Source organism: Photinus pyralis, unplaced genomic scaffold (assembly GCF_008802855.1).
Source record: "Photinus pyralis isolate 1611_PpyrPB1 unplaced genomic scaffold, Ppyr1.3 Ppyr1.4_LG4, whole genome shotgun sequence".
Taxonomy (NCBI): Eukaryota; Metazoa; Arthropoda; class Insecta; order Coleoptera; family Lampyridae; genus Photinus; species Photinus pyralis.
The window spans coordinates 41,361,696-41,423,859 of NW_022170511.1; the positions used below are offsets into that span (position 1 = coordinate 41,361,696).

Below are 62,164 nucleotides of genomic sequence, written 5' to 3' on the forward strand. Positions count from 1 at the left end.
CAGGTACACAGTACCAGCCGTGGGCTTCTGGAAGTAGTTATCGGGAATCAGACCGTAGGTGCAAAGCACCGGCCTAAGCTTCTGGATCAGGTAAGATATAACAGGGTCCGAAATTTAGGCCTTTGGTACAAAGCACCGGCCTAAGCTTCAGGAAGAGCAGGAGATCTTAAGCTTCAGGAAGAGCAGGAGATCTGGAGGGTGGTTCTGGTAAAAGGTTTTGAGCTATAGGAAGGTGATCTCAATCAGTCCTCTCATCGACGGGACACTCCCTTTTATATTCAACGGCTGGTTACGTTTGGGGGAATATTTGGAAATGGTAATCGGGAAGGGGCTAACGGGAAGTGGTATTTGATATGATCGGAAAGGTAGGTGGCGGCATCTCACGGAACTTCATGAAAATAGTGTTCATCATTTCTTCCTAAAATGATTATAAAAAGTATCATAGTTGGATTCCTTACACTGGTAGGAACGTACGATTAATTTTAAGCACTGGTTAATTCGTCAATTGTGCAAATAACCACAGGGAAAAGAAAAATCAAAAATAACTCGACGAGAAATTGGACATAAGTGGGTAGGTATGTATAATTTTTGTATACGGCCCTTTAAAAAGAATGGGAAATTTAATTACTTTAATGAACATACGTGACAGAATTTAATCAATAAGCCCAAGCCCGCCCAATAAAAGTAATTTGTGAATTAAAATAGTTTACCTAAGTTAAGTGTATTTATTTACACACTGCTAATACCTAATGTTTTTTAATGAACACAGCAAACCGGTAAGAGATTGCAATTTCAGAGAATAAAATAAACTGATTATCATATACAAATCATGCTTAATCGCGATTACGACACGTAAAAATTACGTATCTGCGCTATCGTCGAGTGACGACTCTTATTACCGGGGTAGCTCTAACATTACGCCATGCAAATGCATTAGAAAAGTGGATCATCAGCAGGCCGCATAAATTTCATTCGGTTTATGCTTTTTTTGCACTTTTCCGGGGAAATGACCTGCACCTTAATTGCCTTACCTGTCGCAGACAAAGCAGACACCGACATTAAATAGTTCATTGGAGCCTTTGCACTTTTGCACGGATAAGTCAAGCAAATTGGCACTTACCTGAAACAAAAAGAGAAAAACTTTTTTACTTGCGCTTTAGTGACATATTGAAGGGTTAAATTTATAACAAAGCTTACTTCTCATTTCTTTGTATCGCATCATCTGGACAAGTTATCGTCGAAAATGGGTGCGTTCACCAGAACCAAACGTGTTTGCGCTTACCGAATGCAAAAAGAACGAAGTAAATATCTTGAAAACTGTAGGAGTAGTTAAGGCCTCGGACAGACGGACGGACAGAGAAATTGGCTGCAATAGCGCATCCAACTTCGTTGGAAAATGCGCTAAAAACCACTTGAGGAGTTCTATGACATCACAAAGAACTTTGACAATTTGACAATAATTTCTGTAGAAAGGAATAATACCTTGGATAGTTTAATTTAGAAGCAGTCGAGGAAGCAGTAGTGAAAGAATTTATGTCTTTGAAAGCAAGAAGAGGTGTTCGAATTTAATTTGTGTAAACATATAATAACTTTTTTTAATTTTTATACTGTTTACTTATTTACTCGCGTAGTATTCGATTTTATTTTGTTTTGAATTTTTGAAACTAAATAAAGATTAAAAGTATATTCGGTAGGCACAGATAATTTCTATTTTCTAGTCTGGACGGGCCCATGAATACTTCTTGCACCGAACAATTTATTGTCTTAAAAACGGCACTGCAGTAAACTAGGGTTAATAATTGGAACCGCATGTCCTTTAATTGTTATTCAAATTAAAAACATTAAATTGTCAAATATGGAAATTAATATGTTTAGCATTTAATGTAAGTAATAAACTGTCAAAAGGTTTTTTTTAACGCTGCCGTGGTGCATTAAAGTTTTATTTCAAACGTGGGACTTGTCCAAGAGAACACTTATTTAATTGAGTTATACATGTATGGTGTGAAAGGGTCAAAGGGTGAAGTCGATTTTTTATTAAAATAACAATGGTACATCGTGATGTGGGTTTCTCACGAGCAGACAGGCATTGACCGCGGTATTGAAAAAAATACTACGGTACTCAAGTTGGGTACATTTTTTCCAAGCGAGTGGGTTGGGCGATGAACAAAACGGCAAAGCCAAAAAAGCAGAAGTCAAGAGAAAGGACAGGTTTTCATTTCAAATATTTGTTAAGGTCGCAACATGTGAAAGGTCACTAAAAAAGAACGAAGAACATGCGGCTCCTTTCGATTTAGAGAGATGAATAAATAATCCGCGTTGTCTTTAGTCTAGACAGGTAGGTGGTAAAACATGCCTTCACTAAATTTAAGATCGTTGTTTAAAACACCATTTTAATGTATCATCAGCATCAAATTAACTAATAAATAATTTCTAAATTTGTGTATAGAAGTGAAACCAGTTTTTTCCTTATATAATTTGCGGCTGATTTGTGAATTGATCAATCTTATCTTTTAAGTGGATGTATTAATTTTTTAATCGGCCGGTGGTCAATCTTTAAATTAAATTGCTTCGAGATCAGAAATCGATTAGTTTGTTCGATCTGTTCGGAATGCAAAATGTTTACAAATAGTTCTTAATCTACCACCCCAAATAATGTTGAGATAAATTACTAGTTTCAGGGAATTTGTCCTACATCGGGCTTTCCGTTTCACACAACTTGCTTTCTGCACAACTTCTGCACATCCTGTATATGGTTCAGTTCATCCAGTAGAACATTTCCTCGACTTTCTTTGGTACATTCTGGCACTTTTACCATCATCGTTCTTCATCGCCGACCTTGTTTTTTCTGGCATTACCATGTCATGATCTCGAATACACATTATGCATTTTAAAAACTCTTGTAAGTACCACATAAACATTTAAAGGCCGTCTGAAATCATCAAGCCCTTAGGGAAATTCACGGCAATGTTGCATTTTCCCTTTGTAGGTACCTTCCTTCGATACTCCATTTTCGAAATCTTCACACTGATACGGATTTCACATGTGTCTCATCTCATCTATGCTGATGATGCACAGCTTCAAATAGATTTTCAATCTGATAAAGTGGCTTTAGCTAATAACTTAATTAATTCTGACATTGATCTTAATAATGTTAATTAAACAGAACGTGGATGCAGAGTTTTGCATTCATCAGTTCTATTTCACAAGATAATAATAATAATAATCCAACATTAATATCGGCATGCACACGACTTGTGTTTTGTGGTAATTACCTTTGCAGTGGCAATTTACTGAATTCCTGGGGTCCACAATCGCACTGTGATAATTTGCGGCTATCACAAAAAAAATAATGTAATTTGAATTGACTTGTAGAACTTTGCGGCGTCTAACCAAATAAAACAAATAGGTAGCGTAATAAAATTTACGACATTTAATTAACAGCAAAAAATATATACATTGAGGTGAACAAAAAGGTGCTTACTGTTCAGCAGTTCGAAACCGACTCTGCTTCATTTAGGGATACTTGTCCCTGGCATCTTAAAACTACCGACCGTTAGGCCTTTTCGAAATAATAAGAAGGTCTTTTCTAAATAAAAATACTAAGAAATTCTCAACAACTTGCACAAACAGAATACAAACATCGACACGATCAGGTAGCTAAAATCATACATCAAAAATTAGCTCTTAAACATAATCTCATAACAGATAAGACACCATACTACAAATACACGCCACAGATAATACTTGAAAACAACACACATAAATTATATTGGGACAGGACACTACTCACAGACAAAATGGTAGTGTCCTACCCCAATATAATTCTACGAAAGCGTAGAAGGGCCACATACTCTCCATTTTTACTTGCAATTGCGATTTACTATATCGCAATTGCGTCTTAATAACTTGCAATTGCGACTTACTATCTCGCAATTGCGACTTACTATCTCGCAATTGCGACTTACTATCTCGCAATTGCGACTTACTATCTCGCAATTGCTACTTACTATCTCGCAATTGCGACTTATAAACTCATAATATTACAATTGATACCTACTGTCGATTAGCTTGCCTTAAGCCTTAGTCTATGTTGTACGTTTGTCGCGTATTGCATGCATTGCAAAAATGAGTGAAACGCAATTGATCACATTTTATTTTACTCTCGGGTTGTCCAACGATGAAATTTTAGCTTTCCTTAAAGTACAACATAATTGTAATATTAGCCTTCGGACTTTAAAAAGAAGATTGAAAAATTTAAAACTTTTTCGAAAGAAAGGATATTCTCCAATAAACCAAGTGGCTACATACTTATTTAAGGACACAGGTATCCAAATCAGGGCAGCTTCATGGATATCGTTGGATGCACCTCAAATGCATTCAAGAAGGTTTTGTAGTTCGGCAGGAAACTATTCGGCGACTTTTGAAATCCATTGATCCCGTGGGTGTTGAAATAAGAACAAGGAGAAGACTTCGAAGAAGACAATACAATAACAAAGGACCAAATTACTTATGGCATGTAGACTCTTATGACAAGTTAAAGCCGTTTGGTATTGGAATTAATGGGTGTATAGATGGATTTTCGCGCCATATTATGTGGATGAAGGCTGGGAGAACTAATAACAATCCCCGTGTTATCGGTGGTTATTTTGTTGACACTATACAAAAGATTGGAGGCATACCATTGACCATCAGGGCCGATATGGGTACGGAAAACCGCCACATCGAACAAATGCAGGTATTTTTTCGAAGAGATACGGGTATTAATATCCACAGACCAGCGTTTCTTTATGGTAAAAGTACAGCCAATCAAAAAATTGAGTGCTGGTGGGGAATATTAAGAAAGCACAACGCGGAGTTTTGGATGAATTTATTTAAAAAGATTCAAGACGATGGCTATTTTAATGGTTCTTACTTGGAAAAAGCACTAATCCAATTTTGCTTCCTTCGAATAATCCAGGTACGCTTTGAACTTAGTTATTTTGTTATTTATCACATTAAAATTTTTTTGTGTAGTCAGAGCTGAACAGCGTGGTTTTGGAATGGAACTCGCATAATATATCTTCATCGAAGAACAGCATATTGCCAAGAGGAAAACCATTAATTATGTACCATATTCCTGAAATATATCGAAGTAATGATTATTTGATCTCCGTTGAATTTGACGACTTGGAAATTGCTCGTGAAGAATGCGTATTTCTTGATCAAGAATGTCCCTGTGATAAGAATGTTTTTGAACTTTGTAATATTCTACTTAATGAAGCTGCAGTAGAAAATATTCCATCCGATCCGTATAATGCGATTGATGTGTACTTATACTTACGGAACAAACTATCATGTTTATTATAGTGTTGTAAAACCGCACAATAAATAAGTAGATCCATTTGCAAAAAAAATTAAGCAGGTTAATAAAGATGAAAAATACGTACAGTCTATCTCAGGAAGGAATGCCGGTCACAGAACACTTGATGCCGATCTATAATCGTATGGTTTAATATGAAAAACATGGCAAATTACTTCCCTAATAATAATACTGATTAGAAAATATATTCTAATCAAAGTATTATTACTACGGAAGTAATTTGCCATGTTTTTCATATTAAACCATCGATTTTAGATCGGCATCAAGTGTTCTGTGGCCGGCATTCTTTCCTGAGATAGACTGTATATGTGTAAGATTGTCCGTTGTAAGTGTACAATCGCCGTCGAGATACGAACTCCAAAGGAACTGCCAGTTGGTTAAAAAAAAACTACTGCGTACATATGTAAGTAGGTACCTAAGGTATGTATATCCTTTGGAGGAATTCAAGCAGGTTACAGATTTCGAAGTTATTTGAATTAAACATTTCCTGTTCTGTGATGTAAACTCAGTCGTACAATAGGTATAACCGTTAAATCGTTAATCTAATTTTTTGCTATTATTCCCAATAATCTGAACCTTGAATAAACCAATCTCGCAGAGTTACAGATACCTACAGTTAATTTATCCAGTTTATTTTCAAATAATGCCGAACGTATTTTTTATTTAGTAATAAAACGAAACAATCATTCTTATTATGGTAAAATTATAAAATAAAATATGTAAAAATTAAAAAATATCCATTATCCAGATGTTAGAGGTTAATATACAATTGAATTCTGAACGAAACTCCATGAAATTATCATAACAATCGGGAACTTCTAAAGTATTTGTGCATGTATGGGCAATCGGTCGACGGCTGAAACCATCAGATTTGGAAAATATAATTTTTATTTTATTACCCAAAAGGATGTCAGCCCCCGTTGCAAACCTTAGAAAAGCCATACGAATATTCTCAGGAGCCTCACGTATATATCTCTTTAACATAGCAGATACTTTTTCTGCTTCCTCGGACAAGTTGTCATCATATAACAAAGCTGCTAGTATGTTTCTAGATGTTGGATTGCTAGTTCTATAAATTTCATTAAATTCGTTGACATCTACCAAATTTACTAGGACTTTATTAAAGCAATCAGATATGAAAGCAGACTTCTGAAGAATTTCTTGGTGGGCTAGTTCGTCAATGATTTGTTTAATATTATCTTCTTTCGCCAGAGTTTTACAATCGTAACGACCTAACACATCAAGGAGTTCGTCCGTAGGAATCGACTCAAAATGGCCAATTGCCTCACGGAATACTGTTTGTCGTCTTCGCTAATGTAACCAAAAAAATCAGTAGTTACGTCTCCAGAACATTGTTTGAAAATTGTGTATTCCATGAAACATTTCGATAATCTGATGGGAAAATACTTGTCAGTAATCCAACCTTGTTTTAATACTTCGGCGATTGCTGACCATTTTTCTACTCCAAAATCGTGTCTTAGTTGGGGAACTTTAATGTTTGTACCGATTGTGCATTTTTCATACATGGAATTCCAAAACTCGCTAAGTGCATCCCTCCATACCCCACCCAAATCTTCGGCACACTCCAATTCACCATTGGGGAGCATGAGAGTTACATGTATTTTACTACCGACCATTCTTCTCTCCAGAAATATATTTATTAGCTCTTCAAATACCCGTCCTCTATGAAGACAAATCGAGATATCGGCTGTTGGACTCACAGGAGTAACAGGTGTATTCTCAGTATTCTGTTCCAATGACAAAATGAAACCGTCGTTCTCTTCGTTTTGTATTTGTGTTGCTAACAACCTGTCGTTTGCAACCACTGCATCCGGTGGTAAACAAAGGAAATCTTCAATGTTGTAACTGCACTGGAATTCCGTAAGGTCAGAAGAAAGTTGTGTTGGTACTTCCCCATACATTGTGTCGCTGGTGCCCCTTGTATCCGCAGTTTCACTTGTGACAGTCTCACATACTTCCTTTCTTTTCTTTGGAGTAGTGCACAAATACAGGTGGAGTCGCGTTATTTTAGCAGTTTGAAACATTTTTTCAATGGTCATTACTTCATCCTCTAGTTCTTTAGCACAAAAGTCTAATAGGGTAGTGTTCATATCGGACAACTTTAGTCCTTTTGAAGATGTACCGTTAGGGAAAAATAGATTGCATCCTTCGTCAATGATGTCTTGTTTATTGTAATATTTAGGTACGCGAACATCTCTACTACCGCCTCCGTTAATTGCTCGTACTTGCTTCGGTTCCTTGAATGTTTCATTGTAGTGAAACCATCCAAGTTTTATGAGTCTCGTATTTTTACCATTTCGGGGTTTTGTACTGCTTGGTTGCATTGAATCATCGTCTTCGCTGTAAGAGTTACTATGTTTGCGTTTGTTTGACACTTTTTTGCGAAGACGATCAAACAAACTGATTTTGCGATTGTTTGTATGAACTTGTCGTTTACAAAAATCTACAACAGCAAGTCTATCTCCATAAGATGCAAATAATTTTGAAAGTTCCGTTTCATCCATTAAAGCAATAATATCCGTGTCAATCTAAGAAAGTAATATTAGTGTGTAAGCAATCATACATAACCACAGAACATAATACCTTATGTAGTCGAAGGTAATTTAGAGTATCTTCTGCTACATTTCGTCCAATTAGAAACTCTTCCAGTGCTGTAGAAAGGTGATAGCTGGTTTCTTTATCCATCTAAAAATGACGGATTTAAATAACGGAATGCCTGAACAAAATATACCTAGAAGGCAGTCTTAAACATTTTGTATAGACTGGTTACAATTTAGGTAAGTACAATGTATTTATACAACTTTAATCTAAGGTTGGTGGAGTAAATTCCAAATATTCAAAACATGATGATGAATGAATACCATTGAATAAAAACACTATTCTTATTCAATGGTAATACTGATGACTAAATACAGTTTTCAAATACGCAAAGATTTTCTCTAAGTTTTAAATCATTATCATCAAAATTTAGTTCAAATTGCTCCATAAATAAGAAAGTTGCGTTTTGCGCATGCGCACAAAATTTGTTGTGCAAGCAATTTATTTGCTCTTATTAAAAGGACCTACCATCAAAATTTCGTTCAAATTGCTCCATAAATAAGCAAGTTGCGTTCTGCGCATGCGCACAAAAATTTTTTCGTATGTAATTTATTTGCTTGACTCAACTATTAGCATTGCGTCTTATATGATTAAAGGTATTTGTGGAACTGGATGCTCGCTTGCTTACTCACCTCAGAGAATAAGTGTAACACTTCACCTGTTGAATGTTTAAGTTAAGACTAGTAATGTACAAAATGGAGAATTATAAGTTGCAATTGCGAGATAGTAAGTCGCAATTGCAAGTTATTAAGACGCAATTGCGATATAGTAAATCGCAATTGCAAGTAAAAATGGAGAGTATGTGGCCCTTCTACGCTTTCGTATAATTCACAACACACAAGTCGAATGAAATTTTCGTGAAGGAACATTTCGAGACATTCCTAAATGATATGCCGTTTCCATTTGAAGTCCGTATAGTTATACCAATTTGCAGTTTCACTGCTTGTCATAAAAGACCAACCATTTGCATATTTAGTAATTGACAATAATAATAAAACAAACAATTTGGTGCCTATGCATACAATTACACTTTACATTACTTTTACGTACCCTCTGATTTTCATATAAATAACTTAGTCGGTACTGGAAGTCGAAGAGGTTATCGGTAGATCCATTGCCTATTATTATTGGTCAGCATCCGGTTAATTTACTATAGTAATTACGCTTATAATCAAAGTATTAAATTAATGGGAGCCTTCTAGACTATTTTGCTTTGATTATTTAAACGAAAGAAAAATGGGAAAACGCTCATGCAAAAATTTTATCAATCCAAAATATCGTCTCTTTAACAGAAGCATGCCGGTAGGCGGTATTGTGTAATAAATGCGTGCTTGCAGATGAAAACTGTTTTCCAACTCGAGTCTTGTTAGCTTTTGTGACGAAATTGCAGAGCAAAAAATAAGGCTCGTGGGAGACTCGATATCTTATATATATGCTCGATATGCTAACAATAGCTTTTACAAATGGTATCATTTAGAAGAGGTGTGCGCGTGGGCGGTTGGCGGATCAATTTTTTTACCACAATATGGCCACCTACGTCCTACATAGATTGTTCACCTTTGGGTAACGAACTTTTAATAAAGCACGTCTTAATATGACCGTCTGTTTTTTTTTAGGATTAGCACCTGAAGCTCGTGGTAATGAATAGAAGAGTTTGGGGGTGGGCGGGGCGTTCATTAAAAGGTATTCACTGTGTGATTAAATTTATTGGACTTTCAATCATGCGGTTAGACGAAAAGATCTATCATAATATTGAAGGTATTAACCTTTATTTATTGTGTACATTAATTTATCAATGTTGTGCCGTCACGATCAGTTTTCTCTTGGACATTATTGGTAAACATTAACCAACAGCAACAAAAAAAACACCTGGAACGACGTTGTCTTTCATTAATGTGCTACATGCTCTGCCTATTTTATCCCAAAGACAGTAGTCGAAAACGAAAATACCACACAAGTATGAAACAATGTTAAGATTCTTCCCCTTCCACAATCGACAATTCTTCAGAAGACTTATAATTTCTTTACAGACGAAACGTGGGAACCCTGCAGTTAGCTTTGTTGCACTGAAGAAAATGGTGCAAAAAACAAATGTGTCAAAACACTCTGCAGTGGACAGCAACAGTGAGTAGGGTTTCCAGACAGTCTGGGAATTATTTACAATGTGCAATTTTTGTTGTCTTATGTAGACTCCTATTCGCCTTTGTACCTTTAACGCAGTATAAAGAAAATAGACACAAAGGGGATAACAATGTCATAAAATATTGCCAACATTTTCTTTGTGAGTAAGGAAATGTTTCTTACTGTTCCCTTATCAACAAAAAAACAAAAACTTGTTTTAGATGATGGAGAATGCCGCGAATGGGATATAGAGTGCGCGAGATTAAAGTATCATTCTAGTGCCTAAGTGTCTAAATTAACATTAAATTAACATTAGGATTGTTGCGGATGTTCTTCGGAAACAGTGACCGTGTTCGTAACCGTAAGTCTCAAAAAGGTAGCAATATCTTTGGGCATTTTCGCAAATTTGTTCATTCCAATTTTTTAATTGGCTTGTGCATTTTCCCTTTTGGAAATTTAAAAAAAAGAAGGGGGATTGAACGGTAGGTGGGCACAATTTCTTATATAATATCAAAGAATTGACCCGTAACTGTAAACGTTCGGACAATGCACCCATTAAACCCATTATCAATGCAACCTAAAAATACGAAAGATTAAACTAAGGACCGTACTAAGAAACGTCAGAAACCTTTGTTGCAAGATATACTTCGTCAGTTGCATTATTCAAAAATGCATTTATCTCCTCGGGGCTGAAGATTTTAGATTTCTTCTTAAGATGTCCATCTGAATTACGTTTAAGGAAAGTACGTAGTTTGGGATATTTATCAATTTCCGCTCCATCATGAAGATTTAATGTAGTTCGTAACATCGAATAGAATGTCCACAGTGAAGAGGAAGAATACTTTTTAGACTCTTCGAAGTATACAAGAAGAACATTTTCAGATAAAGATGATACCTTTTTTGACGTCTCCATTCGTAGCCTACCGATAGAACTAGCCGTGACACTCATCCCCACTATTGCGTTGACGTCACAACTGACGGCGGCCGTCATATCGACTTTTAATGTAATTAATTCCAAGTAGTTTAATGTTGTACACTTAAATTAACTGTATTCGAACAGAATAAGTACGAAAATGCCAAATACGTGCTGCGTCCCTGGTTGCAAAAGCAATTATAGTTCAAGAGACAAGGTTCCTTACGGTTTTTCGTTTTCCGGAAAATGAAGACGATCACAAAAAGTGGTTAAGATGTATTCACCGGGACAATGTTGAAATTACTAGTTACTCCAGGGTTTGTATAAAGCATTTCTCCGACATTTTCATTATTCGGGTAGACAAGATGACTAGATAAGACGATACAGTATTAACAGTTCCATGAGACCAGATTAAACTTGCCGAAGACACGTATCCCACCATTTTTGAAAATCAGCCATCATATATGAAAAGGATGTAAATGATGAGTAACGGGAAAATATAGACCTTTGCAAACTACAAATGACCGAAAACTTGTAGTCACTAGGTGGTCCAGGGGCCGAGATCTCGATGGAACAGACAGATAGGCAGACGACGGAGTAACGAGCACATAAGCGTTACCTCAACTTCGTTGTGTTACGCTAAAAAAGGCAGATGTGTGTATTAGAATGTATAAATTTTATTTGTTTTCAGCTCGGTTTTCAGTGAGTATCTGTTGTTTATGTACGTATTTAATAAAATTTTTGCATAATAACACGTGTCTATAATTAGGAAACAACATATAACAATCCTGCGGCTCAAAATAAGTAATTACTAAATGTTTTCGCGTTAAATGAGTACGCACGCGAATCAAATTGCATTTAAACACATAGTATCGCGTTGCAGTGGCCCATCTCCAGTTGTGACGTCACTAAATCAATGTCACGGCTAGATCTATCGGTAGGCTACGCTCCATTCCATAAACTTTCCATATACGTCTTCGTACTTCGTTCGAGACTTTTCGGGCAATAAATTTGAACACACTTCTTCTGCCTGGTGTATAACCTCAGGACCTCAGGAGGTGTACCCACATCCACGAGTTCATTATTTTCGTTCTCACTATCGAGGTCCATTCCTAACTTATGAATAAGCTAACGGAAAAATATTAGCGAGAATGATTGTCGCGATAATTAACATTTTCATGTTTTGTTTTCAAGGAGCGCGCTATTTTGGAACCATTGGGTTATGAATATTATTCAATGGTTTGCAACCAATCATAGCCCAAGTTTGATCCCATAACTGCATAGCAATTAATTATGGCTAGCATTATTTATAGAAATAGAGGCATATTAAAGCGCATAATTTAATGGTCGTAGATAAAATGGTTGTTATATATAAGTTGTTGCTAACGATTAATGGTTGCTAACGTATAATGGTTGGTTGCTAACCATTAATGGTTGCTAACCATTAATAAGCTTCATCATTGTACTCGTCACTAAGGAGTAATTTATATTGTTATCAAGAGGCCGACGAAAATAGTTATTTATGTAATGAGTGTATAAATGAGGCGTTTTATTGGTGAGTGAGATGTTTAGTCCGCGAGCGCAGCGAGTGGACTAAATTCGAACGAACCAATAATCGCCGATTTATACATGAATTGCATACAACGTTTTTTCGTCGACTTCACTGGGGTAGGTAATTTTAAAATATAAGAAATTACAAACGGAATTATAAGCTCCGACGATTTTTCACTAAATTACAGCTATTGTCGTTGCTATAGTAATGTGTTGTTTATGCTGTACCGTCAGTCCACAGAATACGGCCTTCTCAGAATAGAAACAGCAATGTTACAAATTTGTATGGTATTTTGGCGGACCCTGGTGGGTGTACTGTGAACTAAAGCTTCAAAATCAGAGTAGCGCCATCTGGTGACCAGCTTCTAAAGCCATGAAGTAGTTTCCCCAATTCGATCTAAATCATAAATATCGATAAAAAATACACAGTTGTTAAATTGCAAGTGTATTTAGATACAATCACATTACATTATTTAACACAGACATCTTAAATTACATGTTTTCAAATTACATATAAAACTCAGAAGTAAGTGCAACTTACGCTTTGTAGATGTTAACACTTTGCAAAAAGATCCTTACGTAACGATTTGTCGTACGAAATATTTGGTTTTAATTGCTGTTTGGACTACATATTTTTGATAAAAAATATCTTTAGAACTAAATTTTTTGTTCCAAGAGGTAATAAAACCGTTTCAGCAAATTGTCACACAAGTTTTTGACAACAAATGTTAACTTGATCCTGGTGCTTACTTGTTACTTGAGAAGCGAGGGTGGAAGTTGTTGAATTATCTAAAACGAATTGCAATATAAGTATCTACGTCTATATAAATATAAAACTCAAGTCTACACCCTTTTGCGCCTATAGGTACAGTTGGTAATAATTCTGCGTCAATTTGTACCTGTTACTTACCTTGCATAAATAGGAAAGAAATAACAGCACATTTCAACCCTCTTCGCGTTTCAAGCACAAAAAAATATGTTTCAAAATGTGGGAAACGATGCCTTTTTGATATTTTATTGTTACAATCCGCCACATCACACTTTTTACGGTCACATAACTTGTTCATACTTTAAATCTTTCAAAAGTCAAAATTGACATGTGTAAAACCGTGTATACGTATAAAATCGACGATAAAAATATTTCCTGTAACGAGCAAAATTACAGGTTTTGCAAAAAAATATTTGAGTCTGCGATAAATAGTTCTCCGTACAACCACGGGAAACGCTGTAATCAGTGACAATTTAGCGCCATTTATGTTTCTGTTCTGTGAAGGTCTTATTCTGTGCGTCAGTCCTCGTAATCTCAGTGAAAGATTATGTTGCTTGCTCTGCTGCGGAGGCGATTTTAACAGTATATCCGCTCAAATCAAAAGAAACTTATTGGAACGGTTTCGATCAGTTCGGCAATTGATGGAATACAATGAATTTGAAAGGAGATATTTTCGAAAATGTCATGTTGACTTTTTACCTTGAAAAGGTATGTGAAATTAGAATGTAATTAATTCTTTTGCAACTGTACTAAAGTAGGTACGTGTATTAACAGTGAAAGATATGGAAATGTTCATCCCTGTGGTCGACGTACTCAATGTTGAAGATAAATAAGTAACTGAATACCTTAACAATACCTTATCCGAGAAGCTACACATCAGGATATGCTTTGCTGAGATCGTTGGCGACCATACTGGCTACTGACCTCACTACATTAAAAGCGAGATTAAAATGGTTAGGTGGATGGAAGTTCTCAGCTGATGCCGAAAGTGAATTGTTATATAAGTGTCATTCCCTTTAATAAAATAGTTGTTATGTATAAGTTGTTGTTAACGATTAATGGTTGCTAATGCATAATGGTTATATATATATAAGTGGTTGCTAACGATTAATGGTTGCTAACGTATTGTGGCGATACTGACTTGGTTTTCGGCGCCACTGCCTGCTGGCTATTGCCGCGCCATCTAGGCCAGTATAAAAACCAACCGCTCAAAAGAAACGAGGTCTTATTCCTCCGGTCCGCCTAATGTAGCTTTGTGTAAGTAAACAACTTAAACCACATTACTGGTGTTTCTATTCTTTATTCATCCTTCCGCACGTTTATCCGTGCAATAAATAAAGTACGACAACCTATTCCATTAATCGCCGTATACACTACAGTATAATGGTTTCTAACCATTAATGAGCTTCATTGTTACACCTGTAACTAAGGTGTAATTTATGTTGTTATCGAGAGGTCGATGAAATAGTATATTAAGATACAAGTGTATAATCAAGTCTTTAAAGCACGCGCAACGAGTTTAAAGGCACGACGCAAAGCGGAGTGCCTTTAACGTTGCAAGTGCTTTAAAGACCAATTATACACGTGTATCTTATAGTATTTTTTATTATACCTGCAGTATAATTTAAAAATAGGAAATACAATGTCATACATACACAAAGTCATACTGACGTTATACTCGAATACATGTCTAATTAAGTGGGCTGGGTGTTCGTAATTTCACGATTGCCATGGAAATGTCACTTGACGTTTGCTTAAAAAATCATCGTCTTTGTGAATTATATGATTTCCGTTGAAAAAGATAATACACCGTCCATTAAATCGATTGTTGTAAAATCTAAACAAACGTTGGTAGGTGTAAAATCCAACTCCAGTAAAGCCTATTATAAAGAATATGAAAAATTGTTTCCATGGATGAATAGGAAGTTACTTACGAATACAGTCTTAAATGCATCCATAATGCTGGCATATATGAAGGAAATGTCAAAGGTATTTAAATCTTCTATATTTTGGTGCATTCATTCAAAACTTTAAAGCAATGCTGCGATTAAAAAGTGGAGCAGATTTGGAAGCATACCCTAAATTACGCGCGTTTGTGAAAGCTTCAACCAAAGGATAGGTACAAAAGCCAAAGAAATGTTCTGCATTTACAGAAAGCGACCTAAGAGGATTTTTTTATTTCATCCAGATGACAGTTTTAAAAGTCATACTTGAAGTATCGTTACTTAGCAACTTTAAAGCACGTGTGTTTTGAAGGCCCTTTTTCGCACGCATTTGAGTGTTTAAAACGGAGATTGTAGTTCAGGTATAATAAAAAAGCAATTTTAAGGGATATGAAGGTTCTGAAGATGCAGAAAATATATCAAAAATGCTTAGATAGCTTTGAAATATACTTGTAAACGGATTCAAGGAACATTTTAAAGATTTTAAATTGTGGACATTGTAAAAATATACGATATTCTGAAACCTCAAATAGTGTCCCATTTTTTAACGTAGTCGTTACTCTATTCAACCTATGCTTAAATTCACCTCTGACGCCAGACAAAATTAAAATTCACTTTCCTTGACTGCTTGAACCGAATATGTCAAAGAACTAAAACATATTTTATTGGATTTGCATAAGGGTTGATTGTATTAGATCAGGCACTGCACCTTCATAATTATCATCAATTATTGCGCGATGCTTTGATCATCCTTTCTTTCGCGTTCCACCTGAATCGGTGCGTGTCGTAAGAGCCAATGTTACCTAATTAATTAAAGTCGTCCTTTTCTTTACTGCGGCTCAATTTATGGCGTAAAAGTGGCGAGCGACCGGTAGAACGTAACTGTAAAGAAGCGACATTAATAAAAACGCGTTAAAATTTTAAAACCAATAACAGTTTCAAAGTCTGTAAACCCACGTAAGATTTATTTATCGAGATTTGCATAATTACAGGAAGCGATCATTTTGTTTACATACAAATCTCGCTACTTAAACGAGAATGATACAAATGTGACAGTTATCACAATGGCAAGGCAATTTTCTCATCTCTGTTATCAAAATAGGTTATCTACTGGTTCTACCGGTGTGGGTTCAACAGAAAATTAACAAGCCCGGAATCTGAAAGGTTGAGAGAAAAAAAAGGTAACGTTACAAAGGTTCATTAGTGTAGCGGCTATTCTTGCTAACGGTATCGAACTATAATAGACCAACTGAGATAGGTACAGGTGAACTGATTTTTCTAAGCAAAAAAGAAACTCCTTTGTATCGCATTTTTCTTAGAGGTTTATTGTTTTGCGATCTTTTCTTCTATTCAAATTCACGCCCTGTATTCTATATTCCGATCTTCAAGGAGAACTTCATTATCAAAAGTTGAACGTAAATTGAACAGATTTAATTAAAAGTTGATAGGTATCGGTATGGACTGAAGTGTGAACTTTCTTAGTTCCATTACCTTTACATGCGTGGATTTCTGTTAACCATTCAGTCATTCAGTAGTGAAATGTGTTTGTTTTCGACTTTGCTTAAATAATTCGAGAAGATCCATACCTTCAACTGGAAACTCTTGTAAGTTGAAAATGATTTACCTACTATTTGTACTCCTTCTGGTTGAAAGACCCGGTAAATTTGCATACCAGAAATCGGTCTCAATGCAATTTTCCTCGAGGTCGAATTTTCCCGGACGTGAATTTTCCTTACGTTGAGTTTCCTAGATACAAGGACAATCACGGGACAAATTTACGTTGAGAGAATAAATATTCATTTGGAAATATAACTAGGTATCTCGTGACTATCCATTTATTCTTTGGATGGTTTTCCTGGCCGTATCGACATTCGTTGAGACCTTTCACTAGAGTACCATGAAGGATAAAACTAGTTCCAGCACATTTTTTTTTATTCTTAAAAAATGCGCTAAAAATTTTAAGTTAGCATTTATGGGGCTTTTCTGAAACAAACTTAGTCTAATGCTCCTAAAGTCAGCTCAACGCTTGCAAAACTTGTATTAGACCTTTCTAAGCCTTTTGGAGACTAGTGGAGATCCTTAGAGAAGGACTTGATAAGACATTTCTATGAAGCCTTTAAAGGGTATTAGAAACTGTACGTCATATTTAAGGTTCCTTAAATGATTTAGAGACGGTTAGCTCGGAAGGGGGAGACACTTCAAGATTTGGATATTAAATATTGTTAAAAATTGCTAAAAGCTTTTAAAGCATCTCCCCAAAACTCTTATACCTACTTATTTTCTAGTCTGGCTCGACCATTAACCATTGAAATCATTTGATGATTCATTCAGGATCCTAAATGCTCTTCAATGCCCCTTTTAAAAATGATTAAAGATTCTTTAAGATTATTTATAGTTTTCAAAAAATCATAAGTTAAGAGAGAAGAGAAGAGAATCTCATTTGCAACTCTTAAACGCAAGATCTCAAAAGCGTATTAAGGATTCTAAAAGCTGTTCAAAGATTCTAAAAATCAAACAAACTTACCAAACGTTCTCAAAATCTTCAGAATACACTTGGGGACGTCATGTAGGTTCCTTAAGCAAGACTTATATTCTTGCAGACGTTTGGACAGTCTTAGTAACTAGAGATTCGTAACTTTCGTAAAGGGTATTAAGTTTTTTAAGATGTAGGTATTGAGTAGTCTTAAAAATAATTGTTAGAGTCTGAAAGTGAAGCGCTGTTATGGGTTCTTGTTATCTGAAGACTACTAACAATCTGTTTATCGTTGAAAACTCTGGAAGAAAAAGCATTTCGTTATTCATGAAGGGTCTTAAATACTCTAAAAAACGTGTAAAGGTTTTAAGAATTCTTAAAGGCTCCTAAAGTCTTAAAACATTAAAGGACCAGCATAACAGTTTCAGCTCTTAAAGATTCGAGATAATGTCAAGGACTCTTAAGACTTTCTGAATTCTTGGAAATTGCCTGCGACTCTTAAAAGGCTTTTAAAAAATGTTAGAAGCCCTTAAATGCTTTTGCGGACTAAACATTCTGCACTTTTAAAGAATTTTTAAACTCTCTAGCGCTGTTGCTGTTAAAGGCTCGTTAGAGATAAATGCTCTTAAAACCATTAAAAGACCTTTGGAGCTCTTAGACTTCTTAGAGACTATTAAAGAATTTAAAAGACAGTAAGAAATGTTGAAAGGCTTGTACAGTTTCTTAAAGAACTTTAAAGACTGTTAATGGCCCTAAAGGAGTAAATAAAAGCATGTTTAAGTCACAAGGAGGAAGTGAGAACAGCACGTTGCAGCTTTGCGATTTGCTACGTAAATATTTCTGAATTACAATCGTGCTTAGGATTATGTTGGATTGAAAGGTGACCCCAGTTACCAATTTTTTAGTCAAACTAGAACTGAATCGAGGTTTTAGTCTGGGATTTGACCAATTACCTAAGGTCTTTACTAATTTTGTGGGAAAAAGGACGTACCTACTAGTTGGTATGGTACATATAGGTAAATAGTTTAGAAGTGATGAACGAGGGATTGAAAATCGTCATGGTCGAGGAAGTTCTTTTTGAAAGTTGTTTGTCAAAGATTACCTGGTTGTGTATACGTAGGTATATACAAAAGAATGCGCTCTTTTCATTATTGTAATTGTTACAATTCCCTACAGTCAATTTTTAACAATTACTGTTGTCTTCGTGCCTTCATTGAACACACCAGTACAATTTGCCAAATCACTTCACGACTGTATCTTGTTCCAGATCATACATTTTCATTTCAGTTTACCCTGGCCGTACGACGCTAATGTTTAAATTGTTAACGCCCCATTCGCGTCGGTAGCGTGTTGATTGATTAACGTTGTTTATTAACGAACTGATTACAGGGTCTTTCGCTGTAAGTGAATCGTCCGGTTTCGTTTAATAAAAAAATAACCGTGTCGGTAACGTTTGAGGTTCTCGAAAATGTGTGGTTAATAATAAAATGTTATTATTACAACTTTTGTTGCTAATAATTCCCGTATCAAATTCCAACCCACCGCGATAATTATGTTTTAATTTGTGTGATATCATCGCTAAGTGATTTAATGACGTAAAAGTGCGTTTTCTTATAGTGTCTAATCAATTTAATAACGGCATTAGCTAATTAATATTTTCGTACCAAAGTGAGTAGCATATTGGCATCAGTTAATTAGCGTACCGCGACGAAGGTCTGTCAATCATTAGGGAAGTGTTTTTTTCCGAAAGCAAGAAGAAGTGTAAGTGAATAATTACCCGAGTGTAAAAGCGATGCGTGTTGAAATTTGAGTAAGTAGCTGAAATTACAACCCTCCTGTCTAATCTCCCTAATTAATATTGAATAAGAATAAGGGTTTATTTTAATTTTTACTTTGTAAAAGAGAATGCAGTACGACTAGGAGTGAACTCTACATAAAGTAGATCTACGTTTGTTGACTGACATTTAAAAAGTGATTGCTCTGCTCCGCATTCTTTCTTCCCAAGTTGCTTATTAACGATCTCTTAGCGAATTTATAATTTGCGGTGTCTGTCCGTCTGCCCGTCCGTTAGCACGATATCTCAAAAACGAATGGACCGATTACGATGAAATTATGCAGGTGGATTCTTTATTTAATTTGTAGGGTGCGTGACGCTAATAAACCCCCTGGTATGATCGTGAAATTTATAGAAATTTGTAGATCGGAGTTCGTGAATTGGCAATGTAGGTCAAAAAATAAGGAAGGTCCTTTTGACATCTCCGTTAGTTATGAACCGAATTGCATGAAATTCAAAATGAGCATAGCTTTAGCCATATAACACGTAATGCCAAGTCAAGCCATACCCAGGAGCTCGTTTGCTATATTTGTTTCATTTATTTATATATTTTTTGCCCATGCGTGGATTCAGAAAGAACTTATGACCGGATTTTAAAGACTTGTGGAGACTCCTCGTCATACTTTTTCGAACGAAAGGAATTTGAACATATTTCAGACCTTTATTACCATAATGGATTTAAAGTATTATACTTATAGAGCTGGTTTTACATCAACAATAAATTGATCAATTTCGTGTTCAAGTCGCTTTGACAAGAATACTTGACGAGTGTCAACACAGAATAGGGAGAATGCAAAAAATGTAAGTGCTATAAATGTTTATACCGGGTGAATATTCTCAAACCGAACATAGGGAATTAACATGGGAAAAAGGTTTTCAGTTATCAGGTTATCAGTTTATGATAACTGGCATTAATTTTTTTGTAAAATGCTGTTCACCGAGGACAAAGTATTTATAATAAACAACGTTTACAGCGGAAATATTTACTCTAGTACGCGATATTTGATTTCCGTGCGTTTTAATGATTTTTCAAATGGGGGTTTACAGTGTAGTTGAATTCCGCAGTTCTAATTTAATAAGCGTGTACCTGAAACCATAAAACATTTTTTTGGACAGTAAAAGTTTATTTAAAAATAGAGGCTGATTAGCAAAAAAATAATGAACATGTGCGGTTTTAAAGGTTTATTCAAAACGATATGATTGTGGCGGGCTCTGTGACGTAATAAGCCCGACCAATCAGCTCCTAGAACCATTCAGATGACATAACGACTTGGCAATATTGCAGGAGAATGGCATTTATAACTTGCGTCATCTGTCACAGGCACTTGTCACTTTCGTGCTAGATGCAGTTAAACATCCCTCTCAAAACGTCAAATGTGACAAACGTCAGACCCTCGGGTAAGGTTGCCAGCTCACTTCTACGTGATTGGTTGTAGGTTTGTGACGTATTTAGTCTGAAGCGTTTCAAATTCGGACTAAAAACACAGCTTTTCAATAATTTATTTTGGGTTTATTTTACTCGCAAACAAAAATTGAGGACACACGGGTCTTTTTATTTTTAATGTACTTTGTGGATCAGAAATAAAAAATGAAGGCGGGATGAGCCCATTCTTTAGAAAATTTCCATGGGTTAACATGATTTTCCTAATTGGATGTATTGCCGAATTTAAGATAAAATAATGAGAAATATACCTGAAAATAAACTAATTCGTGTATCATTAGATGAGAAAAAAAACCAAAACCAAAAACCAATTATGGACAAATACAAAATACAACAAGTAAGTTAGACTTAAATAGCATAGACTTATACAATTGAATAATTGAATAAGTGATGTAATTACACGTACGTAATTCGAAAGGAAAAAAGAACAAAACAAAAAAAAGATAAATGTTCTAAGAAAATTCTGTTACTTATAAGGGTAACGAAAGAAATGTAGCAAGTGTTAAAGCTGGTTAATTATTGTTGTTGAGAAAATGCTTAATACAGATCCATGTAGCGTGGTTAATGTCACAAAATAAGGACACATTATTGTAGCGTTGACATGCAGCATATATAGGGGAAACTAACATTAAGTAGTGTTACTTCGAGGCAAGTAAAACGTTTGATCCCTTCTGGAGACAAGTCGTGGCACACGCCATTGTATTCCATCAAGGAGACTAGAACAATCTATGAGATTGTGAAGTAGGTCGTATAAAAATTTAATTGATGTAGTAATACGTCTATGTTCCAACGAAAGTAACTTAAAACGACTGAGCAATTGGTCGTGATTAAATCCCCTAGACGGGTATGTTCCATCAATCCTAAAGGTCACGAACTTCAGGTACTTCCTCTGTACCCGTTCGAAAGCGTATAATAAACCACCCGCCGCGCCGTCTTTTAATTAAATTCTTTCAAGTACAATGTTTGAATTAATTAATCAAATGTGTAATGTCTAAAATTGATCAAAAATCCTACTTTTAATTTTTATAGGGCGAACTTATTCAGCTCTCTGCGACTCAAAGCGGCCGGGATAAGATAACCTATATAACCAATTCATCCTTGGTAATTGCTTCTTTCTTTTCAGGATTGCTTGAAAACAGGTTTATTTATTACTTAGTAATTAAAGGTTACCTACTCATGTTATAATTGAGAGCCGTATAGCTATTGTACGATTACTATATGAATGCGGGTGAAAAATTTTCGATTTATTCCCAAGTCTGTAACCTTTTCATGACACATTTATTTAAATTGGCACATCTAAACTTGGGAAGGGTAATTTACTTAACCAATATTAACAAATAAATCTTTTTCAGTTCAATTTTTGTAGATTTAATGTTAAATTAGTTTTTGGTCTTCAAAAGAGCGCACTTTATCGTATTCGCAAGGGAATTGCAGGCAAAATTGAGCAAGCAAGTTGGGATATTTAGGAACAGGCGACGTACAACTGGTCATGTGAGATATTCAGCAAATAGGTACTTCGCCAAAAGTATGACCCAGACCACTACCAGTATCTCTGGTCCATCAGATAATGGAACTGCTAGGTTAATAGTATACAAGTTATCTTATCTATCAAGGTACCTACAAAGTTTGGTGTCTCGTACTTTTCGTACAATTTTATGGCTACATTTGTTTTTACATATTTGCTGCAGCATGAGATAAATGAATACGTATCATCCAAATCCAACTAAACTACATTTGTACCAATTAACCCATATGTGCATCTTCTTTGGTCATGTTTATATGTAATTTGGCCAACTTTACTTGTAATGTTAATGTAGACATACGATGAAGTGGTAAGGATGACAAGAAATAAATAACAATCCCTTTTTAGAGTTAAGATCGATAAGTTGTTTCTTAATTTCTCATAACTTCATTTGACCACCTCCAAAATAACTTAGGACTTACAAATTTAAAAGTTGGGTATAATAACTTTTATTTTAATTTCCAAAGAAACACAGAATGTCTTTCTTAACATTAACACCGCCGCCCATCATGAATGTTCTTATACTATTTCTTTACTATAGTTATGTGGTAAATTCGGCCGAGAAAACGCGTCTCGGTAGATTCCGAGATAGATTCGCTCGCAAATTCATCACCGAAATATTTGCCTTCGTACAAAATTTGCCTCATAAAGTGCGGACTATTTAAGAATTAGTTCATTAATTTTTCAACCTTCATAAAGAAACATTACATTTAATGGTTGCGGATTGCTTAACATCCAACAAGGTGAAATGAAATAAATAATTATGAATGTGTAGTGAACTATGTGAATCATACTTTATCGATAACAAGTGTAGGTAATCGATGAATAATAGCCTGAACTGCGAGTAGCTTTTGGTAATTGTGGGCTTATTACATTCTATGATATATAATATAAATTGCTTTTTAATTTGTTTATTTTGTACACCTATACCTAACTGGAATCCTATTTAAATGGTGTGGCATTCACTTTCGCTTTGCACTGCAAGATTCTATTCACTCACTACCAGAAAATGTAAGAGAATTCGTCCTAGAAGCCAGTGGAAATTACTTTATACGTTTTCATATTTGTATTATCACAAAAGGTGCCGATAAGATGATAGCAATAATTACCTTATCTATTCCATTCTAAATAACTAACGTCACGGATTTAGTCCTCATAGAATCTTGAGTGGAATGTGTTCATTATTTTTTTCGTGCGAGTGTTGTCGCTATCAGGATTTGCGTTATGAGTTTTAAGTAAGTGTAATCGGAGCGTGTAGGTATTTTTCGTTTTTTTTATTCATCTCATTTTGGTTGATTCAGTTTGGCGATTATTCATAGTTTTTCCATAAGATTTACGGTTAGAATTTCAGCCGTATATGGAAGTACTAACGTTATAAAGCCGAAATAATATCAAATGCCGTTGATTGTTATACATCACATTTATAAATGATTAATCCTCGGATTAATCGATTTACCGATAGATACTTGTAAGTAATCATGATTATCTTGAGATATTTCGTTGTAATATTAGAATTTTGTTCCATCCATGGCGACATGATTCTGAATGTTGGCAAATGACAAATAGCTATTTATACAATAGGTAAGTGAGTGTCTTTTAGGCACGTGACGTGAAAATTGTCCAACGAGGCAAAGCCGAGTTGGACAACACGTCTAGTGACTAAAAGACATCGTTTCGTAACGAATTATATACAAGATTTTTTGTGAAAGCGGAGAATTTGATAATTTTGTTAGTATTTTTAAACATTTTGAAAAGTAGGTAGGCAATCTGTTTCTAAGGCATTGTTTACGCATTTATTTAATGTCAAGTGTGACGTTAAGGTTGTTTCATTTTTATTTTTAGGCACTAGTGCCTAAAACATTCACTTTTACGCACTAGTGTCTAAAAGAGTGTCATTTCGAAATTCCAATCAATATCAAAATTTGTCAATTTCGAAACGATTTCACAAAAAAGTATTTTTTCACCAACCACCTGAATAAGACGCTATTTTGTCACTTTTAGGTACAAAAAATGGGCGATTTCGGGAGTCGTCAGTATCAAAAGTAGGTACTTTCGGACTAGCCCAAAAAGTAATTTGACCTTGAAGACGAATGTTAACCAATCAAAAAATTACAAATACCCGTAGTTGTCATTGACTTGTCATTCAGGATATGACTTGGAACAGGTGAGGTTACACATCCACATCCACTCATGTACCGATTCTTCCGCTTTATAGGTACAGGATAGTGAATTTGGGATAGGATATTACACCTGAGAGTAACTTGCGTTAGCGTTTAGCCGGTTATACATAAGCAAGCTGTGAAAAGCAGTTTCTCTCAGCAACTAGACTAGGTACTCTCAGAAGTACGTGTGAATGTGCGTATATACCTACAGTAGATCTGTAGAGATTTTTGCCTTTATTTGCCACAACTTCACAAATCCTTGAAAAGTGTTAATTAAAGAAGACGCGTTTTCGTTTGACCACACATTCACGTTTTCCATCCATGTAGCACAGCACTTACTTGCACACCAACTTTCAACAAGATTTCACTGTACCTACATGCGAAAAGTAACTTCGCAATTCGATTCGTATACGTTTAACTATGGGCAACTTCGCACAGTGCTTATATCCACATGCTTTGATGGTTGTGAAGAAAATATGTTTCTCGGTAAACAGATTTGCACCTTCAAGTAAGAATAAACCCCTACAGCGCAACTAAAAAAGCGGCAGAGCATTTCGGTGTGACCCTACGGCGTCTTTGGATGTGGCCCATTTTCAATAGACTTGTTATATGTGGCAAATTGTTCTCTATTTGGTGCATTAATTCCTGTTGAGATTCTTGTATTAATTCTTGAACAATGTCTTGCCTTCTTTAACCAGGAGCATTTTTTCTCCCCTTCTATCTTTCTCTATACTATATGAGACCATTGAATAAAAACACTATAAGAAGCCTAACGCTTATGGAAGAAAGCGCGACAAATCTCACAAATCCCCTTGCACCCGCATTGGTTGTAACTCTCCGGTAAATAGGAGGAAAGCAAATTCTCATTCTTCTCAGTTCAAGAATCGACTCTATTGACAGTGTTCCCATTATATTCTCAGTTCAAACTCTGTCGCGCTTTATTTCCACGGGGTTAGGCTTCTTATAGTGTTTTTATTCAATGATGAGACGCAGAAGACTCTCCTCGGTAAATATGCCTTTGGTAACTAGTTTTTCATATTTTAAGTATGCTTAGAAGATTTTCATCAGTTCCGGTCATTTTTAATACCCTTTTGTGAGGATTTTTTTTATTTGTTGGAAGGTGAAAGACTTTTAAGCTCTAGAAGGAACATGAATATCCATAAAGATTCCTAAATTTCGGCAAAATTTCTTTATTTAAATTCTTTATTTTCAGTGGATACTATCAACTTTAACTGACGGAGGTGAAAGCTTTGTTTAATGCAGATGAGGGTCGTATACCCAAAACCATTTAAAAAGCTCCTCTTAGGGGATGAGAGCTATCAGCTATCACATCAACAAAAATAATTTATTGCAGAGCGGAATCCGCGAAAGCTTATTGAAAGAATACTTTTAGGTCTTATTCAATTGTGCAAACTGGGTTGATTATGAACATTAATAGATGTTCACTTGGCTATCGCTACAAACGTTGTTACTTCAGATTTATCCCCCCGAGCATAATAATTACAGAATTGATCCTGAGACCCTACTTTGTCATTTGACTAACTGGGCACAGAACGTTAATTGGCAATCGTGTCGCGCACAGTAATCACCCAACATAAACATGGAAATTTTCCAATATAACGATACTGAAAAAGCGATCGTCTTTGCGTGTTCTGCATCTTATTTTTATAAGCTCAAATTACAGAAATTGCGAGTAATAATTTACATATGATACGTACGTAGGTACATGTAGTTTTTCCTTTGCGAAAAAAAATTCGACATTTATTAAAGAAAGGCTAATGATATTATTGTGTGTTACAATCGAAATTACGGCAAAGGTGGTGTAATGATATAGTCGTACCTATTTACTTTTAAAACGAAACGCTTTTATAACGCCGATTCCTTTCATGTAAGAGCGTCGAGGGATACCCCCACAAATGACCTATCATTAGGTACTACTCTGACAGTGGATGGGTGTGAACCTACCAATTACCCTCTTATGGTAGGTAACCATTCATCTACCTACATTTTATAATGTGACCTACGCGTGAGGGCGTTTTTTAAAAAAAATTAATCTCGGGTTCTTTGTTGCAGATGTGAAGAGATAGTAAAAGAGATGGAGGATGACGGGGAACGTGGCCCCGATGAGGGTTTCCTATTGGTACGTATACACGTGCCTGAGCTTAACGTGCAGAAGTGTCTACAATTTCCTCGGGACCAACTCGTATGGGACGTTAAGCAACAATGCCTTGCCGCACTGCCGAAGGTTAGTTTCACAAATTCATTTCCTATCGATTGCACACATGACACAAACGTCCAAGTTACGTTAGAATTTGTACAGTACACCCATGCACTAATAAAATTCAAGTCAAAGTGTGCGTGCTACGCAAGTAGATATGGCACCAACTCTACACTTTACTGTAGATAAATAAGATGAATAACTGTAGTATATACCTAGGTAGTGTTTTGTATAAGTATTAACTTTATATTGTGTTTTGTTTTTGTCTGCTGATGCTTTCGCACGTCTTCAGGTGGCCAATTGGTACCGGGTAGGTATTTAGTTACACTTTTTCTTTCATTTCTGCTTTGCTCGTTACACTAATGCCACAAGCACGTGTCTGCATAACAATATCATAAATAGTATGATTTAGTAGTTGTAATCTAATTCCATTGAATTTGAGAGCTGCATAAAATATGCACCCCTTTTGTATGAATATTAACGTCATGAGTTTCGATTGATCCTGTTTGAGAAAGGGAGTGTCCAGTTTTTGGAAATGAAGGAATGTAAGGAAGAGAAAACTCGCCCACGCTTTATCATTTAATCCTTTCTTGATAAAAGAAATTGTAAATTACGTCCAACAGTTACGTAATCAAATAATGCAAAACGATTTCTCTTGGATTTTGATTGCACATTAATCATTCTCCCACGTGCCAATCGTACCTTCAGGTGTGTACCAAATCGATATAGTTTTTCAAGGTCACGCCGTGCACACCAAAAGGAGGGCGCGCAACGACAAAAAATCACGAAACGCCACCAAATAAGTTATTTAATAATAATTAATAAATGATCGATCGCTTCTGGTTATTTGTACGTACCCAAGCTTTCATGATTGATGGTTTTAATATAAATTACGTTATTGTTGTTCAAGGTGTTACATGAATTATCGCGGTATTGTATGCAGATTTTGTACCAATTAGTTTCTCGGTGTTTCTTTGAGAACTCAGGTCTAGCCTGGTTAACTAATCGCACGAATTAAAATCAAGTAACGATTAGTGTCTGTGTCTGTACGTCGCTCGTCTGGTGAAGTTATGTCGGTACATACATATGTGTATATTATATAATAAGAATATTTCTTTGAACGAAAGAAGTTTTATTACCTATAAACAATAAATACGAAATATTTTTGTAGTTACCCAAATTAATATTTCAAATTTCCAAATGGCACTTACAAAAAGCTGTGCAATGTAAATTATTTTTTCGCAGCCACAAGCTTTATCGCAATTTCCTTTACAGCCACATTTGATCAGTTCTTGACAGGCGGCACGGACTTCTGGGATTGTTATCCATAGTGGCAGTAATCTTACTTTTGGACCTTCCTCTAAATGAAGATGTTGAATCACATCCCGTAAGAGCCAACTTAAGGCAGAATGCCCTAAAGGCACCGCACACTTATTTAACGTCAATTATTTTTGTATTTTTTCTGGTACCAAAACCAATGTAAATTTTTGATCCTTCGGAAATAATGTTGAAGTGATTATAATGGTATGAAAACCATTCTTAGTTGACAGTTGTGTAGGTTAGTGTGTTACAAAATTTATACCATGGAACATTTTACGCCACAGGAACGTTGTGAAATTATTAAAATTTATTATCAAAACCAATGCTCTGTAAATGAGACTTGACGCGGATTACGTGCACGTTATGGTCTACACTCTACATCATCGACCAAATAACATGGACTGATTGGTGGCTAATTTTCCCATCTATAAAATTAAATCTCTTCCCCTCATGAAATGCCTTGGATCGTATCACGTCTGTCATAAACTTGTACCTGTTTATTTATTACATTATAAATAAAATTGTTTAAAAACATAAAAAAGGTTTACGGTATACCTAAAATATGAACAATTTCATCAAATGCTGTCTGTGGGGGTAGAGTGCCTAAAATACAAGCGGCATGTCCCTGCTGAACAACTAAACTAAATCTTTGTTTGAAAAATTCAAAGCAACGTTTCTTTTGTTTTTTCAAAAAATTTTTTTACAAATATGTGAAGCAATTTTTTCCAGATGGACCCCAAGCGCCAAGTGTTTCAATACCGAAAGGGTAGAAAATAAAACGTTCTAGTAGATTATTATATTTTGGAATCAGTAGAAAAAAAAGATGCTAAAATATAGTAATTTACAAATATAATAAATAAAATATATTGACATTGATGATAGCAATTAGCAATCGCAAATGAATGTTTCGTAATTTGCAACCTCCGTCCATTCAACACAAATAAATCGTCGCCGCCACGGAACTAATGAATTGCAGTCGAAGGATGCAATGAAAACAATGATTTGTTGACGCCAAATGACCTTAACCTACGTTGCGTTGAGGTAACAAACAAATGGAATTACGATGATTACGTGCAATGTCGTGCGGTGCGCGTTTTATTAAAAGACTCGAGGGAGATTCTTGCTTAGGTCAACGGTCATGGTGCCCATGCACCCTGCCGCTAAACCAGTGGCGTACTTCGTTTGCAAAAATGTTCCTTTCGGATGTAATATGCAATTGCATAAAGGCGAAGCGATGCGGGTTGGTACGTCACATACGTATAATTTATAATTCGAAATGGAAACTACATTTAATTTAATGGTAGGTTTTTAGAAAAATCCGCGACAAGAATTTACTGAAGAAAAATTTAAATTCTAGATATGTATATTCTTCGAGATATTCTTTCAGGGAAAAAGTCGCCAATTCTGAAAGCCGCGTTTCATTGGGTACACGTTTTTTTACCTTTCAGGACGATAATTAATTACCTACCATATGAATTGCACGGATAGACGGAATTCACGCAGTTTTTAATCCACATTTTTTGAAATCTCCCTTGAATTTGGGTATATTATTTTGCATCTGTTTATCGATAGCACCAGATACGATCTAAACCCTTCGTATGTCATTCCCGCGCCTTGTAATCCTTGTCAGCGTGGGGTGGAGTACAAGAATGAAGAAAATGTTATTTTTAAATGCGCTTTCTTATCTCCCCCCCCCCCCCCATTTAAGTAAAGGTTTAATACTTGTACCCCCCTTTCAATTTAAGCAAAAGTTCATTCGCAGCTTTTTGTTTTCTGTCTGCTGAAGAGTGTTAGGCTATTCGCTATTGGGTCAGAAGGGTGGAGTACGAGAAAGTTTTAATTGTTTTTTTACCACCCGCATATTTTAACCAAATTTGGCACACAGCACACATATTCTTAGACATAAAAGGGCAGAATCGCTCATGCTTAGGTGCGTGGGTGGTATTTGTGCACAGCAATTTTTTATTGTTTATCCTTGTATCTCCATTTGACTTTAAGTAAAGGTTTAGTCACAGCTTTTTATTTTGTTTTTTTTTCTTTTTGAGTCAGATTACACTTCTTAGTAGTGGAAATAAATGTCGTCGTTGAATTTGGCTTACTTTTTCTTTCTTTAAAATAGTTTTTATCCTTTGGCGCGGATTTCACAAAAAATTTGCTATGAATTCTTCTATATTTTTGTATTAAGTAAATACATAGCGCTCCACAAAACTAAAACTGGGGATAGTTACGTAACATTTTGGTTTGTACATAATAAAATGCTCCAGCTGCGTTGAATAAATGGAATACTATACTTCCAATTAGCATTTGGCAATAAATTGTGCTCTCATACTGCCAATTGCAATTTTAGTGGTGGATTCCAATATTTAAACCATCTAAAGAGTTCACTAATATTGATTGATAATTGGCCAGGATTTTTAACTGTTTGACAGTTTCATGAGCGTTAGGAAGCAACATTAGAGCGGAGCTAAATTATACAAAAAGAAAGCTGTAATTAGTCAAGCCTTTTATTAAAGAATGTTTTTCAAAAAATCTTCTATACCTACACACTAACTGTAGACCGGTTCGCTCTCTAAGCGTATTTGTTTAAAATTCGTTTATAGAAACCGTACTCAGTATGTGTAAAATCTTGGCAACAAAAAGTAATTGGCCATACAACTAAAGCTAGTGCCAAAGGTGAAAATCATGAATGCATTGCAATTGCAACTATTCCAGGAATTACATTTGAAGCCTGTTGTTTACTCAAGGATAAATTCAAAATTATTACTCGTATAGTAATGGAAGTCATTTATCTAAACGGAGTTCCTTTGCAAAAAATTTAAATAAAAAAGGGTTGTCTTGATTTATGACCCCTTACCAACATAATTTCATGACAATGCACTGAGGGCATGTGTAATTTACAACAATAATAAATTTGAGAAAAGCAACTTTCTTCCCCACGCAATTCTTCGAGATTAAGTAGTATCGCTGGATTTATCATAGAGGATTCCCAGGTCAAGACGAAATTTGCATTTGAAAAACACTACCCTTCCAATATTCGGCGAATATTTAAAATGAAAAAAAAATGAAATGCGTTGATTGCTCAGATTCAACGGTTAATTGCGTACATAATTCGCATTAAATTTTCTAATAAAACACAGCAGAAAGCAGATTTATATTTATCTATGCTTATTACAGTAGGTTGTGGGTGAACATGTCTCATTTCCGCGCACTACATTAGCAATTTTTCACATTCTTAAATTTACACACACCTTCGCACGTACCTTTCATTAATAGAAGCACGATTAAATATTTGATTACCAATCTTAATTGAGCGTGCAGAATGCCGCTTGTTTGCATGAATGAGCGTTCGACTCATTATTCCATTTCTTCACTCCATTAAGTTCTTTTTTATTTGTCAGTTTGATTAATTGACTGACTGGGATCATTGCTTAAACAAGAACAGCACACCATCAACATTTCATTCATTCACGTCACTTATATTGCCGAGCCAATTTGAAAAGTTATTTTAATAGTCCACTCTTCTCTTTTCATAGGAGTTGAAAGAAAGCTTCAATTATGGCCTCTTCTGTCCACCAGAGAATGGAAGAGCCGGCAAATTCTTGGACGAAGAGCGTCGTCTGGGAGATTATCCTTTTAGTGGACCTGTAGGATATCTTGAGGTGAGTTGCATTTCGATTTGATCCATAATATTGAATTTGAAGTGAAACAAAACTATAAGTTCCTGTAGGAAAATGATCAATTGAATGCTCTAATGTCTAATAAACCCCTAAAGCTGATCTAAAAAAGCGGCAGAGCACCTAGGTGTTTTGTTTCCCTCCGGGTCATTGGATTTGGTCTATTTTCAATAGGCTTATTACTTGTGGTCCAAACGTTTGACAGTTATCGTGTTCACGGACAGACACGGACACCATCAATTCCCCTTGCATCGCTTTGCTCTGTCGCTTATTAAATACATACCGGGGTTTTTAGGGATGTTTTACTAAATAAATTAAACTAATAGGTATAGCGTAGGTATGGCTATAACATGTGCAAAACCATATTTTAAACCTGATGTTGCGGAAGGTAAGAGTGAGTGTGGGTAAAATATTTCCACCAAAAGTTGTGAATGTTAATAAAATGTTATCAATGCCTGAACTTTTCCAGTTATGTAAGTGATTAATGGTTTGAATGATGTCTGTTGTAGTGATGTTTGTGTTATTCATAGGGGTAATGTATTCAGTGCGTGTGGTTTCTGTGGTAATCCAAGGGGGATGTGAATTGTGTTTAATGTCTTTGGTCCATAAGTCAGACCAGTATTGCTTGAGTGAGTGTAGAGATGGTGGAATGAGTTTTTCATTAGTGCTGTTTTGTGTTAGTGATCTGTAAAATAGTGATTGTTTAGTTTTGTAGTTATGTTTTGTACTTTATTATTATTATTATTTTAAGAAAAATAAATTTTATTTAAACAAATGAAAAATTTCTCAAGATTAAACATTCATAATAAGTAATAAATTTCTTCCATGGGGATCGCAGTTGGAAGCGTCCCCATTACACGTGCCGCATTGCCATCGTTGTATAGCAGTACTTATTCTTTGTCGCAAGGAAGTGGTAGCTCGGGGTTCTCCAGTAATATTGGTAATGCGTTTTCCCAGGCACTCCACAAAATTACGCGCTTCTCTACACCAAGGTCCGTATGTCCCCACTGCGAAAGGTATAAAAATATGGTTCTGTTCTATAATTGAACTATGTTTCCTTATTTTTATACCTACCGCAGATGCAGCTACTGTACCACTCGTTTTACAAATTAACTTTGGATGGTGCTAGAGTGTCAGTGTAGGTCGCATCCCAAACTAGCATTTGTCCTTTTGTCCAGGGCACAAGGGTCATGGCCTCAGGACGTTTATTGTCGTCACGTCTTAGGCCTACAGGTTCCAACACAGCAGTTATTTTGCCGATGCAAGTGAGCAATGTATTATTTAATTATTTTATTATTTAATCTAGAGATTAACAACCAAGTATGTGTTAATCTGAAAAAATGGATCTTTGCTTAAATAAAACATTAGAGTTAGGTAATTGCTAAAATTACCTTTAATTTGGTATACTCACTAAAATCAACTCAGCAGTAGCAAATCTTGTTTAAATAGTGAAAAGATAAATCATTACAACATTTTTGAAACAAACTTATTAAATTAAGTATGCAGTTAAATAGCTATTTGTGTATTAAGAGCGCAAAATGATATATTGTCGATTGAAATCGACAATCAATTTGCGCTCGAATTACACACAAGATTTTTTCTACAATCGAGCAATTCACACATTTCCAAAACTTTAAATTTTTGACTCAAATGAAAGATGCCACGTTGTCATTGGATAATCTGAGCAATAGTCCAGTCAACGAATCGTGAAAAACGGGTTGTAGCTGCACCTCTTGTTTCCAAAGATTTTTCCTCTGGGATGTGTTAGAACACGTTTGGTGATGTTTATCATAAAAGTCCCCACCCCTATGAAGTTAGCTAAACTCGTGACGTAGCAAAATGTGCGACTTTTTTTCGGTTTTTTGCATATATCTCGTGTACGGTTAGTCGCAGCGAAGTTGCTGTTATACAGGGTGGTGCCTAGCGCAACGCAGCATAGGGATTTCAATGGTAATTTCTTTATAGTCAATTACTAGCTCTCCTAATTATTTTAGAGCAAAAGTCTAAATAAGTTTTTTTTAGAGAAAAAAATACTGCACCTGTTCATACTTTTACTTATAATTTTCCATTTTTCAAAACCGTAGAAATCGACAAAATAAAAAATTACATTTTTATAAATCAGTGATGCTTTGGAATCTTTTAACAAACTACAAGCGCATCGCATCTAAATTTATTATGGTTGTTTGACGTCGAACGATTTTCATATTTAATTCTGTTACAACTATCCCATGCAAGAAAAAGCGGCAATTGGATAATGTTTTTTTAGAGAATGTATGCTGCATCTGCATCAGATACTATTTGTTTATCAGAGAGAATCAGAGTACCTACATAATCGAAGAAAAAAAAACTGATTTGAAGAAGATTTGTTCCTAAACTTATATTCGGATTTTCCGCTACTGCAGCCAAAACGTTGAATGTATTGTCGTTTTCCTGATGGTTTTTGAAAGTTATTGCACTTGCAGTTCTTTAACTAATTTATAAACAAGTATAAATTTAATATACGTCAAAGGCAAATAATGAAACGTGATCGCTGTTTTTTTAGGTAATTCCAAGGCATATTTGATTTATTGTAAAATGAACCTTTTTATTTTGTCGATTTCTACGGTTTTGAAAAACGGAAAATTATGAGTAATAGCATGAACAGATTCAGTATTTTTTTCTCTAAAAAAAACTTATTTAGACTTTTGCTCTAAAATAATTAGGGGAGCTAGTAATTGACTATAAAGAAATTACCATTGAAATCCCTATGCTGCGTCGCGCGAGGCACCACCCGGTATATAAAAATAAAGCCTATTAAATTTGCTAAAACTTTGCTCATTATCATTTTATGGCTGTTTCTAACGGTTTAGGATCTCTTTTTTTTGTAAAAAGTAATTTTACACCATGTTTTTCGACAAAATTTTCTTTGTAGCACCTAAGGTATTGGATTTATGGTTTACTTAATTTTAAATTAATGCTATAGAGTATAATGTATAATATTGTTATTTTATAAATAGAACCTAAGATTGTTTTTACACATGATTCTTCCGCCAAAACTCCCCCACCGAGTTAGATGAAATTTGAAACAGACGTTCCCTTAAATGCGCTTGCGAGCTGAAAAGTTTTGTATAAGAGATTCGAAAATGGAAATTTCGCACTTTAACGGATCTGAACCGTTAATCTCCACATTAACGTTTTTCTAACATTAGCGGTAACAATGTAACATATACATAAGTTTCATGTAAATATCTTCATAAATAAAAAAGTTGGCATTGCATGCACATGCTTTAAACCAAATTTTTGACACTGCGCAAGCGCAAAATCAAAAATATCGGTATGCGGAATCCTTGGACCAATCCCTTTCACATGCACCCTATATCTTTCAAATCGGTTCAGTCGTGTATAAAAAAGAATCAAGCCCAAAATAAAGCCTTTAGGCTGGCATAAATGTAATTACAAATTAATCAAAAAAGATAAGAGACACCTTACCTTATTATATGTAGTTTCGCTGGTGTAGTTATAGAGGCGAGCGGGATGAAGGCGATAGCGGCGCGGCGGTTGTAATATTGGCGATGTAGCAGAGTAGCACACAGAATTGACACTCAAAGACAACCATACTATACCATTGAAAGCGAGGTAAAACTCGTCCTAAAACAACATATTCAAAAATGGTATTAATAGCATCGGGTCCACCTATATTTCCCGAAACATGTCCAGAAAGCAGAACCTTCGAAAATACATCTGCTCCGAGCAATACATCGACGCATCCTGGTTTATAAAATAGCGGATCGGCCAAATTTAGATTATCTAGATGATGCCTGGTCCTTCGAGCCGGAGGAGGAGTACGTGTAACGGACGGACGGACGGACGACAAAGTGCAGCTAATTTTTCACTTTGAGGAAAATTCGCCAACAACATTTTCAATAATACATCTTGTTTTCTTTACAGTACCTACACAGTTTAAAGGTAATACCTAATGCAGAAGCACGCCTTTTGTATAACAACCATCATTACGGTTCAATAACAATTAATAAATACCTCTAAAACTAAAAGAGCGTGGTATAATATCTAATAATTACATTGTAACATAAATTGCGTTTTGAAATCAACTATAATATTGACTTGAAACATAGAAATACCTATACCAAATACCTACCTACGCAAATCTTTATATTTCAACTTGTTAAATAAATACAATAATAAACTGGCTCATTGTAAATGAAAATGTGAGCTGTACTTTACATACATAATTAGAGTAGTTAGTTAGTATTTTGGTTGAAATGCTTTTTGATTTTTCAGTTGAAATACAAACGAAGAGTATACAAAATGATGAATCTGGATGAAAAGCAACTCAAAAATATTCACACAAGAACCAATTTACGAAGATTTTTGGATTATGTTTCAAACGGTCAAGTAGAAAAAATTACGAAAATGTGCTCCAAAGGCCTCGATCCTAATTTTCACTGCCAAGATTCGGGAGGTAAGTAGAGATGTGGGGGTTCCGTACACTGCAATGCGCAGTTTTAGAAACTCCCCTAACGATAGCGACGGGTACTAAGCAGCCAGCGAAAGTTTTAATAGCCTTAGTGAACGGTGGCGCGCTTTTGGATTATAGGACGCGCGACGGAGCGACGGCCTTGCATCGAGCGGTAGAGCATAAGACTTTAGAGGCTATGAAAACTCTTTTAGAATTAGGTGCATCACCAAATTACAAGGACGGTAAAGGGCTAACTCCTCTTTACTTAACCATAACCCACAACGTCGACTCGCAATTTACCGAAACTCTCCTCCACGACCACGCGACGATCGGTGCTCAAGATCTGCAAGGCTGGCAGGAGGTTCACCAGGTACTAAAGCTTGTCGACAACAGTCGGGCCTTTGTGATGACAAGAAAGATATTTTAGGCTTGCAGAACTGGTCTTCTTCAACATTTGGAGCATCTCCTCTTTTACGGCGCCGACATGAACACGAGAAACGCCTCTGGAAATACACCCCTGCACGTTTGCGCGGTCAACAACCAGGAATCTTGCGCCAGGCAGCTGCTTTTTCGTGGGGCAGATCGACAGGCGTTAAACTACGCGAACCAAACGCCCTACCAAGTTGCGGTGATCGCCGGAAATATGGAGCTGGCGGAAATGATACAAAATTTTCGAGCCGAAGATGTTGGTTTGTATTACATTATTACTATATTTATTACTATCGATGCATGAGTTCCTTTACTAGTTGTGCGCGCTTGACCGTTTTGATTGATTAAAACTCAAAAATTTGCGGATGTTAGGTAGCATGTTGTTCAGGTTTAATTCTTTGACGGGTTCTTCATTACAACAATGGTCTTTATGGTAGTAAAATTTACATACATTTCAGAACCCACGTTTCAGTAAATAGGTCGGCAAACATTTGCCACTTCACTAAGTTAATTAATTGATATTTTCCAAAGCAGTTCTTAAATTTCCATTTACTTTGGAACGCTGAGCGTGAAATACTCGGAAGGCATTTCATTTTGGGTCAAATGAAACAAACATAAAAACACTTTATTGATGATGAGTGCATTGTTTTTTTCTTGGAAATTGATTAAATATTAAAGCGTATTTTGATACGGTTGCAAATTCTTAGTTTTGGTCAGTAAAAGCTGTACTGAAATTCTTGATTGCATGCAACTGGGAATATCTATCTACTTGCAGGTAGTAAATGGTGTACCTATATCTCAGACCGTACCAGTAGATTCCTTTTTTGTAAACAATCTGTAGTCTTTTTTAAATTGCGTATCACTAACACATAAGATATTTGGAAATCAGCTTTCTAGAATCATAGCTATCTTTCCAGTCCCATTTCGTGGCCCTCCAAGCTATAACCCGAAGCGGCGGTCTGCCGTAGGTTGGCTGCCTAGAGCCCCTTCAATGAGCTGTCTTGCCTTACCTCCCTCTCCGTGTCCCAGCGACCGTTCCTCTGTTCCTTTCAGTTCTGCGAGTTCCAGCTTGAGCGAAGGAAGCGTGCCCGCCGGCCACGAGACCGACACCGCGAGCATTGTGACGGGTACGTACCTTCTTTACATCATAATTACGTTTACATTCAACGGCATGTAAATGTGCATTGCATTTGCATTCTATGTACCGAAGAATGGCTAATTAGATTTCTTCAAACCACCACAAGTGGATTTGTTTTTATTAATTGCGAATTATTCAGTGCTCGCACTGGGTGTTACAGAGAAAAATCTAGGAGATACTAGCGACATTATAAGCGATAGCTCTGGGGTTGGTACAGCAAATTCGGACACTACAAATTGCAGCCTATCCATGCCCGGTGCAATTGTGGTCTGCATCGAATCCTATTGTTCGAACTTGGACGGACATCTCAACATTCGCGAGGGTGATATTATCGAAAGTAAGTTTCTTTTTTTAACTCTTTTCCATTACTAATAATCTTAATAGTAACAGGTTCGTCTGATGACGGCTATCTTGAGGGAACGATCAGAACGGGAGGTGGTGGAAAAAGCGGCTTATTCCCTCAGCATTGTGTACAGGAAGTTAGGCTGCGACATCACAACATACCTGCGCCGATGATGATCGTCGCAAGAGACAGTAAACCGACTCCTAGCATACCTACCAGCAGTAGCGGCGGGAGTAGAGTGGTTGGTAGGAGGGAAACGTCTGCCAAATATTTCGCTACGGCTCCAAGGCTTAAAAAAATGTAAGTGTTCCTTTAGCAGACCCCTTCAGTTTAAGGAAGTACTGGGTTAGGTCTTTTGAAGTCTTAAGTTGAGTTGGAAAAAGCATTCAGTTTAGTGCACTATGAGGCGTTCTGTCAAGGTTCTCTTATTATCAAAGTTGAAAGTGCGTGAATGGCGTATCGGCTAATTTGCTTTGCTCGCAGAAACGTTGTTGATGCATCACTATATCTCCATCCGGTTAGTTAGGTTCTTGGGATCTAAAAACCATTTTGTTGACTTGTAGATGCACGGGATTGCCAGCGGAACCAAGAACAGTAATCCTTCATAAGGGGCGCAAAGGTTTTGGATTCATTCTTCGCGGTGCCAAAGCAACGTCACCTTTAATGGAACTCACGCCCTCAGAAAAGTTTCCCGCATTGCAGTATTTAGACGACGTAGACCCTGGAGGCGTCGCCGATAGAGCGGGATTAAGGAAAGGCGATTTTCTCTTAGAAATTAATAACGAAGACGTCTCGTCCGCGTCACACGAACATGTGGTGGACCTAATCAGGAAATCGGGCGATTTGGTTTCCATGACCGTCGTATCTTTAGGGACAACGCAAATGACCAGTATGTTACCTAGCAGCAAGTCAACGGTCGCACTTCCTGGTGGTACTATGGAAGTACCGATAAATAGGCAATGTGCTACTTTACCGCGCAAAATGAATTATCAATCTGGGAACTACGGGAATATCAGTCGTGCCATACATGCCCCCCTGCCTCCTCGAAGAGATCCTAAAACTACTTTAACTGTCGGCAGAGCCAGAGCGAAGAGCATGGTTGCGGGATTGGAAGCAGGCGGAGAAAAGGAAGATAATGATGATATGACCAAGTCCAGTTCCGCAGAGTCGATACATCAATTAACTCCAAACAATTCCACTTCTTCGCAACCGAGGACAGCCTCGATCCGTCAACGCCCCACTTCTAGTCGTATTACAACTGCAGAGTTACAGGAACTTTTCCAAAGACAGCGAGGGGAGAGTGGTAGTTTAATGTGCAGCTCGCATTTCCAAAGCAATTCCAACGCTCCAGGATCCCCTGCTAAATCAAGTTCGAGTCGTGTATATGCTAGTGTAGCCGAAATGAAACGAAGTAAAAGTAAGGTGAGTTTGGTCACATATTTCGTAAGTTACTTGTTAAAGAGAGCCATCTTTCAGAGCGCGAAAGTTCGTTTCTCGCAACTTTTCAATGTGGGAAGCGAGCTGCGAAGAAATTTTCACAGCACACCCGACTTGGCCAACCAAGAGATATTTTTATCAAATGGATTTTCATTTAAAGGCCATCGTAGTCAAGAGGATGTTACCGTGCATGGCGCCAATAGAAATACTTTACCTCCCCCAAATCACCCTCCCCCTCCACCACCCATAGGACAATTAATTAAGGTCGATATTTCGCGCGGATTATCGTCCGAATATAACAATTTAACCAATAAAGATATCGGCGAAGAAGGTAAGATGAGTTTTATTTTTTAAATAGATTCTTATACTGCTGTCGTTCAGGTGTAGCATCTTCATTTAGACCGACAACTAGCGCTAAATTATATGCTTCACCTGAAGACATGAAAACTGTTGGTTATCGATCTCGAAGTTTACCGTCACATTCCTCAAGGAAGCAAGTTCGCAAATCACATAGCATGCGCACTAGTTCTACCTTCAAGCCTGTTAACACATCTACACTACCCGGCAAAAATAGCAATCCATACGCTCAACCTATAAGAGCTTCTCGTTCGCATTCTACCGCAGGTAAACACAAGAATGATGTACTACTTTTTTTTGCTTTCTCTTATGTCTATGCTTGCAATGTTTTGTATATTATGCTGCTGTGCTCTGTTTAGAAACGCCAAAATGCATGACCAATTACTACACAACCATGAACAAGAAAATTTACTGTAACAGTTCGGAGATAGCAGTTTCTATGGGTTGTAGATCAAAATTTTCACTCACACTTTCAAATTGTACATGTTCTTTTTATGTTATTGTTTTGAATATACACACCAAACTTACACCTCCAAATCTGAATCTCATTGCTTTTATAGTCCAGCAGCAGCCCCCTTGGTTTTTTTCAGTAATTAATAACAGGCTGAGTCTTTGTGAGTAGGTTGGGTTTAACGACACGGTCAAGTTTTCCTTCTGTGAAAATTCTCGATAGAGGTAGCTAATGATCTGCGCAGATGTTAAAAACTTCTAAGCGTAGGACTAGGAAAATGTACCACTAATTTTGTTGGACTACGAGTATATGACCATTTTATGATACAAACATTTACTAAGCTGCATACAAAACGTAGCTTGATATTATAGTTATTTATGACCTCGTAGAAGGGGAGCTAGCTCGAAATCCACTGAACGAGAGCGGTCAAAATTTTAACCGATGGAGTTCCACTATTGGCCTATCCGAGTATGCTAAAACCGACCGTTTGCCGCCTCATGTCATGTTACTTAAGGCTCTGCGGTACTTCTTGCGGTACCAGTTCCAAATGGTTTTTTTTGTTGAGAAAATAAGTTGTACCTACACCAAATGAAATCCTTGAATATTTTTTTAAGAGCTATTATCAACGTTTTTATTTGGTGTACTATAACTTATTTTCTCAACAAAAGAAACCATTTAGAATAGGTACCGCAAGAAGTACCATACTAAGTAACATGACCTGAAGCGGCCGACGTCAATTTCTACGGTTTTGAAAAACGGAAAATTATAAGTAATAGTATGAACTGATGCAGTATTTTTTTCTCTAAAGAAAACGTATTTAGACTTTTGCTCTAAAATAATTAGGGGAGCTAGTAATTGACTATAAAGAAATTACCATTGAAATCCCTATGCTGCGTCGCGCTAGGCACCACCCGGTATGGTTAAATTTTCAAAGAAATATCTCCATAAACAAAAAAGTTGCCGTTGCGCAGTTCGCGCATGAGCACATTTAATTTATGCTATAGGTATGCGATGTTTGTTTTTACTAGAAGCGTTTCGGTAAATGTTCAAAATGTCGCATCATTAATATTTACACACAACACCTTTTCACGATACAATTTACAGCTTTCCGTATATCCTAATTATCTAAATTGCGAAAGGAATTTACCACACCATCACGTAGTTCTTCTTTTGTCGCATACGTTCGCTGATAAATTAAACCCTTTTAGAACACCGGAAAGAAAAAAAACTAGGAAAAAAATCTAAAATTGAAAGATCTGGTGATCTTGGTGACCAAAGGACCGACTCGTTCCTACCTATCCATGACTTTGGAAATAGTTGGTTTAGGTGCTCTCGTACTTGTAGTTGGCTGTGTGGCAGGACACCGTTGTGTTAAAACTAATGTAAATTACGTCGTGTTTCCAAATATACTTATCCTAGATATCTTGAAATTCATTTGGTAGAAAATGAAGATAATGTTGGCATGTCCAATTTTCGTCGTAAATGAACCGCCAAAGAATTCGCGATCCAATAATTCGGCACCAATCATTAAATCCAAGTTTTCTTTGAGGTCTTCAACAATAAACAGCAGTATTTTGTTTATTTATTGTTCTCCATGACATGATACGATCTAATAGCGAATTGAATATGATTATTAATTTCATAGTGAATTTTCCACAGTAATCGCCCTATAGTTTTTTTTACTTTGAAGGTTTTTAAAAAAAGGTACTTAAATAATGCAATGGTTGTAGGACAATTCGCGCCCGGAAAATTCGCTCCCGGGTAATTCGCGCCCTGACAATACGCTCCCGGACGCGTATTGGCATTCCCTACCGCTGCACAACGCATCGTTGCGTTCTGGTACAAACCATACCACTGTACAACACCTCGGTATTATCCGTTAAATTCAACACAACGCAACATTTTTATACACCTGTAGAATGAACAGGTTAATTCACACACAAAATTCCTCTTACGTTTAGGAGATAGGTACCTACTGACGCTGGGATTTTCGGAATTGCTCTCTTTTTAAATTTCAACTTTTCTGTTTCTTTGCAACAATTTAAATTGTGTATCATTTGCTCCATTGCACTTTTCTGGCATATTCTTCCATCTCACACAACCGATTAATAACAAGGCGCGAACTGTCCTGGGAGCGAATTGTCTGAATGCGAATTGTCCGGGAGCGAATTATCCGAGCGCAAAATGTCCAGGAGCGAATTAACCGGGCGCGAATTGTCCGCACACCACCACTAATATGAGTGCACTGTCAATCCTAAAAGGGGCAAATTCTCAATTGGAGATAGACCTTGGTTTGGTAACAATTGTTCTTTACAAACATTAACTTTTAAAATCCGTGTTGTTTAATTTGAAATTGACTTGACAGTTTTATACTAGGTACAAGGGAAAGGAAAAAGCGTCTGGTTAGCAATTCTCATCCCAACAATATGGTTATACTATCCCAAACAGGCGCGCCTCCCCCAATTCCGGAACCGGACTACAGCTGTAGCGGTTCTGAAGGCGAAAGCGAGGAGGAGCACAAGTCACTCAACAAGCTATCGAACAGGCTAGCCGCGGTGCAATTGCATCCAGTTGAAAATAGTGGAAACAGCAACACTAGGTATTGTAGCTCGTCTAGATCCGTATATAAGTTTGTTATAAGCATGCATAATCCAGTGGCAGCAGTTCGGGTAGCAGCTCCGTGCCGCATAGTTTCAGCGTGGAAGAAATTCAGCGAGGGCGGACGATGTTAAAGTCATCCAAGTCGTATCCGGATGATTTCCTGAAGAAAACTAGGGATAGTATAGTTGAAGACGCAGACAATAGTTCTTCAGGTGTGAGTTCAGATCAAGATGTACCTATTGGACCTTTGGATTATACTGACAAAATTTCTCACGAACACAGCAGCATGACGTTACCGTCACCGAAAACGCAAAGGCAGTTAACAGGTAAGATTAATTAATGAATCAGTTGAACAGTAATAAATCGTCGTTAGCTTTGTTAATTAATAATTCTCATTCTTTTTCAATAATAGGTTGGAATAACCCAGTAGAATCATTTTTTGGCCTAGAGTGTTTATTGGAAGTAAATGTTTGCCACTTCCTACTGCCAGCAAAGGCCGTATATTTTGTATCATCTTAATTTTCATTCGTCCAGTTCTTTCTCTTTTATTACTCCTATTAGTATTTTCCATGTCTAGCTATTTTTGAGCAAAATACGAAATTGTATCATCCTTTGAATGTCTGCAAAAGTATATCATTTGCCTTGTTTAATGAAAGATATGAAGGGACAAATAACTATTTCACGTTGGGTGGATTTCAGATAACATGTTGGAGATTTAGATAAAGACCCGTTTTACAGACGTACACGGCGTTTTTATTTTGGTTGTTAGATCAAAGAATGGGTACTCTTTGGTTAGATTAACTAAAGCAGAGCATAATTTTAGTTCAATTAGCTCACTGGACCTACGTAATGTGTATTGTGTATAGCGCTTCTTAACCGGTGAGGCGACATAGTCGCACGTTCTGCGGCTTCGTCTCGTTGCTAGAACGAGAACTGTCACCTGTCACATCAGTAGAAGATGGATCCCGACGAGGATCTGCTGCTTTTCGCTTTTCTTGTTGTGAAACAGAGTCGGAAAAAACGTCGAGAACGCCAGTATTGGGTACAACCTCTGCTAAACACTAGACACACTTAAAAGCTAGTGACGACACGACAAGTTTTTCGTTCATTTTACTTTGTCACCCTCCGATAATCCACCTTCAGGTATAATAGATTATAACCGATCACCATAAGGGGCCGAAGAAAATGACAATGGTTGGTAGAAATTCATTTTTTCATTGAGAGCTTTCATTATCATTAACAGTAGGTACTATGAATGACAAACTAAAACCAGTGCCCCCTCCCTATCCGCTGCTAAGTCGCCTAATGTGAAGGAGCATTAGGTTATTTTTTTAATTATGAGCAGTTGCAGTTATGGTGTTCCAAGTAATTTGCATAAGCAATGTATAATGTGCAACTGGTTTTCATTTTTTGCGTATTTAAGTATAAGTAAATTTTTGAATTTTGTTGAAGGATTGTCACGCAATGCAGTCTCGTTAGCTCAGCTGCCGCCACCGATCGAAGCCGACTCCGACGAGAAGGAAGAATTCTGCCTACCACCACCGCCCGAGTTCGACATGAAGGCGGGCGTGAGTCACGCCGCTCCGGATACCGTACTAGCCCCGCCGCCCCAGTTTAGTGATAATAGGCAAATGGCCAAAGTTCGTATAGTCGGTGCCGTTCCGAAAGGAGCGGTCCCGCAGACGAAACTAAAACAAGGTAGATTACATAGTCAATGATTTTGTTACTAATTGACAACAAGTCAGCCGAAATTGTAAAACAATTGCAGCCAAGTTGTCTACTTTCGAGATTATTTTATATGTGGTTGGAATGCGCACTACCAAATGAAAATCCGTCACAGTTAATTAGAATCGTCCTGTCAGAGTAATTACTATTTTTGTGCTTGGTCTGTATTTTGGATGTATAAAAGGATATAGTCAATGTAAGTGCCAAAATGCGAATGATAAACTGTTATTGTTTATGCATGCTTTTCTCTATTTACGGTGCCTATACAAGTTTCTTTGACTTGACAAAGCCCCGATAAAAGATTATCATATACCTGGGATGGGAGATGGGTTGATGTTCCGTTGTAGAAGGAATTCTGAGATAGTACAAGTTCATTTTTTGAATGTGTGATATAACGTATTTTTAGAATGGAAGAAGTTGTGCTCAAATGTGGCATGCTTGCCTATATATAGGTAATACCTTGTGTAAATGGTCGTAATAATTTTTAATTAATCAACAATGTTTATGTGTACATATTACTCTTAGTTTAATAACGTGGGACAGTTTCTGTGTGACTTCCGTTATACGAAAACTGGCAGTTGCGTTTTCTGTTAAAACTATACAACTAAATAGTATTAACGGAAAATCGAGGTTGGCGGTGAAATAATCCGAGTACTATTCTTTTGTTATTTTGAATAGGCAAGAAATAATATGCATGAAGGGGAAATTCATATTTTGTGTACCTTATCTCTGTGATGGTTGTTGGTGTATCAGAAATAATAGACTGAGAAAGAGTGGAAGTGCAATAAGTAAGCTTGTAAATTATTATTTATTTATGTTATATAAACACTAATAGTGGTTATTTCTGATTCATCTTTACCTGCTGAAAAAGTATTGTTCCAAAAAATTTAGCTTTATAATTTGAGGAATGGGAAGAATTTAAACATACGTGTAAGTTTTAGACAAGTAATATAGAAGTACAAACGGCCGTTGTGGTGCACCAATACGGATACTCTTACATGTTATTTAAAAAACTCGTATTAAGACAGCTGTTATTGTTAATAATGCATATTATAGCAACATCGTCGTTTTTTTACTACTTTACTACTATGAAAAAATTGGTACGTCATGTGTTTGATAATTCTGAGATATAGAACAGCCCTTTTGTAAATACATTTACTATTTAATACAACATCTAATGTTAGTTAATGTTTTTTTTATCCCAAATCCAACTTATTGCAACAGACAAATAATTAAATTTATGTTTCCAGTGTAGGTAGGTACTTGCAGCCTGCAGTCGCTTAAAAAAAACCTGAAATAGACTGAACGCATGGGCTGCCATCATCGAGCAACAAAAAAATCATTTGGTCGCTATTGTGGTTTTTGGCGTTAAGCTAGTAGACGAGTTTTAGTATTGCCAGGTATCTATCTACAACCTACTTCAACATGATATTTTTAGGTGCAACTTATTAGATACCTGTCTATGCTTTTTAAGATTATTCAACAATTTATGGGCAAAGTAAAAATTTTCGTTTGTGATCATGGGTCCGTGAAGTTAGCAGAACATTGACGGCACAAATGTCGAGGCTAGGTGGATTGGTTAGTGCTACGTTTGTGCCGTAAAAAGTTTTCCAGCAAAACATACCGTTTGGAAATTATTTCGATTTTTAGATGTTCTGCTAACACAATGTATTTACGCTACCCGGAGGGATGGAAGTTAAGCAAACTGGTGATAATTTCCAACGGGTCTTATAGGCCCATTAACCTGCTCGATTTTGCCGGCAAGTTTGCAGAACGCTTCATTAAAGATAGAATTGGCGCGGAAATGGAAGGTAAACTATCGGACAGGCAACACGGGTTCTGCAAAGGAAGGCCGACGGTGGACGCAGTCCGAGCTATCGTTAAAAGAATCTAGGCCGCGAACCTGGGCACATGGCGTATAAGACTTGTCTGCTTAGTGGCGTCACTTGACGTAAAAATCACGTTCAATACGGTGTCGAGAAAGGCAATACTACAAGCGATGATGAGGGAGTGGTCATATTCGGATTTGCGGACGACCTAACCGTGGTGGCCGCCGGGAGGGGGACGGACAAAACCACCCGGGCACTTCAACTAGCGGTTCATAAGATCACCTAGTGGATGGGCACCAGAAGCCTGAACCTCGTACCCGAAAAAAACCAAGGTGTCCCTGATGACGGGGAAGCGGAGGATAGGACAAGTCACGATAGACGTGTTTGGCCAAAGGCTGACGGCGGAGAGTAATAATAATAATAATAATAATAATTTTATTTAACCTTTTGTTTCCATTTCTAAAATGTAAAGGTAAGTCATTAACTATTATGTAATATACAAAATGATTAATCTATAATATTATTACAGTTCACATAACATACCACAGATAACGTACAACAGATAACGTACAACAGATAATGTACAACAGATAACATCTATGACTTCACAAATTCTTGGAGCGAGTAATAGCAATTGCTGACTAGATAGGTTCTAAGTGCATTTTTGTACTGATTTTTATTTTTTATTTCTTTTATTTTTTGTGGTAGAGCATTGTACAAGTAGCAGCCTGCGTAATGTACCGATTTTTTGAAGTTAGTGTGATTGCATTTAGGTAAGTATTATATTGTGCCCAGTTCTAGTTGAATACTTATGATTATCACAGTTACGTTTAAATAGATGTATATTTACATGTATATATGTTAAAATTTTATATAAATATATAGATATAAATGTTAAAAGCTGGTGATTTTTGAAAGTTTGACGGCAGGATTCGCGATACTTCAGACGAAAGATGCGTCGAATTATTCTCTTTTGTAGAATAAATACACGCTCGGCTTCTGTAGCCTGGCCCCACACAACTATGTTGTAACTGATAATTGAGTATACTTTGGCAAAATATACGGTGAGAATTGCTTTAAGATCTAAAGTGTTGCTTAGACAAATAAATGCGTAATGCAATTTTTTAAGTTTAGAACACACTTCGTCAACGTGATGGGAAAAAGTTAACTTGCTGTCTATTGTAGTACCTAAAAATTTAGCAGTTTCGGCAGCTACCAGTTCATCATTATTGTCTATACGTACTTTTAAGGGCGTAGCACTGCGCACTCTACCATAATTAAAACGCAAGCAGGTTGTTTTTAAGGGCGATAACTGTTTCGAGTTTCGCGGTTGCCTCTTCCAATGTTGATGAGGAAATGACGATATTGATGTCATCGGCGTACAGAAATAGTTTGCAATGCTCAGATAAATATTCGACCATATCGTTCACGTAAATTAAAAATAACAGGGGCGCTAGAGTGCTGCCTTGTGGTGTACCCACGCCAGTGGAAAATTCTTCGGACTCTTCTCCATCAAGGTGGACTTTAAAAGTTCGGTTAGAGATAAAAGATATAACCCAGTCGTTAGCACTTCCTCTAACACCTACTGCTGCTAGTTTATTCGCCAGGAGACCGTGGTCAACGGTGTCGAATGCCCTTGTGATGTCCAGCAGAACCGAAATCACTACTTGATGTTGATCTAAATTATTGTGGATTTCTTGGAGGTAGTCAATTGTTGCGGTTTCAGTGGAGAATCCTTCCCTGAATCCATGCTGGGAATTGCTTAATATGCTATTCTTGTTTAAGAAATTGCTTAATTTTTCGCAAAACACTTTCTCCATAATTTTGGAGAACACGGACAGCTGCGAGATAGGACGATAGTTGGACGGATCTGCGCGATCGCCCTTTTTAAAAACCGGAGTAACTTTAGCAGATTTTAGTCGAATAGGGAATTTACCGCACGCGATTGATATATTAATCAGGTCACTAAGGTAATGCGATATTACAACACTGCACTCTTTAATGATCCCAAGGGTGTTATGTTGACGCATCCGGTATAAAAGAACGATAACATGTACGGACCGTTGACAAGCAAAATCGCTCTCTCCCAACCCGACTTTCGACGAGTACGTAACAAGGCGTGTGAAGAATAAACGAAACATTGATTTATGCCTTTTATTTACACCCTGCCATTTCGGCATACATAACACTGGCGACGAGGTAAATATAGCAATTCATTTAAAGGGTTTGGGTAGAGCAAAATTTTTCAAGTAAAGTAACAGTAGTTGAGGTTAAGAAGGCAGTGGCAATGGCGGTTGTCGGAACCATGCCAGTTTTTGACTGTAACGAAGATTTCGTTATTTTTAAAGAACGGATCGTTCAATTTTTTAAGGCAAATTCTATTGCGGAAGCGAAGCAAGTTCCGGTGTTAATTACAGCGTTGAGTAGTTCGGTGTATACGACCTTGCGCGATTTATGTTATCCAGATAAACCCGATACAAAAACTTTTGCCGAAATTTGTAAATTGTTGGCACAACAGTATTCAAAAGCGATATCAATTTTCAACGAACGAAGAATTTTCTACAAGATGCAGCAAAGTGAAGGAGAGCAGATTAACGATTGGTTCGCGCGGGTAAAGAAGCTGGCAGTAAACTGCAAATTTGGAGCCGACTTAACCATGGTTTTAAAAGATAAGTTTGTGACAGGGATGGTGGATGGCAAGGTGCTAGACAGACTGGTAGAGGAGGATCCATCGCAGAAGACCTTAGACGAACTATTTCAAATGGCGGTAAAAAAGGAGGCATCCTTGCGGATAAGCGGTGGTAGCAGTCGACAGCAGCTGTTTGCAATAGACAAGAAGAGGGTTACTGAAAGGCGAGCTGAAAGGGGTCCGCAGCACAAGGTACATTCAGCGAAAGCGTCGGGCTCACAGTCACAGGTGAAGTGCTACGCGTGTGGTAAGAAGAATCACAATTTCAGTAAGTGCACGTACAAAAATTTTAAGTGTAGGTTATGTTTTAAAGTGGGACACATTACATCTATCTGTAATATGAAAAGACAAAATTACCTGCAAAGTAGAGACGAAGCACAATCACATGTTGAAATTCAAAATGAGGATTCTGTTTTAGAGCGTACTTTGTATCACTTAGATAATGAGGTTACACATAATTTTAAAGTAGATGTTTTCATTAATCGTGTTAGGTTGCGAATGGAAATCGATACAGGTTCTGCCATTTCGGCAATATCTTTTAAATTGTACAATGAACTGTTTAATAACTTACCGTTACAGGTTTCAAGGACAGTCTTGAAATCGTATGATGGTACAAATATTTATCCAAAAGGAAAAATTAACGTAAGCTTGCAGATTGGAGGTGATTGTAAGATGGTCGAATTATTAGTCATCGATAATGGTGGAAACCCATTGTTGGGTAGAGATTTATTAGCAAGGTTTAATGTAAGTATGTGTAGCAAAAATGTGTTCGTGTTAAATGATTGTAAAGATAGTTTAGACGTTTTAGTAAATAATTATGCAGAGCTATTTAAAGATGAGTTAGGTCATTTTAAATTTGAAAAGGTGAAATTGGAAGTGGTAGAAGGAACGACACCTAAATTTCATAAACCAAGAAATTTGCCAATTGCTTATAAAGGATTAGTTGAAGTAGAGTTAGACAGGTTACAAAAAGAAGGTGTAATTACACCAGTTCCAGATTCAGTTTGGGGGACACCCTTGGTCCCTATATTAAAAAAAGATGGGACAATTCGGTTGTGTGCCGATTATAAGGTTACGGTAAATAATTATTTGAAAGATGTTAAATATCCCCTCCCATTAATTGAAAATTTATTTGCCGCTTTACAGGGTGGAGAGAAGTTTTCTAAATTAGATCTCAGTCACGCATATAATCAGTTAGAGCTAGAGGAATCCACCAAACTTTTACTAGCGTGGAGTACGCATAAAGGTATATTTAAAGTTGAGAGACTGCCTTTCGGTACAAAACCCGCTTGCTCGATTTTTCAACACATAATGGAGAAAGTATTGCAAGGAGTAACAGGAGTGACCGTTTTTCTGGACGACATTGTAGTGACAGGGAGAAATAACAAAGAACATTTGCAAAACTTAGAGGTAGTGTTTCAAAAATTAAAAGGTGCAGGATTCCGTTTGAATCGATTGAAATGTAATTTCCTACAGGATAGAATCGAATATTTAGGGCACATAATTAGTAAGGAGGGGTTACAAAAAAATCCTTCTAAAATTAAAGCAATAGTGAATTGTCCAAGACCCGAGAATGTTTCTCAAGTAAAAGCTTTCATCGGTATGATTAATTACTATGCGAAATTCATTTCTAATGTTACAAAACTTTTAAATCCATTGTACAAATTGCTAAGTAAGGACAGTGTTTTTGCATGGAGTAGGGAATGTGAAAATTCATTTATCACAGTAAAAGAGGTAATGGCTTCGGATATAATTTTGGTACATTTTGATCCAAAATTACCTATCAAAGTAAGCTGTGACGCGAGCTCCTATGGAGTAGCAGGCATTTTAGCACATGTATTTCCGGATGGTAGTGAGCGACCTATTGAATACGCATCACGTAAATTAACAACTGCCGAGATGAATTATGCGGTCATTGATAAAGAGGCCTTGGCTATTTATTTTTCAATAAACAGGTTTTCTAATTATTTGTTTGGCCACAAATTTGTATTAGTGACCGATCATAAGCCATTAAAATATCTTTTTGGAGATACGAGAAGTATACCAGTAACGGCAGCAGGACGTTTACAGCGTTGGGCGGTGTATTTAAGTGGTTTTGATTATAGTATCGAATATGTTGAAGGGAAAAGGAATAGTAATGCAGATGGTTTATCTAGATTACCTATAAATTTGATTTTAAAGGAATCTACAGAGTACACGTATTTGAATTTTGTTGCACAAAATTCAGATATCGTGGTGGATGCAAAGGCAATAGAGGAAGAAACTAAAAGTGACAAAATTTATTCTAAGATTTTTAAGTTTGTAAAAGATGGGTGGCCTACACAGAATACGGATAAAGATTTGCAACGTTTTTTCAATAGGAGATTCGAATTTAGTATAGAACAAGAGGTAATTATGTTAGGACACAGGGTGGTAGTACCTACAAAATTCCACGACAGTATTTTAAACGAGCTGCACATTACACATGCAGGAATAGTTAAAATGAAGTCGATCGCACGTTCTTACGTGTGGTGGCCGTTAATAGATGCAGATATAGAGAGAGTAGCTAAACAGTGTGTAATTTGCAACAAGTTTAAACCCAATCCTCCACTTGCAGAAGTTTTAGCATATAAACAAGCCAAGCAGGTGTTTGAGAGAATTCATGTAGATTTTTTTGGTCCTGTAAGGAATAAAATGTTTCTTGTAGTGCTAGATGCATGTAGTCGTTGGCCGGAAGTAATTGAAATGTGTTCAACTACTTCCTTAGCAACGATCGAGGCATTAAGATCTATTTGTGCGAGATATGGGCTACCAGATCAGCTGGTAAGCGACAATGGACCACAGTTCCGATCTTATGAATTTGAAAATTTTTGCAGAAATAACGGCATAAAACACACATTGACACCACCGTTCCATCCTGCTAGTAATGGGGCAGCGGAAAATGCCGTAAAGGCAGTCAAAGCCGCGTTAATAAAAGCTTTCAGCGATGGTAGAAATTCAAATATTTCTACGAGCTGTTTATTGGCTAGGTATTTGCTCAATTATAGAGCTGCTGATCATGGCACGACAAATAAGTCTCCAGCTAGTATTATGTTTGGAAGGGAACTGAAATTAAGGCTCAGTAATGTCAGACCAAAATATAAGACAGATTCAGAAGAATTAACTATTTGTAAGCCCGGAAGAGCCATAAGTTTTGAACAGGGGGAGGATGTTTACATCCGCGACTATAGCAATATAAATAAAAAGAGCTGGATGCCAGCAAAGATTCACAAAGTACTGGGACCTAGGGTTTACCTATGTAAAAATTCAAAGGGAATTTACAAGAGACATTTAGACCAGATTTTACGGAGCATTCCTACTACTACTACCGATAATAAACCTTTGATCTCTACAAATTGTTCAGATAATTTTAAGTACACGATTGTTCCATTACATGATAATACAGTATCAGGTTCAGAAGTGAATGTGGCTCAAACGAATATTCAAATAAATAATCCGGTGTTGACCCACGCTCACTCCCGACCAGTTAGAGTAAGGAAAAAGCCAGATCGGCTTGATTTGTAATTTTAGACTTATATGGGGAGGTGTGTTATGTTGACGCATCCGGTATAAAAGAACGATAACATGTACGGACCGTTGACAAGCAAAATCGCTCTCTCCCAACCCGACTTTCGACGAGTACGTAACAAGGCGTGTGAAGAATAAACGAAACATTGATTTATGCCTTTTATTTACACCCTGCCATTTCGGCATACATAACAATCATAAAAGTATTTACGTAGGTATTTGATTAGGTACCTACACCTACTTTACAAAATTTGTATTTAATTACTGATTACAATTTGTAATCGATTTACTTTAGCATCTGTAACTACATTTTTAAACTTGCATCTTGCATGCGCACGTATCCGTACTTTATTTATCGTTAACGAGTTCGTTGATTCTGTGTTATTACTTATTAACGATCCTCGTGACCGTTCATAATTTGGTATTGCTGTCTGTCTGTCCGTTTGTCGCCCGTATGCACGATAACTTTGTGTGGAAACGTCATTTTGAAAATGGGTACACATATCCTTAAGGATATAAGAAATGTCGCTGTTACGCCACTGTATAAATGTAGATGGAAAAATACTTGCGCCATCTGGAGGTTACTAATATAGATATATGTATTCACTTTTGTTCGTATTGTAAATGGCGTATAAAATAAAATCGAATTGAAGAATTATGTTGGTGATTCAATTTCTAAACTATCCATCATAACAGTTTGGCGACGAGGATCGAGAATACAATATACGAATACCCAAGAATATAATTGCTGCAGTATCCCGTTTCTACGATGACTTCAAGTTCAACGCACCACGTGCCAGCCAATTTTATTGAATTCTACGACGCTAAAACGAAATTCAAAAGATGGCTTCAACGATTGGAAGGAGCGTTCAAAATATATCAAGTAGAAGGGAATGCCAAATTACATTATTTTCTGCACTTCATTGGGGGTGAAACATACGACCTGGTATGCAATCTTCTTTCACCGGATGCGCCGGAAGATAAAAAATACGAAGATTTGTGCACGTTATTAAAAAACCACTTCGACCCGCAACCTTTGGAAATAGCAGAATATTTTAAATTTCATCATCGCCTCCAGAACGAAGGGGAATCTATTCGTGATTACATTACGGAGTTACGTAGGATGGCGGCAACATGCAACTTTAGTACTTTCCTGGAGACTGCATTAAGGAATCAGTTCACATGTGGCATCAGGGATAAACGAATAAGGGATCGCCTCCTAGAAACGAAGGACCTTACCATGAAAACAGCGGTGGAGCTAGCCCAAAGTATCGAGTCATCTTACGCCAACGAAATTTCAGATAAGTCTATTCATTCAGTAACTTCGGTTAAAAATAAAATGCCTAAACATGTTAGCAATAAAAAAATTGTAGCCAAGCCACAGTCAGGTCAGAAAGAAAATAGTATTTCATGTTTTCGATGTGGTGGTTGTCATTATGCAAATAAATGTCGGCATACAAGCAGTGTCTGTAATTATTGTAAACGAAAAGGGCACATTCAAAAAGTACGCATGCAATTACAAAAATCCGTTAACGAAGTAGATGCGGACGATACTGATGATGAGAACCAACCAGTATTTTATATAAATAATGTAGAAGATGAGTTTAATCCTGAAAAAATGTGGTTAGAGGTGAGGTTAAATAATGAATTCATGAAAATGGAGCTTGATAGCGGTTCAGCTGTTTCAATTATTAGTTATGTAGATTATAAGAAACATCTAAATAATGTTAAATTAATACCTACTCCAATTAGGTTGAAATCTTACACTGATAATGATTTAAATGTTTTAGGGAAGCTACAGGTGACGGTGACTCTCGAGGAGGAATCAAAAGAACTTCCTTTGTATGTCATATCAGGAAATAAAACACCATTATTTGGTAGAGAATGGATAAGGGGATTTTCAGCAGATACGCTAAGTAAAATGTTTCATACGGTAAATGCTGTTCAAGTTTCAAATACTGGCCAATCCGTTACTGGCACTGAATCAGTTCTTAAAAAATTATTAGGTAAATATTCTGTCTTATTTGATAAGCAAATAGGAGAAATGAAAGGTGAACCTGTTTCAATAAATTTAAAAGCCAATGCAAATATACCTTTCTTTAGAGCTAGACCCGTTCCATTTGCAATAAAAAAATTAGTTGAGGACGAAATTGACAATTTGGTTAGGGAAGGTGTATTAGAAAAAATAGATTACAGTGATTATGCAACACCTATTGTACCGGTAGTAAAATCTGGAAATAAAATACGTTTATGTGCAGACTTTAAGGTAACTTTAAATCCAAATTTAGTGGTGGATGAACATCCTTTGCCTACCACTGATGAATTGTTTCAAGATTTAGCTGGAGGGGAAAAATTCACTAAAATTGACTTAACTAAAGCATACCTACAAATGAGAGTTCGTGATGAGGACCAGAAATTTCTTACACTAAATACACATAAGGGTCTTTATAAATGCACACGATTAATGTACGGCTTAAGTTGCGCCCCTGCTAAATTTCAAAGAAAAATTGAAAATATTTTGTCAGGAATACCCGGCATTGCTGTGTTCATAGATGATTGTAGACTAACTGCTCCAAACGATAAAATTCATCTTGAACGATTAGAAGAGGTATTTAAAAGATTATTAAATTACAATATCAAAGTAAATTTAAGTAAATCAGAGTTCCTAAAAAATGAAATTGAATATTGTGGTTACCGAATTGATAAGTTTGGTATTCATAAAACTAAAAGTAAAGTAGATATGGTAGTCAATGCTTTACAACCAAAAAATATCCAAGAACTTCAATCATTACTAGGACTTATAAACTACTATGGTAGATTTTTTGAAAATTTAAGCGAGATATTAGAGCCAATGAGATTGTTATTGCGTGAAGGTGTAAAATGGAATTGGACAAAGGCTTGTGAGAATGCTTTAAACAAAATAAAAGAAATGATGAAATCGGATAATTTTTTAGTACATTTTAACAACAATTTACAAATTATCCTAGCCACTGATGCATCGCCTGTAGGCGTAGGTGCTGTGTTATCGCATATCATGCCAGATGGCTCGGAAAAACCGATTCAATTTGCTTCCCAATCCTTAACTAGTTCACAACGTAATTGGTCTCAAATTGATAAAGAGGCATATGCGATCATTTTTGGAGTGAAACGTTTTCACCAATTTTTATTTGGTCGGAAATTTGTCTTGTATACAGACCATGCACCATTAGCTCAAATATTTTCTCCACAAAAAGGCTTACCGATAATGTCTGCGAGTAGAATGCAACACTATGCTATTTTTCTACAAAGTTTCAATTTTGAAATAAGGTATAAAAGTTCAAAATTAAATGCAAACGCTGATGCGCTCTCTAGATTACCTGTAGAATCCAAAATTGAAAATACTGTAGAAGAATCTGACATTTATGAAATTTCCCAAATACACACATTACCTGTAACAGTAGATGAGTTAAGCAAACAAACAAAATTAGACACAGAACTAGGACTTCTATTGACCATGCTAAAAGAAAATAATAATGTTCCACATTTAGTTAGATTTGGAATTAATCAATCAGAATTTACAATTCAAAATGATTGTATTTTAAGAGGAAATAGAGTCGTGATACCTTCTATATTACGAAAGCGAATTTTAAAAGACTTACATTGCGCTCATTTTGGAATAGCACGAATGTTATCATTAGCACGCAGTGTATGTTGGTGGCCCGGAATAGACGAGGACATTAAAGCAGTAGTACAAAATTGTTTAACCTGTGCGGAAAACAAAAATAATCCTCCTGAAATTAAACATCATTGGGTTTATCCTTCTTCACCATTTGATAGAGTTCATGTAGATTTTGCTGGACCATTTTTAAATGTATATTTTCTCATCTTAATTGATGCATATTCAAAATGGCCAGAGGTTCACATTTTACACAAAATTAATACTGATAATACAATTGAGATATTGCGTAGAATTTTCTCTATTTTCGGAATTCCAAATTGCTTATGTACCGATAATGGAGTACAGTTTGTAAATCCAAAGTTCGAATTATTTCTAAAAAGTCAAAATATAGTTCACAAACGATCAGCCCCATACCACCCTGCGACAAACGGACAAGTGGAAAGGTATGTGCAAACAATAAAACGTAAAATAAAATGTTTACAAGCAAATAAATTAAATTTGCAAGAAAATTTAGACAAAATTTTAACTCAATATCGTAACACAAAACATCCTGCTACGAATAAATCTCCATCTGAAATGATTTTTGCTTATCCAATAAGAACTACTCTTTCTTTAATGTTACCAAAACCAGTAGAAAGATCATTCGAAGTAGGAGATAGAATTGCAGCGAGAAACTACTTAGGTCCACTCAAGTGGAAGTTTGGTAGAGTTACTAAAAAACTAGGGTTATTACATTATGAAATAACGTTAGATGACGGATTAGTCTGGAGGAGACATATTAATCAGTTATCAAATTGTGGTGAAAATCTTGAAAGGCAATTACCATGTGACTATAGGAATCATGAAATAATAAATCCACCCGAGAGTAAACCGGATCCTATAGTTAACCCAGAGGTAAGACAAGAAGAAATACATCCTGCTGAGACATCAGATAATGCTGTAATATCAGAGCCTTCGGTTTCAGTTGTACCTAACTTACGACGTAGTAAACGTACACCTAAACCTATTGATAAGTTGAATTTGTAATGTATGAATTTTTCAAGGACGGGAAGTGTTACGCCACTGTATAAATGTAGATGGAAAAATACTTGCGCCATCTGGAGGTTACTAATATAGATATATGTATTCACTTTTGTTCGTATTGTAAATGGCGTATAAAATAAAATCGAATTGAAGAATTATGTTGGTGATTCAATTTCTAAACTATCCATCATAACAGTCGCCATTGTTTTTCAGCTGAGTAAACTAACGCACCAAAAAGTTACAGCCCAAAAATTGCCCACACCTGAAAAGGTTTTTTATAATTTTTGTTGTTTGTACATGAATGTCGGGTTTTCTGTGTTAGCAAATATTCCTTAAACCTCAAGAAACTACGCAGATGCAATTTGCTCCAACTTTTGTATCTGCGCAATCCAATTTTTTTATTTGTTAAGATGGGAAAATGAAATTTTGTATGTAGGCACCTCGAATAGAAATAAAACTAATGCCAAATCAAGAACATTGTTTTACAAGCTATGCTGATCTGGTGGGATCACCGAGTCAACCCCTTAAGATGTACTATGAAAACGATGGATGGGATCTCGAAGATCGCTCGGTATTCTGTTCTCTTGTATCAGATTTTTAGAAAGATATTTCAATAAATCCAGATATTCCATAAGCAAAAATATTAAAGAGAGTATAACCCGTGCACTTGGAAACCTCTATACTTTGAAGACTTTGAAGACGACCTTCATAACTTTCCTCCGCATGAATTATTTTTCCCAGATGCTGTTTGCAGAGCCGTGTTTAACCAATTGGGGGATATACGGAATTCAGAAAAACGATCTCGTTAAAATCAATAAATATGGATATCGACAAAACAGTATATAACATTCCTCTCGCTCTTTGTATAATCCGATTATATTTTTAGCGCATTTTCCAAGGAAGGTGGGTGCGCTATTGCCAGCCATTTTCTCTGTCCGTCCGTCTGTCCGTCCTAGGTCTCTATTCCCACAGTTTTCAAGATATTTATTTCGTTCTTTTTGCATTCGGTAGCTTATAGCTTTGTCACCTCAACCAAGAAAAATCTTGACGAGTAATGTGCGCATACGTTGACTGTGCAATATCAACTTTCTTATTTATTAATATATTTTGTTGAAATTTTAACCACAGACACTTCTAGTAAATGCAAACATATCGCATATAGTAAAAATCAGATGTGCTAATGCGCGGATTGAGCAATGAACTTATTACTTAACTTATTTATGGAGATATTTCTTTGAAATTTTAACCAAATATGCTTTTAGTGAAAGCAAACGTATCGCATATTGTAAACATCAGATTAATGTGCGCATGTGTAATATCAACTGTCTTATTTGTCAAAATATTTTTTTGAAATTTTTATCACAGGTGCTTCTGTTTAAAGCAAACATATCTCATATTGTAAACATTAGATGTGCGCATGCGCCGTTTATACGCACTCTGCGCAGTGTCAACTTTCTTATTGATGAAGATATGTATTTGAAATATTAACCACAAATACCTCTAGTAAAGACAAACATAGCGCACATGGCTATGGCTTTTGGAAAGTACTGATCAATGCCTGGAAAATGCGTTGAAGTTAATCGCCCTACTTTTTTATTTGTTATATTAATGGACAGTAACTTAAGCACACTTGCGTCTATGTAATGTCTCACAAAATGAAACATCGTTTATGGGGCTGTACGGTGTACCTTGGAATAAATTGTAAGAACTAGTTTGTTGTTTTTAAAGGAAGTTAATTACACTTTGAATTTACAAATATGGACAAAGAAAACCTACTATTACTAATTTATTTTAGTTACATTTGCAATTTGTAATTAAGGATATATCTAAGTAGGGTTGCCACATGGCCGGGATTTTCGGGGATTGTCCCGAAATTAGCAGCACTATCCCGGATCCCGGTTTTTCATACCTATATAAATCCCGGAAAAAATATGGCAACGTCTTGAATAAAAATTCAAAATTTGGTTGGGGAAAGGAGGGGCTGGTCCTTCATGGTACATGGCAGAAGTCTACTGCTGAGGTCAGAACGTTAAGAACGAATATTTGGCAATAATTTATTGACCATAGCTGTTAGTTTCGTGAACTAATTAGTTCTCAAAGAGACATGCAATTTTCACGGCTGCGTTTTAGGAGAAAAAATAGTTCGTTAGTGCCCGTTTGAGCACAATTAAGCTGTTGGATCAAAACCACGAGGACCGAAATGAGCGCCGGGACCGAATCGGTCTGACCCGAAACAGCTTCATGTCCATTTGGTTGATTGGGTTTTAAAAAAATTGTCATTGGTAGGTATTCCTTTTTCAGTAACACTCATCTTAGGAATTAACCGCACATCTCTATAATCATAATATGTATCTGTGGTATAATTATTCGTCATAGATCATAGATAAAACCACCTTTTATTTATGATTACCCGTTGAATGTATTAATCGCAACCCAATATAATTTTATGATGAAGAAAAGGAAATAAACTAAATCAATATAGACCAGCGACAAGGTCGCTTCCGATTAACCAGTATTGACAAAAAATTAATCACTTAGTCGCTTGACTACTGTCTACCTATTACTGAAAACAGAACTGGAAAATTCGTAATCGTTCGGGAGTTATCACAGACGGACTGACAGACGGACAGAAATCATGAATTCGCTTAGGAGCTCTTAATAATGAAGAACTCCCTATATATTTTATTGCCATAATGACCTTTAATGGAACGTAAACGTGCTATACAGTATGATAACTGTAGCATGCACCTGGCGTGGTGTTACAGTAAGCCAGTGTAATATAGATATTACCCTGTTGAAGTTAAACACATTTCATATGGCTAACTGTACTGGGTTCAGCGACATCTACTGAAAGGAAGATTCAATTACAATTGGTAGCACTGAATGTTGTATTATGGGCGCACACCACTTTACAAATATTCCGACTCTAGCATCTAGCAATCACAAATATGAACTAACTAAAATTCAAACGCGTTGTGTTACTATTGTGTTATATTATGATAATACGAACGCGTTAAGACAGCAAAACTGTAATCATACGCAAATGTTGATATAATCCGCACATTGCCTAAATCAACCACCTTCGAGGCTTACTTCTGGAATCCTGACTTGGTACTTAACCACCTCAGAATGCATACCCTGGGCCTTAATAATCAACCACCTTACGCGATGGCACGTTTTCAACACGGTAGAGAAGTTCGTACTAAAAGCAAATTAGCTTTGCCCCACACATTTTATGAATTAAGTTCGTACGATGTGATATACGACTTCCAGAAAATTTATGGCCTCTTTCTAAGCGGCAGTTAAAATGAAAAAGCAAAAACGTGAAGTTAGCACAAAATACTTTCGTGCGAATCGAAATTGCATATTTTTATTTAATCGTAATAAATGCGTACATACTCCTACTCTTAACATGATAATTTATCTTGATTAACTGTTTTGAGTAAACCTACCCTATTCGCGTAAGAGGCAGTTTCTAAGCAGAGCTGGGTAGTGCTTTGAAAAAAAGTGCTTGCTAAAGGACTTCAATTACTTTTAGTGCTTAGAGCTCTGTGCTTCAATTACTTTTCTAATTCAGGAAAAAGTGCTTCAATTACCAAGTACTTTTTAAAAGTGCTTGGAGCTTCAAGCCCTATTGAACTGCTTGAAGCACTTTCATACAATTTCGAGCACTTCTAAAGAGCTTCAAGCACTTATCAAGGGCTTCAAGCACTTATAAAGAGCTTCAAGTATTTATAAAGAGCTTCAAGCATTTTCAAAGAACTTCAAGCACTTTATAAGGGCTTCAAGCACTTACAAAGAGCTTCAAGCACTTTCATAACGAAGCTCTTATCGTGAATTAGGCGACGAATTTAGAAAACCCTTAGTCTTACTCATTCCTTCACTCCTACTCTGACGTTACCTACGTGTTCTGTGCTTCATTAGTGATTAGTCTGCAGTCTGCACATCCCACTTTTGACTTCTTGTTTTTCGTATTGTGTGGTTTCCTGTGAAAGGGGTCGTACGATTTCGTGTACAAAGAAAGGAAGACGTAATAGTTCTGCCATTTATTAACGCTGCCCTATCATATACAGGGCATACAGGCATACGTTAAGTTTTGTTATAGTTATTACGATAGGTATAATCAGATAATTTACTGTCGCGTATATAATACATAAAATACATTACCTGAACGGCAAAAAAAGTACCTAATCAATTACCACGCACTTGCCACTAAATTAAACATTTTTATAAAAGGCCAGAAAATAACATCAAACCGCCAAAATAGTAAATACCAAGAATAGTAGAAGTTTAAATTTTGGTTTGCAAGTATTTTTTTAATTAAGTCTTAACCCTTATACCTGTATTACTTTGATTATAAGGAATTATTATCCTTTTATATTTGTAATTAAGAATTATTACCTACATACTAAAAGTTTACAAATTTTATCTGTGCATTTCTTCACGTAACATACCTACTATCACTAATTTCAATTATTTCAGAAGATACGTCTCGGTAGGTACGTACTTACAAGTAACAAGTGCCAAGGAATTTCCGAGCAACATTCTGGATTTTTTTCTTGT

At 36.4% G+C, this 62,164-nt stretch overlaps 3 protein-coding genes across 11 annotated transcripts; all 3 read left to right on the forward strand.

Annotated features, from left to right (window-relative positions):
* The first annotated feature begins 3,842 nt into the window (after positions 1-3,842).
* On the forward strand, positions 3,843-5,346 carry LOC116169142. The gene is made up of 2 exons (XM_031485170.1): positions 3,843-4,957; positions 5,014-5,346. Exons 1-2 carry the CDS (start codon positions 4,361-4,363, stop codon positions 5,344-5,346), a joined length of 930 nt encoding a protein of 309 aa, XP_031341030.1. The 5' UTR covers positions 3,843-4,360.
* A 14,066-nt stretch (positions 5,347-19,412) lies between these two features.
* Positions 19,413-46,039, forward strand: LOC116167810 (protein shank). Of its 5 annotated transcripts, none has more exons than XM_031483350.1 (16): positions 19,413-19,558; positions 26,781-26,952; positions 27,218-27,235; positions 31,779-31,904; positions 36,198-36,378; positions 36,426-36,745; positions 36,803-37,064; positions 37,722-37,931; positions 38,082-38,279; positions 38,327-38,585; positions 38,849-39,707; positions 39,762-40,053; positions 40,104-40,346; positions 42,907-43,129; positions 43,186-43,457; positions 44,584-46,039. In XM_031483350.1, exons 2-16 carry the CDS (start codon positions 26,803-26,805, stop codon positions 44,847-44,849), a joined length of 3,879 nt encoding a protein of 1,292 aa, XP_031339210.1. In that variant the 5' UTR covers positions 19,413-19,558; positions 26,781-26,802; the 3' UTR covers positions 44,850-46,039. The 5 variants fall into 5 exon arrangements, with proteins under 5 accessions (XP_031339210.1, XP_031339212.1, XP_031339208.1 ...); XM_031483348.1 differs by lacking the exon at positions 19,413-19,558 and adding an exon at positions 23,726-23,780; XM_031483352.1 differs by lacking the exons at positions 19,413-19,558; positions 40,104-40,346 and adding an exon at positions 23,724-23,780.
* Positions 46,040-48,705: 2,666 nt separating this feature from the next.
* LOC116168623 (uncharacterized protein K02A2.6-like) lies at positions 48,706-53,071 on the forward strand. Of its 5 annotated transcripts, XM_031484555.1 has the most exons (3): positions 48,706-49,642; positions 49,954-50,118; positions 52,924-53,071. In XM_031484555.1, the coding sequence occupies exons 1-2, from the start codon at positions 48,973-48,975 to the stop codon at positions 49,980-49,982; spliced, it is 699 nt and encodes a 232-aa protein (XP_031340415.1). In that variant the 5' UTR covers positions 48,706-48,972; the 3' UTR covers positions 49,983-50,118; positions 52,924-53,071. The 5 variants fall into 5 exon arrangements, with proteins under 5 accessions (XP_031340415.1, XP_031340414.1, XP_031340411.1 ...); XM_031484554.1 differs by having other exon boundaries at positions 48,706-50,118; XM_031484551.1 differs by having other exon boundaries at positions 48,706-49,902; positions 49,954-53,071.
* Positions 53,072-62,164: the final 9,093 nt, after the last annotated feature.

What these genes read in the sequence shown, in the direction of transcription:
- LOC116167810 (XM_031483348.1), top strand. An exon ending in AGTGGAAACAGCAACACTAG is followed by an intron (nt 43,130 to 43,185) that starts GTATTGTAGCTC and finishes TGCATAATCCAG; the next exon opens with TGGCAGCAGTTCGGGTAGCA. An exon ending in AACGCAAAGGCAGTTAACAG is followed by an intron (nt 43,458 to 44,583) that starts GTAAGATTAATT and finishes ATTTTGTTGAAG; the next exon opens with GATTGTCACGCAATGCAGTC.
- LOC116169142 (XM_031485170.1), top strand. Translation starts at nt 4,361, where the DNA reads ATGCACCTCAAATGCATTCAAGAAGGTTTTGTAGTTCGGCAGGAAACT. An exon ending in GCTTCCTTCGAATAATCCAG is followed by an intron (nt 4,958 to 5,013) that starts GTACGCTTTGAA and finishes TTTTTTGTGTAG; the next exon opens with TCAGAGCTGAACAGCGTGGT.
- LOC116168623 (XM_031484551.1), top strand. Translation starts at nt 48,973, where the DNA reads ATGGCGGTTGTCGGAACCATGCCAGTTTTTGACTGTAACGAAGATTTC. An exon ending in ATACAGGTTCTGCCATTTCG is followed by an intron (nt 49,903 to 49,953) that starts GCAATATCTTTT and finishes TTACCGTTACAG; the next exon opens with GTTTCAAGGACAGTCTTGAA.